The sequence below is a fragment of the Zingiber officinale genome, chromosome 10A (genome assembly GCF_018446385.1).
Source record: "Zingiber officinale cultivar Zhangliang chromosome 10A, Zo_v1.1, whole genome shotgun sequence".
Lineage (NCBI taxonomy): Eukaryota > Viridiplantae > Streptophyta > Magnoliopsida > Zingiberales > Zingiberaceae > Zingiber > Zingiber officinale.
The window spans coordinates 43839258-43911346 of NC_056004.1; the positions used below are offsets into that span (position 1 = coordinate 43839258).

Consider the following 72089-nt stretch of genomic DNA (forward strand, 5'->3'; position numbering starts at 1 on the left):
TGCAGACAATTGGGATTGAATCTCGGCCTCTGATAAGTAATTCCTAAACTCTCCAAAGAGGTATTCGCCACCACTATCAGACCGTAGTGTCTTGATACTTTTACCATGACGTTTCTCCACATCAGCCTTGTACTCTTTGAACTTATCAAAGCATTCAGACTTGCGGTGCATCAAGTAAATGTACTCATATCTCGAATAGTCATCTATAAAAGAGACAAAATATTCGAAACCACCTCTTGTCTGGATAGACATAGGACCACACAAATCAGAATGAACCAGTTATAACACATCTTTGGCTCTATACCCCTTGGTCTTAAAAGGTCTCTTGGTCATTTTTCCTTCCAAGCAAGATTCGTAAGTTGGAAAGTTTTTCAACACTAATGAACCCAAGAGTCGATCAGCTATTAGCCTTTGAATCTTACTTAAGTTAATATGATCAAGCCTTAGATGTCAAAGATATGTTTGGTTCATTTCTGAAGGTTTCTTTCTCTTTTTAGAATTAGAAGATGTGTTATTAATTTCCATTTGTTGCTTTGTGGGAGTAATTGGATTTAGAGTATACAAATTGTCTACTAATGTACCAGAACAGATAATAACTCTATTTTTCTTGACAACCACTTTATCATCAAAAGAAACAATATATCCATCCAAAAACAGTTTAGAAACTGAAATTAAATTCTTTCTAAAACTTTGTACATAAAGACAATTTCTCAAAATCAAAATCCTATTCCTATCGATTGATAAGTAGACGTCTCCCACTGCAACAGCCGCCACTTTCGTAGCATTGCCCATGTAGACGGTTATCTCTCCTTCATATAGTCGACGGGTTTCCTAGAACCCCTGCAATAAATTGCAGACATGATCAGTGACTCCTGTATCTACACACCAGGTGCTGGTAGATAACACTGCTAAACATGTTTCATCTACTAGAGAATAAGATATACCTTTATTATTCTCTTTCCTACGAGGACAGTTCGCCTTCCAATGTCCAGACTGCTTGCAGATGAAGCACTTGCCCTTTGGCTTCTTGACTACAGCTTTTGGTCCAGTACCTAGAGATCTATTCACCTTCTTTGCTAAGCCAGCTTGTTTCTTCTTCTTCTTGCCTTTCGACTTAGAAGTAGAAACATTTTCAGCAAAGTGAATATGAGAACTATGACGAAATATACCTTCTGCTGCTTGAAGTTCTGTCAGAAGTTCCGCCAACGTATAAGCCCTTTTGTTCATATTATAGTTCAAGCAGAACTACTCAAAACTTCTGGGTAGCGTTTGAAAAATAATATCGATCTGGGTTTCCCCATCGATTTCAGCTCCAAGGATTTGTATTTTGTTCAAATAAGTCATCATCTTTAGGATATGATCCCTTACGGGTGTCCCCTCTGACATGGTGGTTGTCATTAATTTTCTCATTGCCTCTTGCCTAGCAGCCCGATTCTGGTGTCCGAAGAGTTCCTTGAGATTGTTCATCATGTCATAAGCAGTTGGTAAGTCCTGATGCTGATGTTACAGCACATTTGACATTGAAGCCAAAATATAACACCGGGCTATCTCATCTGCCTTTATCCTTTTCTAATGATACTCAATCTCCTCTTCACTAGAATCACTATTAGGGACATTAGGGCAGACCTCTAACAGTACAAATTTATAGCCTTCAGCAGTTAGGACAATGTCCAGGTTTCTTTTCCAATCTATGTAATTGGGACTAGTAAGTTTATTCTCTTTCAGAATAATAGTTAGTGGGTTGAAAGTCATCCTAAGAATCACAAAATAAACTTTTGGTCAAGACTCTAAATTTAGAATAATATTGATTCCTCAAACAATATTATTTAAATTTACCAACACCTCAAGACACCGTGAATTTTGCATGTCACGTTAGTGTGGACGTATACAAATTCAACATTTGTAAGAGGAGGTTTTATCCATTAATTTAATTATCTTGTCATCCTAATTTTATAACAAATAAAATTAATAGTTGGTATTCCTTTGGTCACACAAATAATAACAGTGACTCTGTTGGGGAGGATACTATTAAATGTGTCTAAGTGTATACCATTACTTGATACTTAGTCCATTAAATAGGATTATGCCCCTTCAGTTGGAGAAGATCACACGCTCCTAAATAATTTCCTATAACCATCCATAAAAGAAAGTTTGAACTAGTGATCCACAAACAAACTCATCTGTTGTGGAGGAAGGCACTCAGAGCCAACACACAAGTTTGTTTACATCACTTTCAAACCAGTAATGGAGACCGCGGAATTTATTTAAAATCCCTCTCCCACTTAGTTATTTAAGGTGAGGAATTTTATCATGCAAGCACATATCACATGCACACATCACAGTAAATAAAAGCAATAAATATGGAAATTAATTTTCTAACTATTATGTCTTCTTCCATCACTGTCCTCTGTGTGTTGTCAACCCTAGCTGCTGTCATATTTAGCCACCGCAATCGGGTCAAGTCGTCGCATCTATCTTGCTTCTTATTCTGCTACGCCTCTGGCCCTCAAATAGTACAACGTCTCGCAAGGATACGATCCGCGACAAAAATAGAATTTTATATTTATCGATCCTATATTCCACAAGGGAATGTACATGTAATCTAGATCGAAACAAAAATATAAAATCCTAAAACTAATACATCGCCTGCTGTATTTAATACATACAATCATGCGCACATATAAAATGCCCTTGACATGTCCGAGGGTCCAATCACACACAATCACAATAAGCCATAATAGTTGGAGCCTGCAATAATAGAGTTAGCATATCCCACTATTATCCTGCCTAAATTATGTATGACATGTGCATAATTAAACTGAAAATCAAACACATAGAGGCAAATCCTAGCTCTGATACCAATTGTTGGTTGCTACTCGGAATATCGTACTGGTTCCCTTGTACAAAAATTTTATACAAGTCCTGAACATTTTCTAACAACCTATTGTGTTCTTTAGAAATTAAATTTGGAATCACAAACAGAACTTAACATTATTGATTCCAAATTCAACTTATCTGTTCTTAGAGGTTTAGACTTGGATCGCAAACGATGCTTAACATTATTAATCCAAATCCACCTATGTTACAAATTTGATTAAATATTTATTTCAGAGATCGGCTTCCAGGTTAAACATGGCGAGGCACTAGGCCTTCTTGGGATGGGATCATCCACCACTTCCTAGACAAAGCCTTTCAACGAAATTCAATATTTAATCTCCTTATAGTAACCCTAGGTTTAACCATTAAGAACAATTAAATCACAAGATCGAAAAAAAAAGAAACACAAAATCGAAACATAAATTCAATAGCCTAGAATCATTAGCCTCTTGTGTTTGGTATTTCAAGATCTAAACAAAAGAATAAACTAGTTATGATGCGGAAACTAATAACTAGTTATACCTTTTGTAGCTTATAGACCTCACGATCTTTTATCGTATTCCTCTTCTTATCTCGGACGTCGTGTGGGCGACGATCTACAGAGACGAGAATCCACCCAAGCCTCCTTCTCCTTGCAAGTTTCGGCCACCAACAATCTCCTTGAGATGAAGAACTTCGGCCACCAACCAAGCTCCAAGGGATGCTAAGAAACCAAGCCTCCTTTCTCTACTTCTTCTCTAAGCTAAATCCGGCCACCAACAATCTCCCCAAGAGTTGATGCCACTGGACACTAAAGAAGAAGAAAAGGAGGAGAGGAAGGATGAGGGTCGGCCACCACCAAGGAAGGGAGGAGAGGAAGGATGAGGGTCGGCCACCACCAAGGAAGGGAGGAGAGGAATAATAGATGTGTTGTGAGGTGAGGCACCTCTACCCTCTCTTTTATATTCCTTGGTCTTAGCAAATAAGGAAAGTTTTCAACATAATTAAAACTTCCTTATTTTCCTTGCCTATGGCTAATAAGGAAAATTTAATTAAAATTTCCTCTTAATCCATCTTATGGATGACCTCTACAAGTCCTCCAAATAAGGAAAGTTTTAAACACAAAATTAAAACTTCCTAATTTGTTTTTGGAAATTTTTAAAATAAAAATTTCTCTTTTAAAATTCCCTTCATGGTTGGTTATAAAAGAATACTTTTATAAATTAAAATCTCTCTTTTAAAACATGTGGATGATTACAAAATGGAAAGTTTTCTCCAAAATTAAAATCTTCCTTTTAACTATAAATAAGGAAAGATATCAAACATTTCTCTTAATCCTTTGTAGAAACTATAAAAGAAAAAATTTAATTTTAAAACTCTCTTTTAAATCATGGCTTCCACATAAGGAAAGATTTTAAAATTAAAATCCCTTTTATTTTTATTGTGGTCGGCCACCTACTCGGGCTCCAAGCTAGGGCCGGCCACCACTTGAACTCATCTCTCCTTGGTTTGGTTGGCCCTAGCTTGGGCTCCAAGCTAGGCTTGGCCGACCACCTTAAGGTGGGTAAGAAGTTGGGATTAGGTGGATATAAGACTTTATAAATAAGAGGATACGACAGGGACCGAGATGAGGAATTGGTTTTGGTCTCCCGATGAACTTGAGCTTCCCGTGTTCGCCCCGAACACCCAACTCGAGTTCATCAATAATAACTCATACCACTAAAGAGTTATTATTGAACTACCGCACCAATCCCATATTACTATATGGGCTCCTTCTTATCGTGAGTGTGTTAATCTCCCTGTGTTTAAGATATCAAATGTCCACTAATTAAATGAGTTACTAACAACTCACTTAATTAATATCTAGTTCCAAGAGTAGTACCACTCAACGTTATCGTCATGTCGGACTAAGTCCACCTGTAGGGTTTACATGACAATCCTTATGAGCTACTCTTGGGGGCATCATCAACCTAGATTCCTAGGACATAGTTTCATTCCATAATCAACAACATACACTATAAATAATATTATTTTCTAACTTATCGGGCCTATTGATTTATCGAACTAAATCTCACCCATTGATAAATTAAATAAATAAATACTAAATATTTGCGCTTGTTATTATATCAGGATTAAGATCACACACTTCCATAATAACAAAGGTCTTGTTCTTTTCTGTAGTCAGTATAAAAAGAAACTACCTTAAATGGTCCTGCTCAATATACTCAGAGTGTACTAGTGTAATTTTATAGTCAAGATAAACTAATATCAAATTACACTACGACTATTCTAATGGTTTGTTCCTATCCATCTTAGTCGTGAGATACTATTTATAATTTATAAGAAACTGATAACATGATCTTCTGTGTCTGACACCACACACCATGTTATCTTCAATATAAATTAATTGAACAACTATACTTAGCATATAAATATAGACATTTGACCAATGTTATTTTTTATTTCAAAATAAATATTTACAAAAAGCTAGACTTTTAGTATGCACTCTAACAACTTCTTCTCTTAAGTTTTTAGAAAGAAGGCTATTAGAAAATTACCTAATGGTGCGATCAAGGATCACGGGTCTTGTAGTAGAAGTTGACATAGGCTCCGAATCAAGTAACTAAATAAGTCAATTGAATTGCTTTTACTATTTTATTCCACTACTTACTTTCATAAAAGAAAAAGATTTTTAAACTAATGATATTCACCACCCCCTCTATCGTTTCTTTTCCATCCTTCACATGGGGCCTCTCTACTTGACCCGTACCCTCAAAAGGCGTATGAAACATGGCTCGGTGATATGTTATCAGAGATAATGGCATGTGTGGAAGACTGATCATCTGTGTAGGTGCTTCCATGAAGCCAACCGTTGGTGGAGGAGGAACTAGTCGAAACCTAGTTGGGCCTTCTACTCGGGTTCCTCATTCGATATAAGGGCCTGCTATCGATGCAGCCGTGTCATTTGGTAAAATACCCTTAGATGTTGCTTGTTGTTATTGCTACACTAACTTCTATACCTGAGCAGCTATTAGCAACTCTAAATCCTCTTGTGATAGGGTAACTGTAGCGAATCGTCTAGTCTCATCCATCTCCGTGTTTTACATTCAGGTGAAGTTCCCACAAACAACTCCAAATTTGATCTTGTCTGAAAGCGAGAGTGATGACACGCTGGCTATGGGTGGCATCAAGGTAGATTATATGTTAACTAGGAGAAGACCTTGAGCTGGAAGAAGATGGCGCTAAGCGATCCTGGAGCTAAGAGCTACAAACCTATGCACACCACAGACAGAGCTAAGGGGAATGTTAGAGTGAGAACCAGGGAAGGGGTCCCTGTCACAGACACTCCGATGCTCATGTCAGAATAGTAGCCGAGCGAAATGGAGAAGATGATGAATAATAGAATAACTGTGTAAATGCATGAGTGTGTGGATGTATATACATTCATGCGCGTACGTGGCTAACGGAGAAGACCCCCTTTTTATACCACCTTTCATAACTTCCATATTAATGAGGCAGCAAAAAATGTCTGGTGTTATGATGTGTGATGGAGTATGTATAACAGTCTTCCTATAGGCGGAGGAAGGCTTTATTGCATTCATATATCAGAGTAATGACGTATTTCCTTACATGCTATAATTCTCTCACAATGTTGTCTTCAAAAGAGAGTCTGACTGGCTCTGGACCAGCCGACTGTAGACTAGGTGCCACACTCATGTGGGAAAATGGACCCTAAATATCGGACCGATGCTGGGGCCTTGCGGATGTAAGCTGAGGATCATGCCCATAAGTGGAAAGTTGAACCCTAGAGGTTTAACTGGCTTCCGGGTTAGACGGATGTAAGTTAAGAGCCTTGCATTTGGAGAAGTGGAGAGTTGAACCTCATAAGTCCGATCGGCCTTTAAGTCAACTGGGTTTTTGTTGGGGATTTGGTATCTGCTAGAACAATATGTTCGGTCGGATTTTATGTCGGGGGTTCATTTTACACTCGATGGCTATATTTGAATATAGAATTTGGTCCAACTGAACGATATACCTAGCGTGTCCGATCCGCCCTTTGGTCCGATCGGTCAGAGCACTTGGCGGTATCACTAGACTTATTTCAGCATGACATCGATACATCCCGAGAGTTAACCTCTTCTTAAATTTGACCACCACATCAACCCACTTTCTTGACATTGAAGTCAACTTTGAGGGTCGTCTTACTGGCCGCATCAAACTTATTAACCTAAGCCAATTATCAATAATAATCCTGTTTTGTATTTCAATAATTTCAACAACAGGGAGCTAGTTGCTCATGGTATGCCTTCTCAGCAGAGATGACAGGGGCATTGGAAGAAATCAGGTAGCGCAGTCTTGGATAAGGAACAAGATCGGTCTGGAACTCAGTGAGATCTACATTTAGAGATTCAACGTCAAATCTCGAGGAAGTAATCCAAGGTGAAATCACCTGCACAACATGAGAACTCCATCGGACCATTCACAACTTAAGAATTAGATTGATACATGATTGAGAAATTCCGTACTTGAGACACCGGGTGATTGAGGTTTGTGTTGGTTGGGCGTTCGATATATCTGTGTTGATGGATACACAGTGAAACCAAGCTTCGGCTTCTTGCCATAGTCATCAGGACGCTCAAGAAGAAGGGAGCCAAGACCTGATCCTGTTCCTCCACCAACAGCACCGAAGACAAGGAAGCCTTGAAGATCATTACAGTTGTCATGAGCAAGGTTCCTAATGCGATCCAGGTAGAGGTCTCCACAAATTCCTTGTCAACTGCATAATGATCAGTAAGGAAAAACTAAATGAGTTGAAACAAGATACCAATATATAAGAAAAACTTCTATTTGACAATAAATTTAAATTTCTAAATTGATTAATGGAAAAAAGAACCACGGTTGCAATATCCACGAGCAAAATTGTTGTCGTAACATTTCAAACTGTGTATTTCGAGTTAGTGTATTTAACCCATAAAGTTTGGGTTCATCATTTCTGACAACACAATCTTTGTATGAGAGCTTTAACCATGCATTTTATAAAGTCATTCCGACCTGGTGTCTCATCACAGATCTGGCAATACAAGACTGAGAAACAGGAGTCTCTATCCTAGCATCGTGATACAATGATCCGAATCAATAGAGGAAAAAATTGCTACTTCCTAAAACCCTCAATGCTAAAGAATCGCCAGATATATATCCAGTTGTATTCAGGAAACAAATTATATATATATTTTTTTTTCATGAAACACTCCGAGCCCATTGGTCAAGTGGTCGACCACCACCAGCAGCGCACAGTCACGGCTCTAATGTAACGTCGGTCCACCAACGAATGCAACCACATTCGACGGTTGTTAATGCATGCACAATAAGCGTAATGCGCTCGTGGCCCTTGCCCGCTCAAGCCATCGATGCGCTATGTTGACCAGTTCCCTCATCAGGGCACTGTCAAGCTCGACTGGTGCCCTACTTTGCTCCAACTGTCGCTGCAATAGCAAATGAATAGGTGTTATCAATAAAATTTACATTTATATGAACTCTGGGTAAAATTAACAATCTATTCAATAATTCTTTTTAATTACCTTTACGATAAGGACAAAATGATCCTGCAAAATTAAATAATATAAAATAAAATTTTTTTTTATAATCTAAATATCTAACTCATCAAATTAATTAATTTTGAAGATAATTAATCTAATCTTATAAAAATTTTCCATCTATATAAACTTATCGTCCCACTAGATAAAAAAATTTCTTTAGTGCATTGAAGTTGAGATTCTAATCTTTTGTTTCTATTGGAGAAAGAGAAATATGAAATATTAAAATCAAAGTCAATTTCATTTTAATTTCGTAACACAGTCATATCTATCCAGTTTTAATCGGATATAATTTGCATTTCAAAATTATTAAAGAAACAATTTTTTACTTAGCCCATCGAAAACCCATCTTATTTTATATTTTTTTATCAAATTATCATTTTATACTCGTTGCAACTCTTCCTCATAAAAATTAATTTAATTTTTAATATTAGATATTAAATTAATAAAAATAAATAATACACTTCATCTTAGTTAAAAAAGCCAAGAAATATATAATTGTAGATGTAAGATATTTATAGAAATTTTTCTACTGGTGTTGTCAATGGTGTTGTCAATCCTAAAATATAGGACTACAAAAAATGACTTTCATTTTTTTTTATATAAAAAAAATAACTAGAGAAAGTTACTAATAATCTTTAATTTTATTTTTAACATTAAAAGAAAAAAGGCCATTAACATAATTTTATTTTAGACTTCACCAAAATTAATTAATAAAGGGTCAAGATTCTTAATAAAATAGTAAATATGGTTAAAACTATTACATAACTTATAAAATTTTAAAAATATATAAGAATATATATAAAATAATAACAACAATTTACCAAAAGGTGTATGTAAGTTTTTGAATTTTTTAATAGGCGCATGCTACTTTATTATTTACCAAAGGGCGCACTTTTTTACACTACTTTTTTCATTCTACCATCCTGATAAATTTGACTACTTTTTTTATTCTCTATCTTTTCTCTTTCCTCCTATGCATGCAACATCTATTATCTTTCATCTTCTCTTTTGTCTTTCCTTTCTTTTCATATCGATTCTTCTAAAAATATTTTAACATCGTAGAGAAGCCAAAATAAAAAATGGATAAGATATTTGAACTTTTTGCAATCCCATAATTCCACAGAAACTGAAATGAGTATAATCGGAGCACTCTAGGTCCATCATTAAATTTTGACCAAAACTCACTAATAGATCTAGAAAGCTCCGATTACACCCATTTCAGTTCCTATTGATTTCTGGGGTTACAAGAAGTTCAAATATGCTATCCATTATTTATTTTCACTTCTCAATGATGTTAAAAATATAATAAGAATGAATTATCAAAATTCTCCACGTTGGGCCTGATATGCAATCATATCAGGCCCAATATGGAGAATTTTGATGATTCTTTCTTATTATATTTCAATATCAAGAATTTAAACTCCTTGCAGCCACAAAAAGGTACAAGAACTAAAATGGGTGTAATCAGAGCTCTCTAGGTCCATTAATGGATTTTGACCTAAATTCACTAATAGACCTAGAGAGTTCCGATTGCACCAATTTTAGTTCCTGTGGATTTCTGGGGTTGCAAGAAGTTTAAATATGTTATCCATTATTTAGTTTGACTTCTCGAGGGTGTTAAAATATAATAAGAAAGAATCATCAAAATTCTCCATGTTGGGCCTGATATGACATCATATCAGGTCCAATGTGGGCCTGAAATCATATCAGGCCCAATGTGAAAATTTTTGATGATTTTTTTTTATTATATTTTAACACCTCTGCGAAGTTAAAATAAATAATAGATAGCATATTTGAACTCTTTGCAACCCCAGAAATTCACAAAAACTAAAATGGGTGTAATTGGAGCTCTCTAGATCAATCAGTGGATTTTGACCCATATAAGGCCCAATGTGGAGATTTTTGGCGATTCTTCCTTCTTATTACAGTTTAACACACCCAAAAAAGCCAAAATAAACAATGGGTAGCATATTTAAACTCCTTGCAACTCCAGAAATCCACTTGAACTGAAATGGATCCAATATGAGATCTCTAGGTCTATCGGTGATTTTTAGACAAAATCCACTAATGGACTTAGAGAGCTCTGATTGCTTCTATATCAATTTTTGTGGATTTCTAGGATCGGAAGAAATTTAAATATGCTATCCATTATTTATTTTAGCTTCACAGTGGTGTTAAAATGTCGATATCAGGCTCATGTTGGGCCTGATATAATTCTATATCAGGCCCACATTGGGCTTGATATGATTCCATATCAGGGCCAACGTGAAATTTTTTTTATAATTTTTTATTATTATATTTTAACACCCTTGAGAAGTCGAAATAAACAATGGATAGTATATTTGAACTCCTTGCAACACCAGAAATCCACAGGAACTGAAATGGGTACAATCGGAACTCTCTAGGTATATTAGTGAGTTTTGGTCAAAATCTACTTATGGACCTAGAGAGCTTCAATTGCACTCATTTCAGTTCCTATGGATTTCTGGGGTTGCAAAAAGTTCAAATATACTATCCATTATATATTTTGGCTTTGCGAGAGTGTTAAAATTTTTAAAAGAATCAGCATGCAAAATAGAGAAAAAAGAAGAGAGGAAAGAGAATAGACATTGCATATATAGAAGGAAAGATAAAAGAGAGAGAAATGATAGAAAAAATAAAAAGAAAAATAGTCAAATTTGTCATGAGAGTAGAATGGGAAGAGGACTATAAAATGGTATGTCCTTTGATAAATAATAAAGTAGTATGCGCCTTTTGGTAAATTCAAAAGCATACGTACATCTTTTGGTAAATTGCCGAAATAATAATGGAGAGCAAAGTAATATAAAATTTTTCATAATTTTTTAAAAACTAATACATAAATTATAAACTTTAAAAATATATATTAAACATGAATTTTACAAAAATTAAATTAAATTAAAAATTTAGTCATATACTATTTTTGTCAAGAACTACTATATTTAAAAATGATTATATAATAATTTTGATTTAAATAATTATTTTTATTTAAAAATTTAAATATATAAATCCAATCATACTTTTAAAATAATCAAAACTCCCTAAAATCAGTCTAAACTACTATATAAATATATATAAGTTTTGATCGAATGGTTAGATATAACAGTTTGTGACTAAATGATCAGTTATTACATGGTCATATTTGAGCCATTTGTCACTACGGTTAGGTTACAATGGTCTCGTAAAGTGCACATCTATATATTCAAATTTTAAATAAAAAATGATCATTTGATAGTTTTGGACGAAACTGCAACATGATTATTTCGAACCATTTACTCACTTTGGAAACATGGTTAGACTCCAGTCGCATTCTAGAGTACATTTGGTGAGAGATCATGCATGACAAATGTGCCACAAAAAAACAATTTCAAATTATCAAATTATAAGTACAATAGAACTATAAATGCAGCAAACAAATAAAAGCAATTTAGAGAAGACTCCAGAATTTATACGATTCGAAACTCTCAATTTCTACATCACAATCGATCCCCAAAAATCACTAGCTTTCTTCTCCAAGTGTTCTAGAGATGGAGAAACTTTTTTACAAAAAGATAATAAATGAAATGAGTAAAAGATTTGTAAAATATTGAAGACCTTAAAACAAAAGACAATATAAAAATTTAACAATAAGAGTAGGTGGAAATTGAGAAAATGAGATGAGAATTATTGTAGTAGTAGTGTCTCTTCACAATTAACCCCTAGTCAAATTGATCAAATTTTTATTAAATTTCATCTTCAAACAATATATTTGGCATAAATTATTTTAAATGAGTGTAATAGGTTAAGATTAATCAAATAATTGACAGTCAAATAATTCAAATAGATTAAAATTAATTATATATTTGACAATGACATTAATAAAAAGTTTTAATAATCTCGAGGCTACCGTAAGATAAATATTACTATAATAAACAAGGAGGTGAATATTGATAAAGTAAAAAAAATTGTGATTTACCTCTTCATAGATAGACCTGACCACGGTTCGGAACCGACGGTTCGACGGTTCGGAATCGTCGGTTCGACGGTTCCAGGCAGGTCGACCCTTAACCTTAACCGCCCAAGACGGTTACGGTTCACGGTTCAGAACCGCCGGTTCACGGTTCGGTTCACGGTTCGTCACGGTTCGTCACGGTTCAAGATTAATATGTTAATAAAAATTAAAAATTAAAAATTAAACATTAAACATTAAAAATTAGAAATTAAAATTTATTAAAAAAAGGGCTTGCACTTATTTAAGTTGCCTACGTATCCCTTTAGGGGAATCAAAGCCCACGTAGTTCTTTTACATTTTTATCCTTTTACATTTTCATTCACTTCCATTTCCTGTTCCTGTCGTATTTGTTCCTTCAGTATCAAAATCTTCAACTTCGTCATCTGAAAGTTGCATTCCTTGGATTCTTTTCTCCGCTCTGGTCCAATCGTCCAGTAATGCTTGGGCTTCCAATGAGTCAGGAGACAAAGTTGATCGTCGTTCATCTAATATGTTGCCGTCGGCACTGAACGTCTTCTCCACAGCAACAGTTGACACTGGACAAGCTAAAATTTTTTTGGCGATCACAGAGAGGACGGGAAAGCTTTGAGCCTTCTGTGACCACCACTTTAAGATATCGAAATTTTCACTATCTGCTTCATTAAAATCAAAAGAAGTCGTAAAATAATTCTCAAGTTCCTGTGTGAACTTGAGGATCCTCGTGGACGTTTTGTCCGTTCTTTTAATAAGAGTTGTGTTTTTGTAAGTTTTAAATTACTACTAGTAGTTTGTTGTATTTCAGAAATATTAATTTGTGTTCCATATTTTGCATAATATTGATTATAAATATCATATAAATAAATTCTAACATTATATATAATATTAACTGGATCAGGGGAAGAAGAATCTTTAATTGGAATTAAAGCGTCATAATATAAAGTTAACATTTCTTGTAAAACTTCTAATTTAAATCTAGGATCTAAAGAAAATGCAATTAACTAAATTTCAGGAATTAAATAAAAATATTTTTCCCATTTAGTTTTCATAGCTAAGATGAAAGGAGATAAAGATTCATTATTAATATGTTCATTTAAAACTAATACTATATTAGAAAAATTTTCTAAAACTAATTGAGCAGTGGGATAATAAACACCGGAAAGTTGTTCGGTTGCATCATTAAATACTTTTAAAATTTCACAAATACTACTACAAATATTCCATTGTTGTGAAAATAAATATATATTAGCATTAGTGTTTTGTGCAAAAAATGAACATAATAATTCTTTATATTGAAATGAATCTTGTAATAATTGGTATGTTGAATTCCAACGTGTCACGTGGAAATTTTTTAGGTCTCATTCCATTAATTTTACAAAACCTACCCCATTGTTTCATTATAGATGGATGAGACCATAAATAAGAAATTGCAATTCTAATTGGTTTAATATAACTTTCTAAAATTTTTAAACCATCTTGAACACATAAATTTAAAACATGGCATACACAACGAATATGAAAAAATAAACCTCCAATAATAGGTTGACAAACAAATTTTAGATCATCTATACAAGCGGTATTAGAACTAGCATTATCTAATGATATTGAAAATATTTTATGAGTTAAACCATATTCTTCTAAAATTAAACATAATAATTGTGCGATATTATGAGCATTATGTGATTCATCAAAAACTCTATAAGCTAATAATCTTTTTTGGAGATTCCAAGAGTTATCGATCCAATGGCAAGTCACACCCATATACGAATGTGTTTGCCAATGATCACTCCAAATATCGGAACATAAAGAAACTTTATTATCTAATTTACTAAATTCATCAATTAAATTCTTTTTTCCTTGTTTTACTAATTTTTTAATTGTACGAGTAAGTGTAGTCCTAGGAACACGTTTAGCACATGGATTAAGAGATTCTTTACAAAAATCTTCAAATGTGCATTTAGATCCAAAACTAAAAGAAAGATGTTCTACGGAAACAAATTTAGCTAATGATTCTCTTAATTTATTATCCGAATATAAAAATAAACCGGAATCGGTACTACCGCTAGTTGAAGAAAATCTTGATAATTGTGTTTGAGAACGGTCGAGTCCATATTCCGTCGGGTGCTTCGTTTCTACATGTCGTTTCAACTGTTGGTTGCTACTCGGAAAACCTATAGGTTCCACTGTACAAAAATTTTGTACAAAGGTCTGAACCTTTTCCTAGCTACCATGTGTTCTTTTAAATTAAATTTTGGATCGCCTGCGGAACTTAACACGTTTGATCCAAAACTTAATCTATTTGTTCTTTTAGGTTTTGACTTGGATCTCCTGCGGAACTTAACACGTTCGACCCAAGTCTCCTTAAGTTATTAATTCCATTAAATATTAATTTCCATAAAAGGTTCCCAGTACTGACGTGGCGAGGCACATGGCCTTCTTGGATATGGGAGCAACCACCACCGACTAGACAAAACCTTTAATAGAAAGTTAATATTTAATTTCCTAAAATAACTTTAGGTTAACCAAAGAGAACAATCAAATCACAAGGAAAAGAAAGAAACAAAAGAACACAACTTCGAAAAACCATATTCGAAACACTAGAACGTAAGCCTCTTGTATTTGGTATTATTTCCATAAATAACTAGCATGATGCGGAAATAGAAATTACTAGTTATACCTTGTAGAAAAACCTCTTGATCTTCTACCGTATTCCTCTTCTTATCCCGGACGTCGTGTGGGCGACGATCTTCCAAGACGAGAACCACCACGCACCTTCTTCTTCTCCAAGCAAGGTTCGGCCACAAGAAGAACCACCTCCAAGGAAGAAGAACTTGATCACCACCAATGCTCCAAAGGATCTTCAAGATGAGGCTTCCTCCTCTTCTTCTTCTCCTTCCTAGGTCCGGCCACCAACAAGAGCTCCAAGAGATGTATGGTTCGGCCACCAAAAGAGAAGAAAGGAGAAAGGCTAGGGCCGGCCACAAGAAGAAGAAAAGAGGGAGAGAAAAATAAAATATTGTCTCTCTTCAAGGCACCTTAACCCCCTCTTTTATAATCCTTGGTCTTGGCAAATAAGCAAATTTTAATAAAAACTTCCTTAATTCTTTTGCCATTGAAAAAGAAAATTTATTTAATTAAAAATAATTTCCTTTCTCAATTTTATAATGGCCGGCCACAAAAAAACTCCAAGCAAATAAAATTTTAAACACCAATTAAAACTTCCTTATTTGCTTCCGGAATTTTATAAAAATTTCTCAATAATTTTTATCCCTTCATGATTGGTTTATAAAAAGGAAATTTAATAAATTAAAATCTTTCTTTTAAACATGTGGATAAAAAGAAAGTTATCTCTAAAAATTAAAATCTCTTTTAATCTACAAATAAGGAAAGATATCAAATCTTTTCTTAATCTCTTGTAGATACTTATAAAGAGAATATTTAATTTTTAAACTTTCTTTTAAATCATGAATATGTTAAAAAGGAAAGTTTTCTTAAAATTTAAAATCCTCCTTTAATCAACAAATAAGGAAAGATTTCAAATTTTAAACTCTCTTTTAAACATATAGATGATTTACAAATAAGGAAAGTTTTTACTAAAAATTAAAACCATCCTTTTAAACTACAAATAAGGAAAGAGATTAATCTCTTCTCTTAATCTTTTGTAGAAAGCTATAAAAGGAAATTTTTAATTTTTAAACTCTCTTTTAAAAACATGATATCCACATAAGAAATAATTTTAATAAAAATCCTTTTTAATATTCTAGTGGCCGGCCACCTAAGCTTGGGACCCAAGCTTTGGCCGGCCACCAACTTAACTCATCCACTTGGTCTTGGCCGGCCCTAGCTTGGGTTCCAAGCTAGCTTGGCCGGCCCCATTGGATGGGTAAGAAGGTGGGTATGCGGTGGGTATAAATCTCTATATACTAGAGGCTACGATAGGGACCGAGAGGAGGAATTGGTTTTGGTCTCCGATAAAATTAAGCATCCCGTGTTCGCCCAGAACACACAACTAATTTTATCAATAATAATTCATTCCACTAGAGAACTATTATTGAACTACGCACCAATCCCAAATTACATTTTGGGCTCCTTCTTATTATGAGTGTGTTAGTCTCCCTGTGTTTAAGATATCAAATGTCCACTAATTAAGTGAGTTACTGACAACTCATTTAATTAATATCTAAGTCCAAGAGTAGTACCACTCAACCTTATCGTCATGTCGGACTAAGTCCACCTGCAGGGTTTAACATGACAATCCTTATGAGCTCCTCTTGGGGACATTATCAACCTAGTATCTCTAGGACACAGTTTCCTTCTATAATCAACAACACACACTATAAGTGATACCATTTCCCAACTTATCGGGTTTATTGATTTATCGAACTAAATCTCACCCATTGATAAATTAAAGAAATAAATATCAAACATATGTGCTTGTTATTATATTAGGATTAAGAGCACACACTTCCATAATAACTGAGGTCTTTGTTTCTTTATAAAGTCAGTATAAAAGAAACGACCTCTAATGGTCCTACTCAATACACTCTGAGTGTACTAGTGTAATTATATAGTTAAGATAAACTAATACATAATTACACTACGACCTTCCAATGGTTTGTTCCTTTCCATTTTAGTCGTGAGCTACTGTTTATAATTTATAAGGAAACTGATAACATGATCTTCTGTGTGTGACACCACACACCATGTTATCTACAATATAAATTAATTGAACAACTACATTTATCATAAATGTAGACATTTGACCAATGTGATTCTTATTTCTAGATAAATGTTTATACCAAAAGCTAGGCTTTTAGTATACACTCTAACAATCTCCCACTTATACTAAAAGACTAAGTTGCCATATCAGCTGCCATACATCTGATTCCCAACCCTTCAACATGCCCATCAAAAGCTCTTGCCTTAAGGACCTTAGTGAAAGGATCTATAGGTCATCACCTGATGCAATCTAGGCGGCAACAACTTCTCCTCGTTTATACAATTTCTTGTATTGGGTGGTACTTGCGCTCTATTGTGTTTACTTGTCTTAATAGACTTATGGTTTCTTCGAGTTTGCTACTGCACCAACATTATTACAACAAATTGTAATAATCTTTGGACAAACCAGAAATCATATCTAAATCTATCTTGAGGTTATTGAGTCATTCAGCTTTTATGGCTACCTTAGAGGCTTGCCATATACTAAGCTTCTATGGTGGAGTCCAGATAAACACCTATGCCTATCACTCTTCCATAGTTATGACTTTACCTCCTAAAGTAAACACAAAACCCCGAGGTTGACTTAATATTGTCCCTGTCCGATTGGAAGTCAAAATCCATGCAACCCATAGGGACCAAAATAACTGCCTTGTAAACTAGCATATAATCTCTAGTGCCTCTAAGGTACTTATATGCTTTATTGCAGTCCAATGTCCTTGTCTAGGGTTACTTTGATATCTACTAACTATGCCCTTGGCAAAATAGATTTCTGATCTCGTGCATAGCATACATTAGGTTGTCTAACTGCCGCCTACATGTCCTCAATCTCCTTTGATGTCATCGAAGACATCCCTTTAGATAAAGACACTTCATGCTTAAAAGGTAAGAAACCTTTCTAGGAGTCTTGCATGCTAAAAACGAGCAAGGATTTTTTCGATGTATTAAACTTGGGATATATCTATATATTTTTCTTGCGATCCCTTATTACTTTGATCACAAAAATATATATATTCTCCCAAGTCCTTTATATTGAATTATTTGGACAACCATACCCTTACTTCGACAACATTTTGATATTGTTTCCAACTACCAAATTGTTATCTACGTATAGTACAAGAATCACCACCACGTTTCCATCACACCATTTGTATACAAGACTTATCCGTTTACTCAATAAATCCAAGGGTCTGGATTACTTGATTAAACCGGATGTTCCAAGACCTTGAAGCTTTGCCTTAGACTGATTGAGCTTTCACACAAGATGCTCTTAGCCCTTTGTAATGAACCCTTCTGGTTTGCTTTATGTGGATGCTATCTTTAAGACTTCCATTAAGGAATGCTGTCTTGACATCCACTTGCCAAATAGATAAAAGAATCTGGATAGACTTAAACATGGCTACCAGTGAAAAGTTTCCTTTTTCAAGCCTTGCTTTTGAAAGTTTCCACCTTCCTGTCTATTCCTCTTTTCCTATTATAGACCTTTTTACACCCAAAGGCTTTTACACCATTTGGTGTTTCTACAAGCTTCCAGATTTTATTAGAATACATATATTCTAATTCTGTTATTCATTACTCTTTGCCAAGATGTTGCATTTTTATCTTGGAGTGCTTCGTCATATGTCCGGAGATCAGGTTCATGTCCTCCAGGGATCAAGTCAAAAAACTCTCCCAAAACATGAATCCTTTTAGGTTGCTTATCAACCCTCCCACTACGACAAGACACTTTCTGCAATTGTGTATCATTTGTGATACGTGTTGCAGTTTCCTTGTGGTATCTCATCTTGTACAGTTGGTACTAGATTAGACATGTCTTCTATTATTTCCTTAAGAACAAATTTTCTTATGAGCACGTGGTTCATTATATAGTCCTTTTCTAAAAATCAGTCATTATTGCTAACAATGACTTTCTGATTTTTAAGACTATAAACCTACTTTTGTTTATCTAGGATAACTTACAAACAAGTGGACTCCTATCCAACTTATCATTGTCTCTCATATGTGCTGGATTACCCGAATCCGAATATGCTTCAAAATAGGTTTTCACCTATTCAGCAATTCTATATGAGTAGAGAGTTCTATCTTGGAAGGTACTATGTTCACTTTCGTTTTCAGAGTTTATCCTTAAAACAAATTTGGTAATTTTCTGAATAACTCATCATCTATCTAATTATTCCATAAGAGTCCTTTACCTTCTTTCTACTACACCATTCTGTTGGAGTGTACCAGCTGTAGTTAGTTGGGATTGAATCCCTACTTCTGATAAATGACTCCTAAATTCTCCCAAGAGGTACTTGCCACTACGATCTTACCGTAGTGTATTGATATTTTTACTTTGTCGTTTCTCCACATCAGCCTCGTACTCTTTGAACTAATCAAAGCACTTAGACTTGCGGCACATCAAGTAAATATATCCGTATCTCAAATAGTTATCTATAAAATAGATAAAATATTTGAAACAACCTCTTGCCTGGATGCTCATAGGATCACACAAATCAGAATGAACCAATTCCTATATATCTTTGGTTCCATACTCCTTAGACTTAAAAGCTCCTTGGTTATTTTCCTTCCAAGTAAGACTCGCAGGTTGGAAAGATTTCCACTACTAATGAACCCAAAAGTTCATCAGCTACCAATGAATCCTACTCAAGTATAACCTAGCTTTTAGATGTCAAAGATATAATTGGTTCATTTCCGAAGGTTACTTTCTCTTAAAATTAGAAGATGTGTTACTAATTTCCATTTGTTGCATCGTGGGAGTTATTGGATTATAAATTGTCAACTACCATACCAGAATAGATAACTTCCCTATTTTTCTTGATAACAACTTTGTTATCAAAATAGACACAATATCTATAATAGTTTAGAAACTGAAGTCAGGTTCTTTCTAAACTTGGTACGTAAAGACAATTACTTAAAATCCATATTTTATTCTTATCAAAGGATAAACATCTCCCACTGCAACAGTTACCACTTTTACAGTAGTGCCCATGTGGACGGTGATTTACCTTTCATTTAGTTGTCGGGTTTCCTGGAACCCTGCAATGAATTGCAGACATGATTAATGGCATCTTGTATCTACACTCCAGGTTCTGGTAGATAACACCACTAGACATGTTTCAACTAATGAATTAAATACACCTAAATTGTTCTTTGTTCTAAGAAGACAGTCTACCTTAATGTCCAAGTCCTATTTCCAATCATTACAATTGGGACTACTAAGTCTTTTTCTATAGTATGACTACTAGGGATTGACAAACATCCTAAGAATCACAAAAATATTTGGTCAAGATCAACTCCTTAAAATCTCCATGAATTTTGTGTATACAAAATCGAAGAGGAGATTTTATTCATTAATTTTATTATCTCGTCAACTTTACTTTATGACGAATAAAATTAATAGTTGATCTGTCTTTGATCAAATATTTGGTCAAAACTCTTTGAATTTAAAATAACATTGATTCCTCAAACAATATTATTTAAATTTACCAACACCTCAAACACCGTGAATTTTGCATGCCACGTTAGTGTGGACGTATACAAAATCAATCATTTGTAAGAGGGGTTTTAACCCATTAACTATCTTGTCAACGTATCTTTATGACAAATAAAATTATCTCAAACACCGTTAATTTTGTATGCCACGTTAGTGTGGACGTATACAAAATCAATCATTTGTAAGAGGGGTTTTAACCCTTTAATTTTATTATCTTGTCAACCTAGTTTTATGACAAATTAATAGTTGGTTTCATTTGGTCACACAAATAATAGCAGTGACTCCGATGGGGAGGATACTATTAGATGTGTCTAAGTGTATACCATTACTTGACACTAAGTCCATTAATAAGATTATGCCCTTCCGTTGGGGAAGATCACACGCTCTTAATTAACTTCCTATAGTCATCCAAAATGGAAGTCTGTTCTAGTGATCCACAAACAAGCTCATCCGTTATGGAGGAAGGCACTCGAGCCAACGCAAGCTTGTTTGCATCACTTACAAACCAGTAATGGAGACCATGGGATTTACTTAAAAACCCTCTCCACTTAGTTATTTATAAATGAGGAATTTTAACTATGCTAGCCTACTAAATATGTAAACCAACATGCACACACAATATAAAAGCAATAAATAGAAAATCTAATTTTCAACTATTATGGCTTTTATCTCTAGTTATCCTCCGTGTGTTGTCATCCCAAGTTACTGCCATATTTGGCCACCGCTACCGGGTCTAGCTGTCGCATCCATCTTGTCCTAGTGCCTCTGGTCCTTCGAAGGTTCCACGCTGTGCAAGATTCGATTCGCGACATAAATAGAATTTTACATTTTGATTCTATATTCCATAAAAGGAATGTACATGTATCTAGATCAAAAATAAAATCCTAATAAAACTAAATACAGCTCCTGCTGTATTTTATAATACAATCATGCACACACAATAAAATGCCCTTGACATGTCCAAGGGTCCAATCACACACATAATAACTATAAGCCATAATAGTTGGATCCTGCATCCACAAAGTTAGCACATCCTACTATTAACCTGTGACATGTGCATAATTAAACTAATACCAAATACACAGAGGCAAAACCCTAGCTCTGATACCAATTGTTGGTTGCTACTCGGAAAACCTAGAGGTTCTACTGTACAAAAATTTTGTACAAAGGTCTGAACCTTTTCCTAGCTACCATGTGTTCTTTTAAATTAAATTTTGGATCGCCTGCGGAACTTAACACGTTTGATCCAAAACTTAATCTATTTGTTCTTTTAGGTTTTGACTTGGATCTCCTGCGGAACTTAACACGTTCGACCCAAATCACCTTAAGTTATTAATTCCATTAAATATTAATTTCCATAAAAGGTTCCCAGTACTGACGTGGCGAGGCACATGGCCTTCTTGGATATGGGAGCAACCACCACCGACTAGACAAAACCTTTAATAGAAAGTTAATATTTAATTTCCTAAAATAACTTTAGGTTAACCAAAGAGAACAATCAAATCACAAGGAAAAGAAAGAAACAAAAGAACACAACTTCGAAAAACCATATTCGAAACACTAGAACGTAAGCCTCTTGTATTTGGTATTATTTCCAAAAATAACTAGTATGATGCGGAAAGAAAAATTACTAGTTATACCTTTTAGAAAAACCTCTTGATCTTCTACCGTATTCCTCTTCTTATCCCGGACGTCGTGTGGGCGACGATCTTCCGAAACGAGAACCACCACGCACCTTCTTCTTCTCCAAGCAAGGTTCGGCCACAAGAAGAACCACCTCCAAGGAAGAAGAACTTGATCACCACCAATACTCCAAGGGATCTTCAAGATGAGGCTTCCTCCTCTTCTTCTTCTCCTTCCTAGGTCCGGCCACCAACAAGAGCTCCAAGAGATGTATGGTTCGGCCACCAAAAGAGAAGAAAGGAGAAAGGCTAGGGCCGGCCACAAGAAGAAGAAAAGAGGGAGAGAAAAATAGAATAGATTCGTTAGCTATGAAGCCTCCTCTACCCCCTCTTTTATAATCCTTGATCTTGGCAAATAAGGAAATTTTAATAAAAACTTCCTTAATTCTTTTGCCATTGAAAAGGAAAATTTATTTAATTAAAAATAATTTCCTTTCTCAATTTTATAATGGCCGGCCACAAAAAAACTCCAAGCAAATAAAATTTTAAACACCAATTAAAACTTCCTTATTTGCTTCCGGAATTTTATAAAAATTTCTCAATAATTTTTATCCCTTCATGATTGGTTTATAAAAAGGAAATTTAATAAATTAAAATCTTTCTTTTAAACATGTGAATAAAAAGAAAGTTATCTCTAAAAATTAATATCTCTTTTAATCTACAAATAAGGAAAGATATCAAATCTTTTCTTAATCTCTTTGTAGATACTTATAAAAGAGAATATTTAATTTTTAAACTTTCTTTTAAATCATGAATATGTTTAAAAAGGAAAGTTTTCTTAAAATTTAAAATCCTCCTTTAATCAACAAATAAGGAAAGATTTCAAATTTTAAACTCTCTTTTAAACATATAGATGATTTACAAATAAGGAAAGTTTTTACCAAAAATTAAAACCATCCTTTTAAACTACAAATAAGGAAAGAGATTAATCTCTTCTCTTAATCTTTTGTAGAAAGCTATAAAAGGAAATTTTTAATTTTTAAACTCTCTTTTTAAAACATGATATCCACATGAGAAATAATTTTAATAAAAATCCTTTTTAATATTCTAGTGGTCGGCCACCTAAGCTTGGGACCCAAGCTCTGGCCGGCCACCAACTTAACTCATCCACTTGGTCTTGGCCGGCCCTAGCTTGGGTTCCAAGCTAGCTTGGCCGGCCCCATTGGATGGGTAAGAAGGTGGGTATGCGGTGGGTATAAATCTCTATATACTAGAGGCTACGATAGGGACCGAGAGGAGGAATTGGTTTTGGTCTCCCGATAAAATTAAGCATCCCGTGTTCGCCCCGAACACACAACTTAATTTTATCAATAATAATTCATTCCACTAGAGAACTATTATTGAACTACCGCACCAATCCCAAATTACATTTTGGGCTCCTTCTTATTATGAGTGTGTTAGTCTCCCTGTGTTTAAGATATCAAATGTCCACTAATTAAGTGAGTTACTGACAACTCATTTAATTAATATCTAAGTCCAAGAGTAGTACCACTCAACCTTATCGTCATGTCGGACTAAGTCCACTTGCAGGGTTTAACATGACAATCCTTATGAGCTCCTCTTGGGGACATTATCAACCTAGTATCTCTAGGACACAGTTTCCTTCTATAATCAACAACACACACTATAAGTGATACCATTTCCCAACTTATCGGGTTTATTGATTTATCGAACTAAATCTCACCCATTGATAAATTAAAGAAATAAATATCAAACATATGTGCTTGTTATTATATTAGGATTAAGAGCACACACTTCCATAATAACTGAGGTCTTTGTTTCTTTATAAAGTCAGTAAAAAAGAAACGACCTCTAATGGTCCTACTCAATACACTCTGAGTGTACTAGTGTAATTATATAGTCAAGATAAACTAATACATAATTACACTACGACCTTCCAATGGTTTGTCCCTTTCCATTTTAGTCGTGAGCTACTGTTTATAATTTATAAGGAAACTGATAACATGATCTTCTGTGTGTGACACCACACACCATGTTATCTACAATATAAATTAATTGAACAACTACATTTATCATAAATGTAGACATTTGACCAATGTGATTCTTATTTCTAGATAAATGTTTATACCAAAAGCTAGGCTTTTAGTATACACTCTAACAAACGACCCATAGCCGCCGCCGGCTTGGAATTTGTAGGAAGCATTGCAGTGCTTACATTTTGCACGCATTTCTCCCGACGGAAGAGTGACCTTCTCAAAATGTTTAGTAAAAATAGAAGATTTTAGAGGAGGAAGTTCCCGAACCTTAGAAGTAATTGCATCGGTACTTCCTTGTGTGTCGGGTGTCGGATTCGGAAGATGCTCGATCTCATCATCGGTGGATTGAATGTTGGGGTCCTCCTCCCGCGGATTCATTATTTGCTTTCCCTTCCGAGCTCGAGATGATGCACCTCCGCGGCCTCCTTCCATTGTAATTGAAAACGAAAGCGTGTAGAGATTAGAGAATACGAAAATGAAATTAAGAGTAGAGAAGATGTGTGTGAAAAATGATGAAATAAGCTCTCTATTTATAGAGTTTTGATAGTAACAGACACTAAATCATAGCCATTGATCAAAAAACGGTCAAATGATCCTAACCGTTGAAAAAAAATACCTAAAAAACCCTCCCAACGGCTACGAACCGCCGGTTAACCGGCGGTTCGCCGGTTTTACATCCAATGAATCGGAACCGGCCCGGCAACTTGCCGGGCCGGTTCCGGTTCGACCCGGCGAACCGGGTCAACGGGCAACCAGCCCGTTGACCCGGTTACGGGCCCGGGCCGGGTCCGGGCCAGACCCGGCCCGGGGTCGGGTCTATTCATAGATGTCCATGTGGAATGATGGATTCTAATTTTTTTTTATTTTTTCTACAATAAATAAACATTTAATAAATGTCACCAATGAATATGAGTATTTTAAATATTTTTTTAAGAAAAATTATTTAATATTTTTACTTTATAATTATTACAGTTTTTATAAAAAAAATAGTAAAAAAAAAATATATCAATGCTCTATTTTATATTTTAAATATATTATCTTTTTAATTTTTGTCCCATTTAAATTCTTCAAGAAGAGGAACAATGCTTCCTATCGGTCAGGTCTCCGCCATGATAAACATGCGAGAATCTTCTCCATCAGCTCTCAACCATGATAAGAAATCTCCTCAGACCGCTATCTCATGCTACAGCTGGTCTGATGCAGACATACGTCATATTGAAGATGGCTTATTCCCTTCTCTCAGCCGTAAAAAGCCGCTTCATCTCGAATTCCGTTTCATTTATAAAGTTACACATTCACAACGTTTGAACCATAAAAATCGCATGATCCACACGTTTTTGAAAGCACACTCGCGCATCACACAGCCAATTGTAAAGCTTTATCAAATGTAGCTCATGATATTATTTGAATATAGAAACAGCACACAAGTCGACGCCATCTTGAACACTTAACAGTTGCACTCACAGAAGTAGTGTTTCAAAAAATTAAAAAGAAAAACTAGAATTCTAATTCGAAGTCCAATAATCGAAGACTAGTAGTTCAACTAGGAGGAGAAACAATCAGTATTTCTATTCAATTTACAGACAGAAAAGTTATAATAACCACGCTTCATCGATCGAGTAAAAAACATTCCAACTTTTTCGAGTTCAACTAGGCATACCTCTGTGCGCCAAATTTGCATTCAGATTGCCACACTTCGAATTGTTGCTGGCAGTGTTTTTGTGTATTTAGAAGACCTCCGTAGAGATTGCTTGCTGTTCTTTTATCTGGTATACTACAGTTTTCTTTTGGTAAAGAGTAAAGACCAATTATATTCACGCACTATGAGAAATAATCAAACTTGTACATCAATGAACTAAGCAAATAGAACCCTGATTTCTTGCTTAGAATAATACCACTCCAGTTCTAGCTCATCCCCTGCCCAACTAACCAAATTGGCAAAAATCTAATGCATGTAATCATCCAGCAGTAATCATCTAGCAGTAACCAAATTGGCAAAAATCTGATGCATGTAATCATCTAGCAGTAAAGGTGCCAATAATCATGTTGATCCTTCTACCTTTTATTCTTTAAATACTAGACGCAATTCAATCGGGTCATAAGAGCCTCAATCAAATCAAATCAAATAAAAAAAAAACCACTCACAGTTCAAGTGACAGTTTCTAACTTTTATCTTTTTATACTTAGCACTACTACTACTACTACTACATTTCACATTAAGCACTAACCAAAACCACAACCAAAATGACCACCAAGATCTGTGCTATTCCCAGTCTGCTCTTATATGACAAACAAACCAACAAGCAATAACACATTCATCGAAAAAGGAAAAAAAATCCTAATTATCATTTAATTATCAAGGTGGAAGCAATTAATTTCATCACCTAACGCCATGAGGAAACCGTGAGGAGAGGACGGTCACCCCACACCAGGGAAAGGAAGGGCGGGTTGCAATCCAATAGGGTGTACTTGGAGCTGTAGTTGTAGTTCCAGAGGAGAAGCTTCGCTTGGCTCACAGCGTAGTTGCTCAGCGCCACGGGCTCGAAGCCGCACCGCTCCATCACGGCTGTCCATTCATCCTTCCCCCACATTCGCACCCGTCGGTTCTTCCCCTCGCCGGGCCCCACGGCCCCCAGGATCCGACGACCGAAGAGGAGCCGCTCCACCCGGGCTCGCTCGGCCGAGTCGCGCCCCATCGGCGGGTCGAGCGAGTCGAACATCGCCGCGTAGTAGGCCAGCGCGGTGGCGAAGCGCTCCGCGAAGCCGGATTGATTCAGACTCGCCTCGTACTCGCCCAGCGTCATGACGCTGGGGGCGAGCGATTTGGCAACCCGGAGAACGCGCTCGACTGGCTCGGGCGATTCGCCGATCAGGTGGTAGAGCTGGAGCATGAAGTTGACTGCCAGCGACTCGTCCGGGTCCACCCGGAAGGTGGTCGATGCGAGCTCCGAGATCGGGGTGAGAATGGGATCGAACTCGAAATCCAGATCAAGTAGCGCCGCAAAGTCACGGAGGCGGTTCCCGGTAGCGACGAGCGACTCTGCGGGCGCTGCGCCAAGCGCCGGCGCGGGTATGCCGGAGATACGGACCTTTGAGGGCTTTCCGGAGGGTCGGGTGGCGAGGGCCTGGAGTAGTGCTGCCCATTGTACGCCCTGAACTATACCGAAGTCCACGATGTGAATCCGCGACGCGGACTCAGTCGCTTCTAGAATCGCCTGATTTGCAGTAAGGTGTGCAAATTTGGAGTAAGGGCACGCATCGTTGAGGACCTTGTAACAGAGAGTGAACTCCTCTGGCGTAGTGTCGAAGATGGGAATAGGATGTGAATGAGCTCCAAGGAGCCGCCCATAGAGGGCTTCCGCAAAGTAAAAGGCGACGCGTTCCGTCGGATCACCAAACTCGGAGGCAGATTCTCTGACACGGATCAAAGACTTAGCAGCAAAATCAGGGTCAGAATCGGCGAGCCGCGCGCACTCGAGTAGGCATGTCAAGAGCGGCGGCGAGGAAGCGCTGCTCTCCGGAGGCTGATCTCGCAAGGGGGCGGCGGCGGCGGTTCCAGACACCTTGCTTGGTTCTGGGGGATCGGAGGACGGTGCTTCAGCCGCCGACGAAAGCAGGGTAGAGACACGAGCGGCCTGGTGGTGTTGCTGGACCGAAGGAAGGGGAGCGATCTTGGAGTTTTCAGGGAAGAAGACGCGGTTGAGGTCGCCCGGTGACGAAGGGAGGCTGATCTCAGCGGAGCAAGAGGGAAACCCCTCCCCGAAGAGGGCTTCTGCTCCGTCGGCGGCGCCAGGCCAAGTGTCGCTAATCAGCACGGAGTTCTCTGCGGGGGCCTCACCGATGAGGCTTTCCATCCACTCATCCGTGTCGAACTCTGCCGCGACGGTTGATCCGAAGTCGGAGAGGCGGAAGGGGCCATGGTCGAGATGGCGTCCGCCACCGTGAGGAGAGAATCCAGGGATGGGTTCGGCGACAAATGGATCAGCAAACACGGCTCCAGATTCAGGGACGACGAAGGGCAAGTGATCCGACAAGTGTTGGTGGTGGATGTGATGCGAAGCCCAGGGCGGGTGGTTGGTGGAGAAGGGGTTGACGGAGACGCCAAGCTGTTGCTGTTGCTGCTCCTGCTGTTGGCGCTGCTGTTGCTGTTGTTGCTGCTGCTGCTGCTGAATCACCTGCTGCGCGATCGCCATTAGATTTCCGCTGTCGGCGCACATGTACGCCATCTGCTCAATCTCCTTTGAGAAAATACAACAAAGCGCACGCAATCGTCGTCGTCCTCCTCCAAACTGCGCTGCGCTATCAAAGAGGGAGGAGGCAGTAGTGTCAGGCTATTCGGAGCCCTCTTTAGACGCAGTGGAGTACTGAGTGAGTGAGTTACTGCGTAAGGAGGACGGGAAGCGGAAGAGGAGAAGAAGGTTTTGAGGGAGGAGGGTTTGGGGGCTATGCGTGAAAGAGAAGGAAAGGGATAGATGGATTGAAGAAAAAAGCCCAAGACACGAGGAAGTAGGCCCGCCCGAGGTGAGTAAGTTCAGCCAGATGGGTGAACCAGGCGTAGTGAAATCAGCATTGGGGGGAAATTAAAAAGGGTAAAAAAATTACTCCACGGTGGCAGGCAGCGCTCTCCTTGTCCCCCGCTTTGCTCGTTCAAGCGGCGATCGAGTGTGTCTCGTCGCCATTGGTCCCCTCCACTACCGATACGCTCCCATCCTCCAACTACGAAACTCCAATTCGGTCCAACACACCGTACGGTCTCATCGTCATTTTGATCGATGGAATCTGTATTTACTTCGCTTCCTGTCTCGCACCAACAGGGAAAAAGAAGCATGGGCTCGATCGTTGCGAGTAGGAGACACCTCGTTGAGCGCGCCGAGAGCTACGTGTCGACGCGTCCGTTGCTCGATCTGCCGCGCCACGTGGGTCGGGTGCCCCGGCTGCAACAGCGAATCCGATTCGATGGCGTCATCTAGCCATAGCCTCCAAGCCCGACTCGCTTGGAATCGCGATGGATCAATCAGACGCTCGCTATCAGTGGAGCTCTTTGTCGTTTCGCCGCCAGTCAGAAAGGCGACGAGAGGGCGATGATGCGCAAGTTGACTGGAACTTAAACCAAGGAAGGTGCGCACAGTCATCTCACCGTCGTGGCCTCGTGGGACCATCAATGATCGCAATATGGACGGTCGGATCTCTCTCTCTGTGTTTCGAGAAGATGTCGTCGCCATCGCCATCGCCATCGTCGTCATTGTCGTCATGGTCGTCGATTGAAATGGTTGGCGCTGTGGGCCGTAGGGACAACGACGGCTGAGGTAATGTGCCTGTGTGCTTCTCCAGATGCGAAGCTTGATTACTTCGAAGAAGAGGAGAAGAAGACGATCGAAGGAGGGGAAGAAGCTGGTCCGGCGGTGTCGCTTTCTATCCTAACCGAAAGCGAACAGGAGATTTGGTTTAGAATCACTTGATTTCTTGGACTGCATGAAGATGGAGAAAGGAAGATATGCTCTTCTCCTTTGGATGATATATAGTGGTAGAGCATAAGCATTAATGTACAATGCATCTGATGCTTTCAACTATCCATTTTCACATTCAAGACCAATTTACTTTTTGATGCATAAACAATTACGGATAATAAACATCCAAAAATTATTTGAGTAATGGAGAAGAACCATGATATTCATCAATTTAATCCGACATAATCAGACAAAGCATGAGCTCGTATATAAGTGCCACAATGATTTATAGATTCGTATATATATATATATATAATTGTTAATTTGAATATATGCAAAAATGCCCACTTACCTTACTCCCATTATATATTACGTCTAATTTCCAGGGTTATGATATCATAGTAAAATATTCAGATTATCATCTAGATATTCATGATTCGATCCCCAACTATGACGTATTTGTTGAGTTTTAATTCAACGTATTCTTTTTGTTTTTTTTTTGTAATGCATATGTGTATGCATTTAGTCCCACATTGCTAAGTCAAGAAGGTTAGAAGACCTTATATATGGAACTCTTCCATCCTTGTTTAGCAATGTTAAGGGGGTTTACACGCATGCGCGGGGCGAGCCCAAATCAGGTGGTTTCGAGGGGTTCAAGTCAGAAATCCATAAACCGGGCACGACGCACGTGATCATCGCGCGCAGGGGGGGTGCAAATCCCCAGCAGGCGGCCTGGTTCGTTTTTGCCAGTCTCTGGTTTAGTCTGGTTCACGCACGCGAAGCGGCGCACCTGCCCCTGCCAGCGCGTGAAGAAGCGACGCACCTGCCCAGTTCGCTGGCAAAGAACTGCTTCTGAGTGTATAAATACACTGCCTCGGTTCCTCGTTTAGACACACTCTCAGAGCATAGCATTCTTCCCTCTCTAGTGCGTGCACTACCTTCTTCCTCTTTTCCGAGTTTTCCCTTGTTCTGAGGCTTGGTTCCGCGATCTGAGGTTGAGTTCCAGTGCGCCGTTCGTCTTGGAGTGCACCTACGGATGACGCGAGCGGTTGTCGGATCTTGGGGGAATTTTACCGGAGAGCCTCTGCACCGTGGGCGGCAATAAATTCTCTAAAGACAGTCGGCACGCCGACGCTTCAACCGAAGATACCAATTTCTTAACCTTACTCATCTATTTACCTGTTTATTGCATGCTTGTTATTTTCGTGCAATTTTACTACTGTTAGTGCTCTCTTTTTACAAAAATTTTAGAGAATTTATTGTAAGCATCAGTAGACATGATAAATGATAGGGTAACGGGGTCTGATGAGGCTAGTGCTAGACCCGAAAGATTTTTCTGGCAAAACTTCAGACGTTGGCAACAACGGATGAAATTTTGGCTTACTACACTAGGGCTATTCTCCGTTATAGAAACAGATCCTTCTTCACCTGATGAAGAGGAACCTGCCTATAGTGCTGCCTTACAGAGGTTTAAGCAAAGGGATTACCTCTGCCATGGGAGGATCCTGTCTGCCCTCTCAGACGCACTATTTGATGTATACTGCTCAACATCTTCGGCTAAAGAGCTGTGAAAATCTTTGGATAAAAAATACAACTCCGAAGATTCTGGTTTAGAAAAGTATACTGTGGCAAAATTCCTAAACTTCAAAATGGTAGAAGGCAAATCTGTGGTTGAGTAGACACATGAATTCCAAGTTCAAATTCATGGTCTTGCTGAAGGAGATATGCCATTACCTCAAAAATTTCAGGTTATATCTATCATCGAAAAATTGCCTCCGAGTTGGGAAGATTTTGGCATGACTCTTAAACATAGGAGAGGTAAAATCTCTCTAGAAGATTTGATGATTGCCTTAAATATCAAAGAAGAACATCAGAAGCAACATAAAGATAATGATAAAAGAATGCCTATGGATTTTATTCCAAAGGCAAATGTAGTAGTCTCATCTGACAAGAAAAAATTCAAAAATCAGAAAATAAAGAACAAGATAAAACCTAAACCAAAGATTCAAAAGAAAAATGGAACCAAGCCGTGCTGGGCATGTGGACAAGTTGGACATTATGCCAAATTCTGCCCCAAGAAGAAGAACCAGAGCAATATGTCCAACACCAAGGCACAAGCAAATGTCGTGACTGCTAGTGACAACACCAGTAATAGGTTTGTTACCTTCAAATCTGAACTAAATTTGATCTATCAACCCAATGAATGGTTAGTTGATACAGGTGCTAATGTGCATTGTTGTGATGATCGCTCTGTCTTCCTTACTTATCAGGTAATTGAAGGCACTTCCGTGGCCATGGGGAATCATTCTACAGCCAGGGTGTTTGGGATATGACAAGTTGACCTGAGGTTCACCTCTGGAAAAGTCCTGTCACTGCATGAGGTGTATCATGTTCCAGCGGTCCGTCAGAATTTGATTAGCGGATCAAAGTTAGTCCGCGCTGGTTATGAGTTAAACTTTAAATGTAATAAAGTTGTAATATTACATTTAGGAGCCTTTATTAGAAAAGGTTAGCTTAATGAAGGTTTATTTAAACTCAATGTAGAAAATGCTATCTTAAATAAATCTACTGATATTGGTTGTTTATATAATATTGAGTCTTATGATATATAACATGACAGATTAGGACATGTCAATTTTAATACCGTAAAAAGAATGATGAATCTAGACATGATTCCTAAGCATGTTATAAATGATAAGAAAAAATGTGAAGTTTGTGTGCAATATAAACAACCTCATAAACCCTTCAAATCAGTTGATAGAAATTCTGATATTTTAGAATTGATTCATACTGACTGTTGTGAGTTTAACGGTGTAATAACGAGAGACCATAAACGGTATTTCATTACCTTCATTGATGATCACTCTCGTTATTGTTATGTTTATCTGCTGAAAACTAAGGATGAAGCTTTAGATAAATTTATGATTTTTAAATCTGAAGCTGAGAATCAAACAAATAAATCTGTTAAGAGGTTAAGGTCTGATAGGGGTGGAGAGTTTACCTCGAACTTGCTTCAAAAATTTTGTCAAGATGTAGGTATAATTCACGAGGTAACTGCTCCATATAGTCCTTAATCCAACGGTATAGCAGAACGAAAAAATCGAACCCATGAAGATATGATTAATTCCATGTTAGGCAGTTCTGGGTTACCCAACTTCATGTGGGGGGAGGCTCTATACACTGCATCTCATGTGTTAAATAGAGTTCCCATGAGGTCAAGGGATAAAAGCCCATATGAGCTTTGGAAAGCTCGGAGGACAAGTTTGAAATACCTTAAAGTGTGGGGGTGCCTTGCAAAGGTACTAGTACCTGAACACAGAAGGAAAAAACTTGGTCCAAAGACCGTTGATGGTATCTTCTTGGGTTATGCTCAAAATAGTATTGCATATAGGTTTCTGATTATTAAATCAGAAATTTCTGGAATAGATGCAAATACTATTATAGAACTTCGCGATGTTACATTTTTTAAGGATATATTTCCTATGAAGATGAGAACACCTCAGTCTATATCTAGTATTCCTACTAGAGATAAGCCTGCTTCCGTAGAGGCTCCATTATCCGTAGAAGGTACACCTTCCTCAAATTACTCTAGACTAGATGAATCTAGTGAGCATACAGAACTGAGAAGGAGCAAGAGACAACGTGTGTCTACGGATTTAGGCCAAGACTTTATCACCTATAATATAGAACGTGACCCTGTGACATATAGAGATGCTATGACTTCTCCTGAAGCTAAGCACTGGAAAGAGGCTATTAAAAGTGAAATGGACTCTATTATCTCTAATGCCACTTGGGAGTTGGTAGATTTACCTCCTGGGTGTACCACTATAGGATGTAAATGAGTGTTTAAGAGAAAACTAAAACCTGATGGGTCAGTAGATAAATTCAAAGCCCGCCTAGTTGCTAAGGGATTCAAACAGAAAGAAGGGATTGACTATTTTGACACTTATTCTTCTGTTACCAGAATTACTACAATCCGAGTGTTAATAACATTGACATCCATATATCATCTTGAGGTCCATCAAATGGATGTCAAAACGACATTCATAAATGTAGATCTTGAAGAAGAGATATATATGGATCAGCCTGAGGGACATGTAGTTTCTGGATATGAGAATAAAGTCTGTAGGTTAGTCAAATCTCTTTATGGTTTGAAGCAAGCACCAAAGCAGTGACACAAAAAATTTGATAGTGTTATGCTATTGTTTGGCTTTGAAATGAATGGCTTTGATAAATGCGTGTATGCTAAAATGAAAGGTGATAATTGTATTATCTTATGTTTATATGTAGATGATATTCTATTTTTTGATTCTAACCTTTTTATTATTAATGAGACTAAGGCCCTCTTAAGTGGTAAGTTTGATATGAAGGATATGGGTTGTGCTGACATGATTTTAGGGTTGAAGTCGACTCGTTCAACTGATGGAATAGCAATTTCTCAGTCACTCTATGTTGAGAGAGTATTAGAGAAATATGGCTATAGCCAAGTTAAATCTATCGTCACACCCTATGATCCTTCAAAAACTCTCCACAAGAATAAGAGTGGTGTGACAGTGTCTCAATTAAGATACTCACAAATAATAGGTAGTGTAATGTATTTCGCAAATTATTCTAGACCTGATATTTCTTTTGCTATAACGAAATTGAGCAGGTTTACCAGCTGTCCGGACAGAACGCATTGGGATGCATTAGACAGAGTACTCAAATACCTAAAAGGCACTATATCCTTGGGCTTGTGGTATGGGAGATTCCCTGCAGTCCTGGAGGGATATAGTGATGCTAGTTGGATAGCTGACACTGTTGAGTGTACACTTGGAGGCGGTGCAGTTGCTTGGAGGTCTGTTAAACAGACGATTATAATCCATTCTACATCTGAGGCAGAATTGTGTGCTTTGGATACCACAGTAACTGAAGCTAATTGGCTTAAGGATCTTCTTTTTGAAATTCCCTTGATGATGAAGCTAATACCTTCTATTTCAGTACACTGTGATAATCAAACAACAATAGCTCAGATTAGAAGCTCCAAGTATAACTAGAAACAGAAGAGACATGTACGAATAAGATTAAAGTCTATTTGTGAGTTAGTATCTCTTGGAGTGGTGTCATTGGACTTTGTAAGTTCAAAAGACAATATTGCTGATCCACTCACTAAAGGACTTGATTCTGAGAAAATCAAGAGATCCAGTAAGGGAATGGGACTGAGGCCTATCCTGGTTTCATCTATAGCGGTAACCCAACCTATCTAATTGGAGATCCCAAGAAGTAGGTTCAATGTGGTATAAACAAGCTATAAGGGTGAACCGTAAGCATCAAATTGATTGAGATGTAATCTCATAGTCTCTTCCCTGGATAGATGCTTGACTGCTAGTTAGGATGAGCTTAGGAGCTCTTAATGAGTTCAAGGTCTTAATGACAGGATGCTCGCAGTACATCCTTGGAGAACTCACCTATGTAAGTGTAATTGTGTGGCCGTAGTGTGGGGGGTCTAGGCAACTCTCCTTAGCACTTATGAAACAAGATTCGGTGGCATGACCGTAATGCACCAACCCAGAAGGATTCAACCGTCGCCCGTGATGAGTTGTTACCAATTGATTTTCACATATAAAAGGTTTAAGTTCAAGACTGAGTTCACTTCAAACCTATGTGAATAAGATTAGTGTACTTAGGTGAAAATTCAAACTGGAAGGTATTTTCACTAAAAGCTCATTGCAACCAAGCCTCAGAACATATCTTTGTTTTCGACCAAAATAATTTGAATTAGTGGGGGATTGTTGAGTTTTAATTCAAAGTATTCTTTTTGTTTTTTTTTGGTAATGCATATGTGTATGCATTTAGTCCCACATTGCTAAGCCAAGAAGGTTGGAAGAGCTTATATATGGAGCCCTTCCATCCTTGCTTAGCAATGTTAAGAGGGCTTACACGCATGCGCGGGCCGATCCCAAATCAGGTGGTTTCGGGGGGTTCGAGCCGGAAATCCATAAACCGGGCACGATGTAACACCCCAAATTTCATGATTTGGAGTCCTAAAAGACATTATTAAAATCTAGAAATGCTTTAGAAAAATTCTATAGATTTTTAGGAATTTATAGAATATTTTTATGCAATTTTTGGAGGTCGTTTGGTATTTTTACTAAACGAAAGAAGTTTCGACAAAAAAATGTCCAAGCTAAGGCTTGAACCGACAACCCCTGACCCGAGCAAAACACGGCTAACCAACTGGGCTAGCAATTATTACTTAATCAAATAAGGATCGAATTATATTTAAGTAATAAATAGTTAATAGAAGAATAAAAGGAGAATAAAGGGCTCGGCTGGGGATTTGAAACTACGACCTTTGGCTCGGTCAAATCCCGGCTAACCAAGTAATCCAGCCACCGGTTCTGTTTAGAAAAGGTAGGAAATTTTATTTAAGGAAGTTAACAGAATATCGGGTTATTAAAAGGAGAAACCCTTCTTTGCTCCTCTCCTCACACGGCGTCGGTGCGACTCCCTCTCGGGCGAAGACGCAGCAGGGGACCTAGGGCTTGGTCTCCGGCACCGGCGAAGGGTTGTTTCCGACCGGTCTTCACCCGTGTGTGCCCACTTCGACGAGGAGAGCTTGGAAACACAAAGAGGTCGCCGAGAATTGAAGCTCCTCCGAAGCCCTAGTTGCCTCCTTTCGGCTGTGAGTCGAAGAACACGAAGGTAAGTTGCTCACTCACCTGCGGTAAGAGTAGTTCCGGGATTTTCTGCCTTGTCGCTGTGAATTGAGATTTCGGATTTAGTTTTCTTCAAGCTTTGATGTTAGCAATTCAGCGTTTGATTTGGGTTTCCTGTTTGTTACCCTAATTGGTATGTTCGGTTTACACATGAGCCCTACAAGTTTCAGAATTTAGCTAGGGTTTTTGGTTTGGAAAGATCTGATATTCTTCAGAAGCTTCCCTGTGGTATTGAGTGGATCAATTCATTTATGTTCAGAATTAGGATTTGTTGGAGGTTAAGAGTAGCATGCTTGCTTGATTTCTTTCTTCTGATGTCGATTTTAGCATCCCAGTTGTAGCATTTTAATGTTACTGATATATATGTAATCAGTATTTGCTTTGGTTGCTTGTGGTTTGCAATAGAGTAATTCGGGTTCAAGTTGGCTTCTTGTGTGGATTCCTTTCTCTTTAGATGGCTTTACCTCTTTAGATGGTTCAGATTTTGGGATTCCAGTAGCAAATTCCCTTTGTTTCTGCCATGCATTAACAGTGGTCCTTTAGGGCTACTATATTTTCAGTAGAGCAATTATATTAATGATCTTAATTAGTTTCTATAATTTTGTGAATTTGGTAATTCTACAGCTTGTAAGGTTAGATTGATTTCTTATCATGATATCATGCTTTGGTTCTATATAAATTGTGCATGTTCTAAACTAATTTATATAATATTCAGTTCATATAATAATGTTTAGGAATGGCAAACCTAACCATGTTTAAGAGATAAATTAGTAGGTTATGTTAGCTTTGGTTCTATGCTTTTACATGCTACAAACTCAATGCATGTTTTTTATTGGTAACGATTATGCATTTCTCTTCTTGTTCATGCGAGAATTTGAATAAGAGAATTTTAGTCCCCTTTTATCATCTAGTTCCTTTGCTATTGGAATAACATGAGCAGATTTCTAGTTTCTTATGTTATTAGATGGCCATGAGTAGCCTTCCTTCTAAAACAATCAGTTTCTAGTATCTTTAGAGCTTAATATGCAGAATTGTGTCAGCTTAATATGCAGCATGTTAGTATGCAGATTTTAGATAAGCTTAGTATGCAGATTTTAGATAAGCTTAATATGCAGATTTTAGTTAAGCTTAATATGCAGATTTCTGTTTAAACTTATATGCAGATTTTGTTTAAGCATTGCAGTGTTAGAATTTGTTTAAATATTTTAGTTTTGTAAGAAGCATTCTTTTATAAGAAAAGTATAAGAAAGATTAAGAAAAGAAAGAAAAAGGCCAAGACCTTAAGTAGATCCCAAAGTCAAGACTTTAGGGATTTTGGCACACAAGGTGCTAAAGAAAATGCCGAGGCATTATATAGAAGTATTAAAAGATAACAAGTATTTTACTTTTATCAGTGGCACTGTACTGGACTCTCTGTCCTTGGGTTGGGCCTAGGTCTAGATCCCTAGTAGTAACTTAGTAGTTCGGGGTTAGCTACCTCGACTCATATTAAGGATGCGCGCAAATTGGTAAAATGCCGGCCCAAGAGAAGTTGATTATTATTTTGAAGTATTATAAGTATAAGTTTTTGAACAAGTAAAACAAGTTTTACATAACTATAAAGTATTAAAGGATAAGTTTAGAACAGATGAATTAAGTTTCGTTTTGTTTTAAAATCAGCAAGTTGAGTTTTCTTTTATGCTAGCATGTTATTTAGATTAGTTTACTGTTCTTTGCTATTAGAAGAGCATGAGTAGATTTACATGTTTAGCACTTCAGTATGTTTGTTTATTTACTAGTAGATGAGCATGAGTAGTTTTCCTTTTGAGCATTCAGTTTTAGTTTTCAGTATATTCACATGCATATCGAGTTTTTGTGAGTTAGATAGTGCTTACTAAGCAAATTTTGCTTATAGATTGCACTTCCTCTTACTGCAGATACAGGAAAGGAAAAGATATAGAAAGGAAGGCGACAAGGAGGTGTTCAAAGGATGTGTGATGCCAGGATTATGGAAGCCTTGGGATTAGGAAAGAAGTTTTATTTTAGTTTCCATTGTCTTTCGCTATGTTAGGAGTATTTGGGATAGTATTTGTTATTTTGATATGATTAGGACATAGTAGAAGAATTGTAATCTTGTGTGATGATTTCTGGTGTTGTTTTCTTTATTTTTGGATTTATTATACTGTGTGGTTGATTGATATGTGTTCCAGCCGCTTGTGGCTGAGTATATATTGCATGTATTGTTGAATATGGTCACCGGTACAAGGGAGACTCTGCCGAAATTTTTCGGTAGGGTTTCCATGTGATTTTTAATCATATAGGTTAAGTAGAGTTAGTAGTTAAGTAACGGTCATCCTTAGAAAGTAGTAGTAGTAAGAAGGGTGGTCGTTACAGTTGGTATCAGAGCAGTTCCCATTCTCCAGCATCACACATCAGCACCATCCTTGCCGTCTTCAAGTAAGAAAGTATTTATGTTTTCTTTTATACTTTCTTATTATTTGCAATATAGAATATTTGCTTAGAAATGTTTAAGTAAGATAGAAGTTCTTGATTTCTTTTGTTTACATATGTATATATGTCTAGAAAGCATAGGGACGATTTTAAGTTTCTTTACATAACTAGATGTCAAGAAGAGGACGTCCCCGTACCGTTAGGACCGAGCACAGGTGAACGAAGAGTCCAGAACAGTTTCCAGAACCCGATATGGACACTACGAAGTTGTAGTCATGCCATTTGGTGTGACCAATGCACCTGTGGTCTCCAGGGACCTTATAACAGGTCTTCCAAGGACTACTAATGGGTACGATGTGATAGGGGTGATAGTGGACAGCGAAGTTGAGAGACTAAGGAACAAAAGAGTATCATTAGTGGAAGTCATTTAGAACCAGAAGCATGAGGAAGTCACTTAGGAGCGTGAGGATAGTATGAGATAGAAATATTCGGAATTATTCTAAGTTCGAGGATGAACTTTTTATAAGGTAGGGAGGATTGTAACATCCCAAATTTTATGATTTGGAGTCCTAAAAAACCTTATTAAAATCTAGAAATGCTTTAGAAAAATTCTAGAGATTTTTAGGAATTTATAGAATATTTTTATACAATTTTTGGAGGTTGTTTGGTATTTTTACTAAACGAAAGAAGTTTCGACAAAAAAATATCCAAGCTAAGGCTTGAACCGGCAACCCCTGACCTGAGGAAAACCTAGCTAACCAACTGGGCTAGCAGTTATTACTTAATCAAATAAGGATCGAATTGTATTTAAGTAATAAATAGTTAATAGCAGAATAAAAGGAGAATAAAAGGCTCGGCTGGGGATTTGAACCTGCGGCCTTTGGCTTGGTCAAATCCCGGCTGACCAAGTAATCCAGCCACCGGTTCTGTTTAGAAAAGGTAGGAAATTTTATTTAAGGAAGTTAACAGAATATCGGGTTATTAAAAGGAGAAACGCTTCTTTGCTCCTCTCCTCACACGGCGTCGGCGCGACTCCCTCTCGGGCGAAGACGCAGCAAGGGACCTAGGGCTTGGTCTCCGGCGACGGCGAAGGGTTGTTTCCGACCGGTCTTCACCCGTGTGTGACCACTTCGACGAGGGGAGCTTGGAAACACAAAGAGGTCGCCGAGAATTGAAGCTCCTCCGAAGCCCTAGTTGCCTCCTTTCGGCTGTGAGTCCAAGAACACGAAGGTAAGTTGCTCACTCACCTGTGGTAAGAGTAGTTCCGGGATTTTCTGCCTTGTCGCTATGAATTGAGATTTCGGATTTAGTTTTCTTCAAGCTTTGATGTTAGCAATTCAGCGTTTGATTTGGGTTTCCTGTTTGTTACCCTAATTGGTATGTTCGGTTTACACATGAGCCCTACAAGTTTCAGAATTTAGCTAGGGTTTTTGGTTTGGAAAGATCTGATGTTCTTTAGAAGCTTCCCTGTGGTATTGAGTGGATCAATTCATTTATGTTCAGAATTAGGATTTGTTGGAGGTTAAGAGTAGCATGCTTGCTTGATTTCTTTCTTCTGATGTCGATTTTAGCATCCCAGTTGTAGCATTTCAATGTTACTGATATATATGTAATCAGTATTTGCTTTGGTTGCTTGTGGTTTGCAATAGAGTAATTCGGGTTCAAGTTGGCTTCTTGTGTGGATTCCTTTCTCTTTAGATGACTTTACCTCTTTAGATGGTTCAGATTTTGGGATTCCAGTAGCAAATTCCCTTTGTTTCTGCCGTGCATTAACAGTGGTCCTTTAGGGTTACTATATTTTCAGTAGAGCAATTATATTAATGATCTTAATTAGTTTCTATAATTTTGTGAATTTGGTAATTCTACAGCTTGTAAGGTTAGATTGATTTCTTATCATGATATCATGCTTTGGTTCTATATAAATTGTGCATGTTCTAAACTAATTTATATAATATTCAGTTCATATAATAATGTTTAGGAATGGCAAACCTAACCATGTTTAAGAGATAAATTAGTAGGTTATGTTAGTTTTGGTTTTATGCTTTTGCATGCTACAAACTCAATGCATGTTTTTATTGGTAACGATTATGCATTTCTCTTCTTGTTCATGCGAGAATTTGACTAACAGAATTTTAGTCCCCTTTTAGCATCTAGTTCCTTTGCTATTGGAATAACATGAGCAGATTTCTAGTTTCTTATGTTATTAGATGGCCATGAGTAGCCTTCCTTCTAAAACAATCAGTTTCTAGTATCTTTAGAACTTAATATGCAGAATTGTGTCAGCTTAATATGCAGCATGTTAGTATGCAGATTTTAGATAAGCTTAGTATGCAGATTTTAGATAAGCTTAATATGCAGATTTTAGTTAAGCTTAATATGCAGATTTCTGTTTAAACTTGTATGCATATTTTGTTTAAGCATTGCAGTGTTAGAATTTGTTTAAACATTTTAGTTTTGTAAGAAGCATTCTTTTATAAGAAAAGTATAAGAAAGATTAAGAAAAGAAAGAAAAAGGCCAAGGCCTTAAGTAGATCCCAAAGTCAAGACTTTAGGGATTTTGGCACACAAGGTGCTAAAGAAAATGCCGAGGCATTATATAGAAGTATTAAAAGATAACAAGTATTTTACTTTTATCAGTGGCACTGTACTGGACTCTTTGTCCTTGGGCTGGGCTCCCATAGTCGTCCCTAGGTTTAGATAACCTAGTAGTATCGGATTAGCTACCTCGACTCATATTAAGGATGCGCGCAAATTGGTACAATGCCGGGCCCAAGAGAAGTTGATTATTATTTTGAAGTATTATAAGTATAAGTTTTTGAACAAGTAAAACAAGTTTTACATAACTATAAAGTATTAAAGGATAAGTTTAGAACAGATGAATTAAGTTTTGTTTTGTTTTAAAATCAGCAAGTTGAGTTTTCTTTTATGCTAGCATGTTATTTAGATTAGTTTACTATTCTTTGCTATTAGAAGAGCATGAGTAGCTTTACATGTTTAGCACTTCAGTATGTTTGTTTATTTACTAGTAGATGAGCATGAGTAGTTTTCCTTTTGAGCATCCAGTTTTAGTTTTCAGTATATTCACATGCATATCAAGTTTTTGTGAGTTAGATAGCGCTTACTAAGCAAATTTTGCTTATAGATTGCACTTCCTCTTACTGCAGATACAGGAAAGAAAAAGATATAGAAAGGAAGGCGACAAGGAGGTGTTCAAAGGATGTGTGATGCCAGGACTATGGAAGCCTTGGGATTAGGAAAGAAGTTTTATTTTAGTTTCCATTGTCTTTCGCTATGTTAGGAGTATTTGGGATAGTATTTGTTATTTTGATATGATTAGGACATAGTAGAATAATTGTAATCTTGTGTGATAATTTCTGGTGTTGTTTTCTTTATTTTTGGATTTATTATACTGCGTGGTTGATTGATATGTGTTCCAGCCGCTTGTGGCTGAGTATATATTGCATGTATTGTTGAATATGGTCACCGGTACAAGGGAGACTCTGCCGAAATTTTTCGGTAGGGTTTCCATGTGATTTTTAATTATATCGGTTAAGTAGAGTTAGTAGTTAAGTAACGGTCATCCTTAGAAAGTAGTAGTAGTAAGAAGGGTGGTCGTTACACGCGACGCACGCGATCATCGCGCTCAGGGGGGGGGGGGGTGCAAATCCCCAGCTCGTAGGCCTCGCACTTGCAGGCGGCCTGGTTCATTTTTGCCAGTCTTTTGGTCTGGTTCGCGCATGCGAAGCGGCGCACCTGCCCCTGTCCGCGTGTGAGGAAGCGACGCACCTGCCCCTGTCCGCCGCGCGTGAAGAAGCGACACACCTGCCCGGTTCGCTGGCAAAGCACTGCTTCTAAGTGTATAAATACACTGCCTCGGTTCCTCATTTAGACACACTCTCAGAGCATAGCATTCTTCCCTCTCTAGTGTGTGCACTACCTTCTTCCTCTTTTCCGAGTTTTCCCTTGTTCTGAGGCTTGGTTTCGGGATCTGAGGTTGAGTTCGAGTGCGTCATTCGTTTTGGAGTGCACCTACGAATGACGCGAGCGGTTGTCGGATCTTAGGGAAATTTTGCCGGAGAGCCTCTGCACCTTGGGCGGCAATAAATTCTCTAAAGACAGTCGGCACGCCGACGCTTCAACCGGAGATACCAATTTCTTAACCTTACTCATCTATTTACCTGTTTATTACATGCTTGTTATTTTCGTGCAATTTTACTACTGTTAGTGCTATCTTTTTACAACAGTATTGATAGGAATTTTTTCTCTAAATAAGGGGCACAGTCAAAGAATTTTTGACTTCTGAACTAGTCATCGCGTGCGCTTCTCAATTTATCCTAATGGTCAGTAGGAAACCCTCGTGAGATTAGATTAATCATCTAGAGATAATTAATAAGGCTAATTAGAATTATCATTTTTTTTCTTATATATTACGTCTAAAAGGAGATGTGCTGATTTTTGTATTAGTGAAGAACATCTAAACAGTGAGAGATTTGACTTGTGAAATCTGTGAAGGATTGTTCACTTAGTAATCATCCTTCTGATGACAAACACGAGGAATAAGATTGACGATGCATATGTGGTAAGTGTTTAATATTGTAAGAAAATCTTATTTGTATTGCAATCAACTTCATACGTTTTGATTTGATAATGGTATAAGTGCTAGATAGTCTATCAAAGATATTAGAGAATTTTAATTGAATTGAAATTTAAAAAAATAATTTTAATTTATCTATTAAGGTAACTTGAAGAGATAATCTTAGACTGTTAGCCTTGAAAAGTAGGCTTAGCTACTCAGTTATTTGAAAGATTGCTACTTTATATTGCCAAGTCCGAGTGGCAAGTTGAGTCGGTAGTATGCTCTGAGTGTCGAATCGGAGCAAGTCATCCAAATGCTCCGAGTGCTGACTTGTCGAATCCAAGTGTCAAATTGTCGAACCCGGATGCTGATTGAATCCGAATGCCGACTCGCCAAATCTGAGTGCAAATTGTCAAATCTGAGTGTCGACTCGCCAAACCCGAGCATCAACTCGCTGAACCTGAGTGTCGACTCGCTAAACTTGAGTGCCGACTCAGAAGAAAGAATTGTTGAGGCCTACATAATGCAGTTTCCTTGAAATAGATTCACTCCATATCCGACTGTGCTTCAAGGTTCTCTTGGATCATTTGTTTCCTAAGATACAACGACAGACCGTGATTGCCACCAAATACTGGTGGATCATAGTGAAATGAGGGCATACCCAACTACTATCATGGCTAAATCTACCGAGTGGGTGCACGGTAAAGAGAAAAACTAGAGAATTAAGGTGGAAAATTTTTCTTGAGCGTCTTTTTGTTCTGCTAATGTCCTCCTCCTTATAAAGGGCTTAGCCTTTGGTAGTAATAAATAGCCAATAAAGGTCATTCAACGTCATTACTCGCCAATCATTACTACTCATTAGTTTTAATATGATGAAATTAATCTCAATTAATTCATCCATTTTACATTTGAGCAGTAACAAAAAATATGGAAAAATATTATTTCATTCACTTGAACAAATTTTACCTCAACTGGTCTGACATTTGATGCACGTAAGTCATATTCGTACACAAATCAACTTCGTTTAATACAATATGGGCCCTAAATTTACATTCCCCTACATACCCACGTATGAGAGATAGTTTCTCTCCATTCATTTGTTCACATCATATCTGCATGTATAACAATATAAACCAATAAACTTGCCTTGAGATTTCCAATGTGGGATGAATTTTGTCCCATTCATAATGAAATCTTTTTCTTCCTTTTCACCTCTTGTTCACATTTCTAACAAACCCCCCCATAAAAGGAAATAGAGTATGTGCTATCATTCATTAGTTGAGTCCCATATAGGATAAGTGATAAGCGTAGGTTATGCATATTTATAGGCATTGATTATCACACATTTACTTGCATTTCATGAGCATGATTTATATTATTGTATCCTATTCTATGTGATTTCATTATTTTTACTCTGTTTAGTTTAGAGAACTACTTTGTACTTGTTTTCATTAGTAGGACATGATTTCTAAAGCATAAATCCCATATAATGTGAAGTTAGATCTAGGAGTACGCTTTGGCCATGCACCAAGGCATGGGTGTGCTCCTACTACCAACAAATATAATGAATGGGTAGAAAAAGGCTTAACATCGGCTAACCATGCTTAATCATCGAGCTTCATTATCGATTCAAATACATGAAACATTCACATAGAAAAAGGATTCAAAATACCATCAAAATAAATTTTTAATCAAGAAACACACTTCGGCAATGTCCTGTGACATGAGCATGTTTGTACAGACAAAATTAGACTCCAAACAATGCTAAAATGACCACAAACATCTTCCACCATGGCCATCCATGTTGACGGGCATGACCTATGTCAATTTTGGCCATTTCCCCAAGTCTAACACGGTCGCCCATGCCATTTAACACGGGTTATGTCAGCTTCTGGCCCAAGCTTCAGACCAAACATCGGACGCTCATAACTTTAAGCTCGATTGGAGTTACAGGTTGAACGACCTATAAAATGTAGAAAATCTCAAGCTTTACAAATTTACGTCATAATCCAACCCAAGAAAATTGTGTCTAAGGGTAAAAACCCCATTTTGGAGGAGCCATGCAAATTTGGCAGACCTGAGCTATTTGGATATGATATAACAAGAAAACCCTTCTTTGGATTATCTTTGATCAGGGGGCTCCATTTCCTTTATTGGGAGAGGGTTTTCCCCCTTTAGGGAAAACCCTAGAGCAACAATCATCATCCATCAAGATGATCTGTTCACCTCCGGACTAAGAAACTATTTCAAAGATACCAACAATCTTTTCTCTAAACATTTCTTCCTTTATTATCTATTTGGATTATATGAATGCTTCTCAGTGTGTTTTAGTTTATAATTCCCTTATTATGGAATATATCTATTGATTCTAGGAGTAGAGATTAGCCCTTTGATATGTAAATATAATTTTGTTTAATCTATTGAGTTTGCATGTTTTTTATTCGATGAAATGTGTGTCTATGGTCTCGGCCTACTATGTATACACAATTTCAATGCCAAAAGCACGAGATTTATATCTCATAAGAATTTGGGGATAAACTGAAAGAAGAATCCAATCCTCCAATCTATAGAAACTCGAGACATGGAGAGTCGACTATGAAAATAGATCAGTATGGCACAAGGAGTAATAGGATATCATAGATCTTAAATGATCAGTTCCAGTTCATCGCCACATAGTAAAAGAAGACAACTTGGGGGGTTGTGAGTGTAAGTACCCAGGATGAGTTTTGATGTGATCAACCGGATTAAGTTAGGCTCTATATTTTTGATACCTTGTGTCTAAGTGTGCAATGACATAGAAACGCAAGAAGTCGAGTGGAAGATGTAGTGAGCGAGAAGGATGACATGGGAAGTGAGTCAACAAACTTGGTACATCTGAAAACGAGGAGCTGCGGAAGAGTACACCGACGAATGAAAAGGAACCGTGCAATGCTTTTGAGAGATGAGAACCTGGGGAGGAAGACTGCTAGAGGAGAAGGCCAGAGTTGGGTTCGGGTAAGCTTAACTCTGGATGACCGGAAAATCATTCAAGTGATCAGATAAGTCAACCTGAGTTGACTGTGTCCAAGTGCCTAGATCAGGTCTAAGCACATGTACTCTAGGCACCCAGACCATGTCTAGGCACCTGGGGTGTCCCAGCCATGTCAACGAACCATTGCAGTGAGGATCAGATTGGAGTCCACATCAGCAATACTCCAGGCGCTCGGACTGGGTCCAGGCACCCGAACCAAGTCCAGATGCTTGGGACTCGATAAAGAATGGATTGATGCAACCACGTCCAGGTGCTCGGGAGCTGCCACATCAACTAACTACTAACATCAACTAGTGAGCTACAAATAGGGCTATAGTCTTCTGATGTGCGTAGATTATATATATTTTTATGCATATTTTGACGCATATTCACATACATTACGCATGCTTTATCTATGCATTTATATACCTCTTGTCTTACTTTCAACATAATTACTCTTCTTTGTTCGGAGATCCGCTCTTTGTGCATTTTATGCTGACAGGAGTTAAACTTGAAGAGAAAAGGGCATTTATGGTCGATCTGGATAGCAAATGAAGGCAAACGACACTGACCGTGTGCCCCTACATGGCCGTGTCAAAGAAGTAAGGAGAAGGATGACTCTGGCCATGTGAAGCCACACAGCCGTGTGGTTTCACCATAGAAGGAGCAAGGAATGGTTATGTGAACACACAAGGCCGTGTCACCCCACCAGCAACAACCAAAGCATGGTCGTGTGGATTCACATGGCCGTGCAACATTTCCAGAGAGCAAGAAGACCTTGGCTGTGTGACCCACACGGACGTGTGGCGGAGCAGAAGAGAAGAAGAGCACGACGGTGTGAATCCACACGACTGTGTAGCCTGTCCCGAGCTAAATCAAAACATAGTCATGTGAACCCACACGGTAGTGCCACCTTGGTCGAGAGCAAGAAGAAGGAGGCCATGTGGAGGCCACACAGCCATGCAATGGGTCGTGTGGTGCCTGTGCCCTACTCTATAAAAGGGGGTTTCTTCCCCTTTCTAAAGGAGGAAGGCTCTGTTAGAGTGTATACTAAAAGCCTAGCTTTTGTAAATATTTATTTTGAAATAAAGAATCACATTGGTCAAAAGTATCTACATTTATATGCTAAGTGTAGTTGTTCAATTAATTTATATTGTAGATAACATGGTATGTGGTGTCACACATAGAAGATCATGTTATCGGTTCTTTATAAATTATAAACAATAGCTCATGACTAAGATGGATAGGAACAAACCATTGAAATAGTCGTAGTGTAATTTGGTATTAGTTTATCTTAACTATAAAATTACACTAGTACACTCTGAGTGTATTGAGCAGGACCATTTAAGGTAAGTTCTTTTTGTGCTGACTTAATAAAAGAACAAGACCTTAGTTATTATGGAAATGTGTGCTCTTAATCCTAATATAATAACAAACACATATATTTAGTATTCATTTCTTTAACTTATCAAAGGGTGAGATTTAGCTTGATAAATCAAAAGGTCAAATAAGTTGGGAAATAATATTACTTACAGTGTGTGTTGTTGATTATAGAAGGAAACTCTGTCCTACTAATCTAGGTTGATAATGCTCCCAAGAAGAGCTCATAAGGATTGTCATGTTAAACCTTATAGGTGGACTTAGTCCGACATGACAATAAGGTTGAGTGGTATTACTCTTGGACTAAGATATTAATTAAAGAGAGTTGTCAGTAACTCATTTAATTAGTGGACATTTGGTATCTTAAACACAGGGAGACTAACACTGTAACGCCCCGGCTCGGGTGGGCCCCACCCGAACCGAACCGGGAACGCTACCTGAATTGCCCATCGGGTTGACGACTAGCTCCACAGACCACCGGAGGTCCTTTCAGCGTGCTTTGTCCTCACTCGCACACACCCTGGAAAACTTCCCAGGAGGTCACCTATCCTCAGATTTCTCCAAGTCAAGCACGCTTAACTTTGGAGTTCTTTGAGTTTGGGCTTCCGAAAAGGAAGGTGCACCTTGATGATATGGATAGTACCATCTAACCTTTTAAGCCATACTTAACCAGAATCTCAGAACCGGGGTATTACAATCACCCCACTTAAAGACACAATGTCCTCGTTGTGCAACCACGAATCACACAATAGACAAATCCCAGAATCTCCCTTGCTAGGTGGTGCCCTGGGTGCTCCTGCCACAGGCACACTCACGGTCGCAAGGTCGCTCTGATACCATCTATTAATATCACCTAATCAACCGTTTAATCTTATAAGTACGTAACTCATAACTAAATTATAAAATTAACCTTGCATAAATATTTAATTAATCTAATTAAATCAAAAGCATAAATTTGGATTTTAGTTAAAACCACTGTTTTGATAATTCCTTAATCCGTTAGATGATCCATCAATTTTAATTAACTGTATAATTACATTAATCACATTCTTGCCTTAATTACTCATCGTTGTTACCTTCCGTTTCGCTTCTTCTCCGACAGCATAATTACCGGCATTCCAAGGGAAGTCAGCAATGGCGCGAAGGTGCTAGTGGCGGTGGAGACCACGGCGAGAGGGATTGTGCACCAGGGTGGCGACGGCGTCGATGTACACGAGGAAAGGGAGAAAAGAGATAACGTGCCTTCTTATCAACTCTTAGGGTTTGATTAAATATAAAGTTAATAAATCCAATTAATTCCAATAAAGTCCCTACACGGATTTATCTCACTTTATCTTACAATCAATTATTATGATAATAATTAATATTACTAAATTATTTCAATTTATTCTAAATGGACAAATTCAAATAATCCTATCCGATACTAATAAAAATTCAATTTTAACCCATTTACTTAATATTATAAATTTAGGTATCTTTGACTAAGTCTAGATTAGTTTCTCAATCAACTCTTACTTAATTGGGATATCCAAACGAACTCTCCTATAATCTAATAATTGATCCCCTTAAAATATGTCATACGAGCTCCGAAAAATTCTCAGAAAATTTCTAAAAATTTCTAAAAATTTCGTTAAGGCTATTAGCCTATTAAACCTTATTATTTAATTATTATTTAGTTCGGTATTTTACATTCTCCCCCACTAATAAAAATTTGGTCCCCAAATTTACTACTCAACTCAGGGACTCTCATCCAAGGATAACAACCAAGCAACATACTCATATACTACTCCAATCAAATATCATGAACAAACCTCTAACCATAAGAGATGACTCTATGGGTTATGAGCTCACCCTATCAGCAGATCCTTTATCATCAATCTAATGCACTCAGACTGTCCATCTGTCTGAGGCTGAAAACTCCTACTACAACAAAGCTCCATAAACACAAAATCTAAGGCACTGTAACCTAAATAGTAATATCAAGGACTCCTCATGTCCGTACAATATACATACCCAAAAAAAATAAGATCACTGGCACAAAGTCTGTAATCTAACCTTCAACTAAAATCACCAACTCCATAAATATCAAAGCATTATACTCTTTAAATTACTATCAACATCAAAGACTAAATAATAGACCATCAAGTCTAATATCCACTAATAGATCATCAAAAGACAACATATCACCATATCTGATCTAACCAATGACTGACACCACAAATCATATATGGTATAAACACATGGTACAAACAACTAAACCAGTACACATGGTATAAACAACTAACCAAGTACTAACAAAAGTGTATGATAACGGTATACCACATACCTCCTATAGCTTGGAGATTCCTGCCGCTGCCTGGTCCCACAACTTGAGAGTCACATCGAGGGATCAACTTACAAAGGGAAAATAAAATAATCGGAACACCAAAAATCATAAATCGAACAAGATCAAAATTCGAAAAACCCAAAACCTAACATTTGACTCGAACCATGCTCTGATACCATAAAATTGGTATCAGATTAACTCAAAAAGTAGTAAATCACAACAAGATCGAAATTTCAAAGACACATAACCCAACATCGAAAATCCATATCACGAATACTTATAGTGTGTGTTGTTGATTATAGAAGGAAACTCTGTCCTACTAATCTAGGTTGATAATGCTCCCAAGAAGAGCTCATAAGGATTGTCATGTTAAACCTTACAGGTGGACTTAGTCCGACATGACAATAAGGTTGAGTGGTACTACTCTTGGACTAAGATATTAATTAAAGAGAGTTGTCAGTAACTCATTTAATTAGTGGACATTTGACATCTTAAACACAAGGAGACTAACACAATCATAATAAGAAGGAGCCCAAAATGTAATTTGAGATTGGTGCGGTACTTCAATAATAATTCTTTAGTGGTATGAATTATTATTGATGAAATTAAGTTGGGTGTATGGGGCGAACACGGGAAGCTTAATTTCATCGGGAGACCAAAACCAATTCCTCCTCTCGGTCCCTATCGTAGTCTCTTGTATATAGAGAATTATACCCATCGTATACCCACCCTTAGGTGGCCGGCCAAGCAAGCTTGGAGTCCAAGCATGGGCCGGCCAAGCCAAGGGTTGAGCCAAGTTGAGGGGACCGACCATAGCTTGGAGCCCAAGCTTGTTGTGGCCGACCCTAATAAAATTAAAATGATTTTATTTTAAAATATTTTCTTATGTGGATATCATGGTATTAAAAGAGAGAGTTTAAAATTTAAAATTTTTTCTTTTATAACTTTCTATAAAAGATTAAGTGAAAGATTTGATATCTTTCCTTATTTGTAGTTAAAAGGAAGATTTTAATTTTTGATAAAACTTTCCTTCTTTGTAACCATGTTCATGATTTAAAAGAGAGTTTTAAAATTAAATATTTCTTTTTATAAGTTTTTACAAAAGATTTGATATCTTTCCTTATTTGTAGATTGAAAGGAAGATTTTAATTTTAGAGAAAATTTTCCTTTTTGGAAATCATCCACATGTTTTAATAGAGAGATTTTAATTTATAAAATTTCTTTTTATAACCAACCATGAAGGGAAAAATTATTAGAGAAATTTTTATTGAATATTTCAGAAGCAAATTAGGAAGTTTTAATTCTTGTGTAATTAAAACTTTTCTTGCTTGGAGCTATGAGGTGGCCGACCATGATGATTTAAGAAAAGGAAATTGATTTTAATCAATTAAATTTTCCTTTTCATGGCAAAGAAAATAAGGAAGTTTTTATTTAAATTTTCCTTATTTGCCAAGACTAAGGATTATAAAAGAGAGGGAGGGGGTGCCTTCATGATAGACAACTCTATTCTATTTTCCTCTCCTCTCTTCCTTGGTGGTGGCCGGCCATAAATTCCTTGCTCTTCTTGTTACGCTCCGCAAGTGTACGGAAATGTCGCAAGTAATATAAAAGATTATCGTATCCACAGGGACTGGAATAAGCACTAGAAATGCCTCAATGCGAATTAGCTAAACAACTATCCAATTGTTTCAAATGTAAAGTGAAGGTAAACAAATCTAATATTAAAGATCAACAAACAAGAGTTTAGTGTTTTGGGTTATGATAAGGGGAGATTCTAGGAGTTTCGGTTTCTTTGTAAGATTTCTTGAATGTAAATGGTTCACCAATTCTTATCCCTCAATTGCCAAACACTTGTATAAAGTTGCCGGTTCTCTCTTGCAATAGATAACCGGCTAAGGACTGAGAAATGTATCTAAATATGATCAATTAGACATGAACCTACGTTGTCCTTACACAGAAGCGCACCTATTACTATGCCTTCCTCGGATATCAACATAGAAGCCCGCAACTTATTAATCTATCAAGATACAAGAAACTAATCACAAGATCCATCCTACTCTCTTGAATATTCCTATTTTCTCTTCAAGATTATCTCTCAAACGTCCTTACACGGGCTTGCACCTGTCACGTGGATCCCTCAGATGATCGAGTGAGAGTTTATCTTTACTAAGTCCACAAGAAATCCAAACAATCAATCAAGAATGAGAATTAAGCACAAATCACCATTAATCATTCAAGATCTAATTGATACAAGCAAGACAATGTCATTAAAACAAGAAATTGGCAAATCCATAAGAGATTACATCAATCCATCATACAAATACTCCCTTAATCCTAGAATACAAGATCTACTCCATGAATCGAGGAAGAATACCCAAAGGAATTAAGATTACAAGCATTTCTTAAATCCCCAATCCAAGAAACCAAGAAAAGGGGGAAAGAGAAAACTTATCTACGGAGAAGCCTCGTCTTCGGATCCAATCCTCGCTCCGGAGTCGAAATCGTCAAGAACTCCCCTCGAATCGCCTAGAAATCCTCCCAAGAATGGGAGGATACCACCAAATCTTGCCTTCTCCCAAAGGGGAAGAGATCCCCTTTCAATTCATGAAGGAGGGTTTAAATAGAGGAGGAAATCGGGCGCCACACGACCCCATGACACGGCCGTGTGAGATTCACACGGCCATGTCCAGTTCCTTCTCTACCAAAGCTGCATGGCCGTGTGACTCACACGGCCAGGACCCTTCTGTTATCTGGAAATGCTACACGGCCGCATGGTGCACACGCCACCACCGCTGGCTCGGAACCTCACACTGCTGTAGATCTACACGCCATGTAAGGCATCCGCCTAATTTCTTCAATCAAGACACTGCAGTGAGATCACACGCCATGTCCTCTTCCCTTCCTGTTACACGGCCGTGTGTGGTACACGGCCTGATGCTCTCTCCTTCAATTCCTTCCAAGCTTGTCCGAGGACGCATAATCTTCACCAATTTCAACTCCATACTGAAAATGCACAAAAAGCAGATCTCCGAACCAAAAGAGTAAATATGCTAAAAGGAAAGCTGGAAGTATAAAAATGCATAGATCAAGCATGCTCAAAGTATGTAAATGTGCGTAAAAACATGCATAAAAGAGTATATAATCTACGCACATCACACCCCCAGACTTAAACCTTTGCTAGTCCTCAAGCAAAATGCTGCAGTCTAAATTCATATGTTCTATAACACATTCATAAAACCTAGTGCACTTTCCTAACTCTATCAAAAAGTTTCATTAACAAGCGTGATCATGGAAACAAGTAAAGTATGGTTCAAGCATAAGAATCTTGTGCACAATGTAAAAGTAACTCAACACCCTTCAAGTTTCAATCCATGTCCTAGTCAAGTCGTCATCAAATTTGAATTCCTAATGTTTCCAGTGAAAGACAAGTAACCAGTGATAGACACTTACTCACCATTCACTTGGTTCATATTTCTCAACTAACCCAAGGTCTCAAAGGTGTGCTCAATCTCAAGGAAAGCTAGGCAGTCATTTCCCCAGTAACCTAACTCGGTCTCAAAGGGGTGACTTGCTAGATTCCACTCATGACAACTGTTTTTTATATCCCTTATTTTTTTTAAGTGTTTGCATTGTGCAAAACTTATTCACAAATGTACTTTTAGCACACATGTTGGGATATTTTGATTTTTTTCAAATGAGCTTTAATGATTTGAGCCTCATCCAGTAACCAAAATGAAAGTTGAGAAATCACCATGGAAACCAAGTACTAAGCAAACAAGATGAATCATGACTATTTCAATGACATAAACTATTCAAGCATCAAGCACAAGTGTAGTGAAGATAAAATCCTTAAGGTTGAACCAAAACTAAAACTCATCACCATAAGATTCTTAGCTTATTAATGCTTCCCAAGATAGAAAAAAGAACTACACAAAGTTTACTACTAGCATCATTCGAACATCATGAATCAAGACAATAATCGTGCTAACATTTCACTTGAATCCAAGAAAGCATATAAGTGAAGATTTGATGTTCTCATTTTTTTTTTTGCCATGATTATTTCAAAAACAAGAAAAATAAAGCAACAAGCAATGAAAATATGAACCAACATGAAAAACTAACAAAAACTAAAAACTGAAAACCAAACTAAACAGTACATGACACCCCCCCAGACTTAAATTTTTCATCGTCCCGATGAAATCAATATGGTGGAGGAGGTGGAAAATCAGGAAAATCAGGGAAGAAAAATGCAAAATCTTTAACAAACCATTTAACTTCGTTTCTGAAAAAATTATGATACTCAAACAATTTATCAATATCATCCTGCACAAATCTCATAAAACCTCTAAGATCTTCATGAAATTCCATTTTAGCCTTATAAGCATTCATCATTTTAGAAATCTTATCACACAATTCTCTCTCACTCTTAAAACAATCTTGTAGCTTTTTAAATAGTTTCTCCTCCATAAGCTTCTTATTCTCAAGAAATTCATTAGTTGAATCTAAATCACTATGAATATTCTTTAAAGCAGAATTAAGTTCTTGAAACATAAAACTATGAATCTCTTGGTTACCCTTAGAAACATTTCTTGGAGTAAAAGATGACAAAGCTCTAGATTGTTGCCTAGCTAACTTTAAACACCAATTCTCTTTATTATGAATTGTAGTAAAATCATGATTGGGAAATTTTAAAGGGAAACCATTTTTAATGAATAAACTAAATCCATGCTCTTCATGCTTAATCATTTTCATTGCTAAACATGAATTCAAATCCAATGTACAAGAACTCTCCACCACCTCTAATTCACTCAAATCACATCCTAATACTAAGGCCAATTGAGTAAGTAATCCCCCTAAAATAATAGGTGTGGTAGAATTCGATTTCCTTAATTTTGCCAAATGTTTAAGAAAGAAATAACCAGAATTAATTTGAACATTTTCGACCATTGCCCACAAACAATACAAATCTATAAGTCTTACTGATCCCTCTTTGTCCTCCCTTCCAAATATAGTGTTTTTCATGAATAAGTAAGCATATTTAAAAATAGGATTGATAATTTGGAAAACTCTAGAATTATGAGGATCAAATAGCGGTTGTTCAGAAATTTGTCGCCAAAAATGTGAATTCTTAAATTGGGGCAAAATCACACACACATCATTCTTTGGCAATTCATAACAAGTATTAAAATCTCCCAACGTCCATTCATAACTTTCATTAAACAAACGAAATTTAAACTTCCCCCCACCTTGAACATTATCAACCTCTATTGAGCTTAAAAATTCAAAAACAATTCTAGGATAAGTAGGATATTTTATGTTCACTAAACCACTCCATCCTATCCTTTCAAATAACCAAACTAAATCATCCTTAAACCCCAAAGTTTCTAAAGTTTCAACATCAAGAAACATAGTGCTTAAAAGAGGTCGTTTACATAAAGAAGAATATCTATACTGTTGCTCATCACTAGAGAAAACAATACCAAAGTCATTAGAAATACCTTTAAAGCAAACATTCCTCTCCTTTCTTGCAACCACCTTCTCCTTCCCTTTTCTTGTGGCCGAAATCTCCTCAATCACGTTTTCCATGGAAGAAAATCAAATCTCCTTAAGAAGAATGAGAAAGAAAAATTAGAAGAAGTAGTTTAAACCTTTAGAAATGGGAAAATAGGAAAGAGGAACGAGCGGCGGTACACGGCCGTGTGCCGCCCACACCCCGTGCCCTAATTCCCTAAAAAGATGTGGATCAGGCCGTGTGATATCACACGGCCATATTCATTTCTCATCGCACGACCGTGTCTGTGACACGACCCCCTTCTCTTTCTTCTCTGGATTCCAGACACTGGTCGTGTCTGGAACACGGCCTAGACCTTTTTCTCCTCGGGAGATCCTACACGGCCGTGTCTGGATGACACGGCCCAAGCACTTCCCTTGAATGCCATGGCTTAACCTGAAAACAAAATTAAAAACAAGTAAAAACCAACAAAATGAATTTATACTAGCTAAAAGAATTCAATCTGGAGGGCGAGGTTCAGAAAAATACAACCTTTGTACCTCTTCTATTTTCGTACCATGAATATATTTTTTCAAACGTTGACCATTTACCTTAATTATCCCAAAATCTTTGTTCCAAATATCTACAGCTCCAAAAGGATAAACCTTCTTTACCTCATATGGACCCGTCCACCTTGACTTAAGCTTCCCAGGAAAAAGTTTTAATTTTGAATTGAACAACAAAACCAAATCTCCTACATTAAAGTCTTTACGAAGAATGTGCTGATCGTGCCATTTCTTCGTCCTTTCTTTGTAAGATTTAGCATGCTCATATGCATCCATCCTTAATTCATCAAGTTCGCTCAACTGAAGCTTCCTTTTCTCCCCGCTCCTTTAAATCCATATTCAAATTTGCAATTGCCCAATAAGCCTTATGTTCTAGTTCAACTGGAAGATGGCAAGGCTTACCATAAACTAATCGAAATGGGGTCATCCCAATAGGAGTTTTATAAGCAGTTCGATATGCCCATAAAGCATCATCTAATTTCAATGCCCAATCCTTTCTTGAAGTGGATACAGTCTTTTCCAATATGGACTTAATTTCCCGGTTAGATATCTCAGCTTGCCCATTAGTTTGAGGATGATAAGGTGTTGCTACTTTATGCTTCACTCCATATCTTCTAAGTAAGTTTTCAAACTGTTTCTCTATAAAATGTGATCCTCCATCACTAATGACTGCCTTTGGCACCCCAAATCTTGGAAAGATAATACTCCTAAATAATTTGATAACTATTTTCGCATCGCACGTAGGAGATGCCACAGCTTCTACCCATTTGGACACATAATCTACCGCCACAAGAATATACCTATTCCCATATGAAAGAGGGAAAGGTCCCATGAAATCAATTCCCCAAACATCAAATAACTCAACCTCAAGAATGTAATTTAACATCGTTTCATTTCTTTTTGTTATATTCCCAGTTCTCTGACATTGATCACAAGACTGAACAAACAACTTAGCATCCCTGAATAAGGTTGGCCAATAAAATCCTGCTTGAAGAATTTTCGTAATCGTTTTTGAACTACCCAAATGTCCTCCATAGGACGAAGAATGGCAATGAAACAAGATATCTCTAACTTCTTCTTCAGGTATACATCTTCGATAAATCACATCATTGCACTTCTTATACAGGAGAGGTTCATCCCAAACATAATTCTTAACTTCTGAAAAAAACTTTTTCCTTTGTTGATGAGAAAAATCCGGAGGTAACACTCCACTAGCAAGGAAATTCACAAAATCTACGTACCAAGGAGTTTTTACACTTGATAAAGCTAATAAGTGTTCATCCGGGAATATGTCATCAATAGGTAAATCAAAATCCACCTCATTTTCTGACTTTTGAGATATTCTAGACAAATGATCCGCTACTACATTTTCAGCTCCTTTCTTATCCCTAATCTCAAGGTTGAACTCTTGCAAAAGTAAAATCCACCTGATTAACCTAGGTTTAGCGTCTTTCTTTCCAAGTAGATACCGAATAGCTGCATGATCAGTATATACTATTACTCTTGATCCTACTAGATAGGATCTAAATTTATCAATAGCAAATACCACTGCCAATAATTTTTTTTCTGTAGTAGAATAGTTTACTTGGGCTGCATCAAGTGTTTTACTTACATAATGGATCGCATGTAAAATCTTATTTCTTCGTTGTCCCAAAAATGCTCCTACAGCAAAATCACTAGCATCACACATTATTTCAAAAGGAAGATCCCAATCAGGTGCTTGAATGACTGGAGCTGTTGTAAGAGCACTCTTGATTTTATTGAAGGCTTCAATACATTCGCTATCAAAACAAAACTCAACATCTTTAATCAACAGATTAGTTAATGGCTTGGAAATCTTTGAAAAGTCCTTAATAAAACGTCTATAGAAACCAGCATGTCCTAAAAAACTCCTAACTCCTTTTACATTGATGGGTGGGGGTAATTTGTCTATTACTTCCACTTTTGCTTGATCTACCTCAATACCACGCTCTGAAATTTTATGCCCCAAAACTATTCCTTCCTTAACCATAAAATGACATTTTCCCAGTTCAACACTAGGTTTGTATCTTCACACCTTTTTAGAACAGTAGAAAGATTTGACAAACAAGAATCAAAGTCATTTCCATAAACTGAGAAGTCATCCATGAAAACCTCCATAATTTTTTCTATTAAATCTGAAAAAATTGCCATCATGCATCTCTGAAAAGTGGCTGGAGCATTACAAAGCCCAAATGGCATCCGACGATAAGCAAAGGTACCATAAGGACAAGTAAAAGTAGTCTTCTCCTGGTCTTGAGGATGAATTGAAATTTGAAAAAATCCAGAATATCCGTCCAAGTAACAAAAGTAGGAATGTTTAGCTAATCTTTCAAGCATTTCATCAATAAATGGTAAAGGGAAATGATCCTTCCTTGTTTCTTTATTCAACTTCCGATAATCAATGCACATTCGCCACCCCATCACTGTTCGTGTTGAAATTAGCTTATCTTCTTCATTCTTGATAACAGTCATTCCTCCTTTCTTTGGAACCACGTGGACTGGACTCACCCATTCACTATCCGAAATTGGGTAAATAATCCCTGCATCAAGAAGTTTAATCACTTCCTTCTTTACTACCTCTTTTAAATTTGGATTTAGTCTCCTTTGATGCTCAATTGAGTTCTTGTACCCCTCTTCAAGTAAAATTCTATGCATACAGAGAGATGGACTAATCCCTTTTATATCATCAATTGTATATCCAATGGCCTTTCTATGCAACCTTAACTCATCCAACAGTATCTTTGTTTCAAACTCATTTAACTGAGCATTAATTATAACTGGATAAGTAGAATTCGGCCCAAGAAATTCATATTTAAGATTTGGTGGTAATGGTTTAAGTTCAAGTTGAGGTGGTACTATTGCTGGTAAAACTGGCTCTTGTTCTATCAACATAGTCTCCTCCTTAGCCAAGCTTTCTTCTAAAAACTCTTCATTATCTAAAGACAGATCATCCTCCTTATGATCACCAAGACATACCCCATTTTCTGTTGAAAATGCTTTTTCACCAAACATTTTTGATAGTGATTCACAGCACCAAGGAAATAATGTTTGGAAATCGTTTTGATTCAAGATAAGCCCTTTTTCAACATCATCCTTTTCTCTAATGATATCCATTGTTAAGAATGAGCTATCTTGCTCTGCCCAATCATTGGAATTTTACGTAATTCTGCCAACTATCTCAAAAGTTTCTTCTAGACTTTTTTTTCAAAAATGATCCTCCAGATGCTAAATCCAGTTGATTCTTATTTGAGAAAGAAAGTCCAACATAGAACAATTGCATAATTAACCATTTCTCAATTCCATGATGTGGACATAACTGCAGAAGAGAAGAATATCTTTCCCAGGCTTGGTATATTTTTCTCCATCCAATTGCTTAAAATTTAAAATTTGACTTCTCAAATAAGTAGTTTTCCTTGGAGGGAAATATTGGTCAAGGAATTTTTGCTCTAACTCATCCCATGTTTTGATACTTTGAGACTTTAGAGAATTATACCATCTTTTTGCAGCATCCTTCAGACTAAAAGGAAAAGCAAGCAGCTGAACAATATCAGATGAAACTTCTTCATATTTCAAAGTATAACAATATCTATAAAACTCCATCAAATGGGAATAAGGGTTCTCAATCTCCAATCCTCCAAACTGAGTTTTCTGAACCATGGAAACAAAAGATGGTTTGAGTATAAAATTTCTTGCTTGTATGTTAGGGTAAACAATTGCTCCCATTTGTTTTACAGACTTCGGAGCTCCATAATCTCCTAGTGACTTGCACACCATGTTTAGATATTCTTGTTCTTCTATTTGCTTTTGCAGAATTCTTCTTTTATGGAAAGTTCTGTCAATCTCAGGGTCAAAAGGAAAGAATTTCCCTGCAAAGTTAGATCTTCGCATACACAAGAACAAGATAGCAAATGACAATTCAACAGAAAAAGAAAAAGAAATAAAAGAATCAAAAATACAGAATTGAATTTGTACAAAAAGAATTAACAAGAAGTAAAAGTTATACAAGAAAGTAAAAACAGAAATCTAATGATTAGTTACAACTATGCAATATGAAAGGAAAACAAATGTTATGTTTAGTCTAACTCAATTGATAATTCCTAATGTTATAGCGCAGTCCCCGGCAACGGCGCCAAAAACTTGTTACGCTCCGCAAGTGTACGGAAATGTCGCAAGTAATATAAAAGATTATCGTATCCACAGGGACTGGAATAAGCACTAGAAATGCCTCAATGCGAATTAGCTAAACAACTATCCAATTGTTTCAAATGCAAAGTGAAGGTAAACAAATCTAATATTAAAGATCAACAAACAAGAGTTTAGTGTTTTGGGTTATGATAAAGGGAGATTCTAGGAGTTTCGGTTTCTTTGTAAGATTTCTTGAATGTAAATGGTTCACCAATTCTTATCCCTCAATTGCCAAACACTTGTAGAAAGTTGCCGGTTCTCTCTTGCAATAGATAACCGGCTAAGGACTGAGAAATGTATCTAAATATGATCAATTAGACGTGAACCTACGTTGTCCTTACACAGAAGCACACCTATTACTATGCCTTCCTCGGACATCAACATAGAAACCCGCAACTTATTAATCTATCAAGATACAAGAAACTAATCACAAGATCCATCCTACTCTCTTGAATATTCCTATTTCCTCTTCAAGATTATCTCTCAAACATCCTTATACGGGCTTGCACCTGTCACGTGGATCCCTCGGATGATCGAGTGAGAGTTTATCTTTACTAAGTCCACAAGAAATCCAAACAATCAATCAAGAATAAGAATTAAGCACAAATCACCATTAATCATTCAAGATCTAATTGATACAAGCAAGACAATGTCATTGAAACAATAAATTGGCAAATCCATAAGAGATTACATCAATCCATCATACAAATACTCCCTTAATCCTAGAATACAAGATCTACTCCATGAATCGAGGAATAATACCCGAAGAAATTAAGATTACAAGCATTTCTTAAATCCCCAATCCAAGAAACCAAGAAAAGGGGGAAAGAGAAAACTTATCTACGAAGAAGCCTCGTCTTCGGATCCAATCCTCGCTCCGGAGTCGAAATCGTCAAGAACTCCCCACGAATCGCCCAAAAATCCTCCCAAGAATGGGAGGATACCACCAAATCTTGCCTTCTCCCAAAGGGGAAGAGATCCCCTTTCAATTCATGAAGGAGGGTTTAAATAGAGGAGGAAATCGCGCCACACGCCCCATGACACGACCATGTCCAGGCCTTCTCTCGCTAGCCGCACTGCAGGTGACTCACTGCCAGACCTTCGCTCTCTGGAAATGCTACACGATCGCAGGGTGCACACGGCCACCACCGCTTGGCTCTGGAAACCTCCTGCAGTAGATCTACACCATGTAAGGCATCCGCCTAATTTCAATCAAGACAGCAGTGAGATTCACACGTCCATGTCCTCTTCCCTTCCTGTTAAAACTACACGGCCGTGTGTGGTACACGGCCTGATGCTCTCTCCCTTCAATTCCTTCCAAGCTTGTCCGAGGACGCATAATCTTCACCAATTTCGACTCCTGTGTACAGAAAATGCACAAAAAGCAGATCTCCGATCCAAAAGAGTAAATATGCTAAAAGAAAAGCTGGAAGTATAAAAATGCATAGATCAAGCATGCTCAAAGTATGTAAATGTGCATAAAAACATGCATAAAAGAGTATATAATCTACGCACATCACTTCTTCTTTTCACTTCCTCCTTGGTGGCCGGCGACATCAACACAAGAGGAGTCCTTGGTGGCCGGTTCTAGCTAGGAGAAGAAGGAGAGAAAGGAGGCTTTGCTCTTGCATCCCTTGGAGCTTGAAGGTTGGTGGCGGAATCTTGCAAGAAGGAAGGTGATGGTGGTTCTCATCTTGGTAGATCGTTGCCCACACAATGCCCGAGATAAGAAGAGGAATACGGTAGAAGATCAAGAGGTTATTGCTTACAAAGAAAGGTATAACTAGTAATTATTTTTCTGCATCATACTAGTTTTTCTTTCTATGAATTCCAAACACAAGAGGCTAGAGATTATAGATTTTCGAATTTGTAATTCGAAGTTGTGTTTCTTTGTTTTATTTGTCGATCTTATGATTCGATTGTTCTTTTTGGTTAAACCTAAGATTATATAAGGAAATTAAATATTGAATTTTGTTAAGAGGCTTTGTCGAGGCAGTGGTGGATGTTCCCATACCTAAGAAGGCCAAGTGCCTCGCCATGTTTGACCTAGGAGCCAATTTCCGAAATAAATATTTAATTAAATTTGTAACCTAAGTGGATTTGGATCTATAATATTAAGTATCGTTTGCGATCCGAGTCTAAACCACTAAGAACAGATAAGTTAAATTTGGAATCAATAATGTTAAGTTCCGTTTTTGATTCCGAATTTAATTTCTAAAGAACATAATAGGTTGTTAGGAAAGGTTCGACACTTGTATAAAATTTTTGTACAGTGGAACCGGTACGATCTTCCTAGGACCAACCAACAATTGGTATCAGAGCTAGGGTTTGCCTATGTGTGTTTGGTTTTCAGTTTAATTATGCACATGTCATACATAATTTAGGCAGGATAATAGTAGGATGTGCTAACTCTGTGGTTGCTGACTCCAACTATTATGACTTATAGATATTGTGTGTGATTGGACCCTTGGACATGTCAAGGGAATTTTATTATGTGTGCATGATTGTATTTAACTAATATAGAAGGAGCTACATTAGCCCTAGGATTTTACATTTATGTTCGATCTAGACTTGATGTCCATTCCCTTATGGAATATAGGATCAATGGATGTAAAATTTTATTTTATTTTATCACGGATCATATCCTTGCAAAGTGTGGTGCTATTAAAGGACTAGAGACGCAGCAGAAAAGGAAGCTCGATGGACCCGACGGCATGAACCCTAGGGCTGGCAGCACGTGAAGGACAGTGATGGAAAAGACCATAATAGTTGGAAAATTAATTTCCATATTTATTACTTTTATTTACTATGATGTGTGTGATGTGTGCTTGCTAGGATAAAATTCCTCACCTTAAATAACTAAGTGGGAGAGGGATTTTTAAATAAATTTCACGGTCTCTGATCCCGTCCGGAAGCTGAGTCAGACAGACCGTCGGGTGAGGTGGTGAGAATGTTGACTGAATCGCGACGTCCCGGAGGGGGGGTGTGCTGAGATTGCCCCCGTATTGACCAAGTCTTCAAAAGTCCTCTGGTCAACGCTACCTGCAGCCAGTGACCGGGTTGACCCGGCCCCCGGTACCTCGATGCTCGAGGCAGATACAACGAATATATGAGTACGAGACTAAGTCATAAAATAATGAAACATGCATAGAATATGAACGGAGAACGTACCCTGGCCCAGGGGGGCGCCCTCGAATGGGACGCGGCTCGAGTTGTCGCGACCCGGAAGAGTAGTTAACTCTGATCAGGCTGTAGAGCTGGATCTGACGACGAAGAGCTGAACGCGGCACGGGCACGAAAGACGAGCTACAAACTGGGATAAGACACCAGCACGCAGGCCGGGAAGCTGGATCGGCACGCAGGCCGGGACGGTGGGTCGGCACGCAGGTCGGGACGCTGGATCGGCACGCAGGCCAGGACGCTGGGTCGGCACGCAGGCCGGGATGCTAGATCGGCACGCAGGCCGTGAAGCTGGGTCGGCACACAGGCCGGGACGCTGGGTCGGCACGCAGGCCGGGACGCTGGGTCGGCACGCAGGCCGGGACGCTGGGTCAGCACGCAGGCCGGGACGCTGTATCGGCACGCAGGCCGGGACGCTCGGTCGGCACGTTGGCCGGGACGCTGTATCGACACGCAGGCCGGAACCCGACACATATATAGGAGCCGCGCTAGGGTGGAATACAGTATACGAGCAAGATCGGCACAAGGTCAGAACACAATAAGAGCATACAGACCGGGCACACAAACATGGCACACAGCTCGAAGGCATACGACGACGAGATTGCTGCCCCGTAAAAGCGTCGGAGTCTGAAAGACGGCGACAACTAGCCATAGAGCAGAGGGGGCAGCGATTGCAACGTGAAGGCTCAGACTGTGGGGGTGAACAGTAGTGCCGGCAACGGCTCCGAACACTGCGACGTCGACCCGGAGAAGGAGAAAGGGCTGCCGGCGCTCGCGATGGGGGTCATGGTGCGCACGGGGAGCAGAGAGGAGACAACGGCTGGAAATCGCGGTCGGCGAGAGAGGAAGGAGGAGTTGCCGGCTTGGTAGCGGCGCACGAACGAAGCTGAGGAAGAAGGGAGGGGCTAGTGGCGTTCCCTGTGGCGGCTCCGGCGAGCTGAGGCGTCTCCGGTGAGAGGAGAGGAGGCAGAGGGAAGGTGGCTCTGCGGCGGCTCCGGCGAGAGGAGGAGGATGAGAAGGAGAGGGAGCGGCAGCATCACTCCCCTGGTCCCTGTTCCGGGCAGCGGCCGGGAGAACTCGAAGGAGGAGACGGCTTCATCGTTGGCGAGGGAGAGAAGCAGACGAGATGTTACTAGGCGTTGTCTATGCCATCGGCGATAAGAGGGAGATAGGGAGAGAGATAAAGGAAGAGTGGTGGCCGGAAGCCGGCGTCGGCGAGTCGCTCATCAGAAAGAGGAAGGAAAAGGAGTTGGCTGCGGAACCTCAGCCACGAAAAAACCTCCCCCCTTCGCGTGCTACAGTGCCATCCATAAACCCCAAAAACTCCACCCAAGTGAAAAGACCAAAATGCCCTCATGCTTCCCCCTAATTTCTTCTATACCCTCACCGTATATCCACATCACAAGCATCTCCTTCAAGTCTAGTCGAAGGAGGCGTAAGTCCGACTGACTAGACCCAGCCAAATGAAAAAATAAAATCACACTGAATGCAGAGTCATATCGCAAATCTGTCATATAACGTTGAACGAGCAGCTGTGGATGACGAGTACCTAGCAGAGCGACGAAAAGAATAAGTGCTGACCGAGCGACAAAAGACATCGAGTGAGTGTCTAAAGAGCAATCTAGCAGATGTCGAACGATATCGAATAGACGATCGAGAGGTGCTGAGTAAAATTACCGAGCGACAATCAATATCGAGCAACAAAAAAATGTCGACCAAGTGATCGAGAATGCTGAGCAAGTCGAAAGACGATGGGCGAGTGGTGTCGAGCGTGCGATCGAGCGACAATAAATCGCCAGTAGTCAATAGGGAAACCAATAGACGAGCAATGAGCGCGACTGAGAAAGTGCCGACCGAGCGGTGATAAATCGCCACCGAGCAAATAGAGAGAATGCTGGACGCGCCAAGCCGTGAGCGCGACCGAGCGAGTACCAACCAAACGACAATAAATCACGACAGAGCAAATCCTTAAGCGATAGGCGGTTAGCATAAAGCGAGTAGCCGAGTGGTACCAGCGAGTGATCGAGTAAACGACCAAGCATATAACGTTGAACGAGCAGCTGTGGATGACGAGTACCTAGCAGAGCGACGAAAAGAATAAGTGCTGACTGAGCACAAAAGACATATCGAGTGAGTGTCTAAAGAGCAATCTAGCAGATGTCGAACGATATCGAATAGACGATCGAGAGGTGCTGAGTAAAATTACCGAGCGACAATCAATATCGAGCAACCAAAAAATGTCGACCGAGTGATCGAGAATGCTGAGCAAGTCGAAAGACGATGGGCGAGTGGTGTCGAGCGTGCGATCGAGCGACAATAAATCGCCAGTAGTCAATAGGGAAACCAATAGACGAGCAATGAGCGCGACTGAGAAAGTGCCGACCGAGCGGTGATAAATCGCCACCGAGCAAATAGAGAGAATGCTGGACGCGCCAAGCCGTGAGCGCGACCGAGCGAGTACCAACCAAACGACAATAAATCACGACAGAGCAAATCCTTAAGCGATAGGCGGTTAGCATAAAGCGAGTAGCCGAGTGGTACCAGCGAGTGATCGAGTAAACGACCAAGCAACAGCGATAAGCGAAACGTGAATGGCGAGGATCGGGTAAATCGGCAAGTGGAGAGGTGAGTGCTGACCGGGCAACAGCGAAACACGAATGATAAATACCGGGCAGAGTGTTGAGCGACGCGGTGAGTGGAGACCGGGCAACAGCGATGAGCGAAACACGGATGATAAGCGTTGAGCAGAGCGGTGAGCGGAGCGGTGAGTATGAGGAGTGCTGAGCAGAGCGGCAAATGAGCGGTGAGTGCCATCCGAGCTACAGCAGTGAGCTGAGAGTGTCGGGCAGAACGGCAAGTGAATCAAGCGTAATGAGTGCCGGGCAGAGCGATGAGTGAAGCGATGAATGCCGACTGAGCAACAGCGATGAGTAGAACGTGGGAGCCGAGTGTTGTGCAGAGCAGCGAGCAAAGTGAGTATAATGGGTGCCGGGTAGAGCGGCAAGTGAGCAGAGCGAGTGCGGTGAGTGTCAGGCAGAGCTGCGAGCAGAGCGATGAGTGCCGACCGAAAGGTCGTTGGGGGTGAGAGCAGAACTCACTTATAACTCGCATCGGGGTGAGAGTCTGGGACATTGACCGGGAGGTGCTCTGGAGGTCTGACCAGTACTTGATCTGGAGACTTGACCCAGAAACAATCTGCAGGCCTGACAAAGAAGCAATTGGGAGGTCTGACCCAGCCTTGATCTGAAGGTCTGACCTAGAAACAATCTGAGGGCTTGACAAAGAAGCAGTTTGGAGGTCTGACCCAGCCTTGATCTGAAGGTCTGACCTAGAAACAATCTGAGGGCCTGACAAAGAAGCAGTTTGGAGGCCTGACTAGGAATTGATCTGAAGGTCTGGCCAGGACTTGGTCTATAAGCCCGACAGGGAATTTGTCTGAAAGCCTGACCAGGGATTGGTCTGGAAGACAATGGGAATTAGTCTGATCGCCTGACCGAGAGATCGTTAATGATACTCTGATCCAAGACCGGGGATAATATTCTGGTCCGAGACCGGTGGTAATAGCTCAACCCCGAACGGGGGAGGATAAGCCTGGAAGCCCATAACAACGAAACCTGTAGCAATATAAAGGGATAGAACCTTTTGTTGGTGCAACCTTAGGTCAAGGTTGACCTGGTTGACCTGACTCGAGTTGACCTGACTCGAGTTGTATTTTGATGTTTGACGAGAATAGAAAAGTTCTATTCTGATGTTTGACGAGAATAGAAAAGTTCTATTCTGATGTTTGACGAGAATAGAAAAGTTGTATTCTGATGTTTGACAGAATACAAACTTGGGAGATTGTGGGTGCAATCTTTGGTCAAGGTTGACCGGGTTGACCCGAGGTGAGTCGACCTGATTCGAGAAATCCTGGTGAGTGAAGCCAGGTGAAAGTCCTGGTAAGTGAAGCCAGGTGAAAGTCCTGGTAAGTGAAGCCAGGCAAGGGAAAGTCCTGGTGAGTGAAGCCAGGCAGTTGGAAAGTCCGGGTGAGTGAAGCCAGGCAAGGGAAATCCAGATAGGTAAAGGTTGACCAGACATCTGGTGAAAAGTCCAAGCAGGGAGCTTGACACGGGAAAAGTCCAAGTATGGAGACTTGGCACGGAAAAGTCCAAGTATGGAGACTTGGCACGGAAAAGTCCAAGCAGGGAGCTTGGCACGGGAAAAGTCCAAGTATGGAGACTTGGCACGGAAAAGTCCAAGTATGGAGACTTGGCACGGGAAAAGTCCAAGCAGGGAGCTTGGCACGGGAGAAGTCCAAGTATGAAAGCTTGGCATGGGAAGTCGAAGAGGGCTCGGCAGTTCGTTCTCTGGACTAGGTCAAAGAGGGCTCGGGAGCTCGTTCTTTGGACAAGACGAAGTCGGAGAGGGCTCGGCAGCTTGTTCTCCAGACTAGGTCAGAGAGGGCTCGGGAGCTCGTTCTCTGGACCGAACGAAGTCGGAGAGGGCTCGGTAGCTCGTTCTCCAGACTAGGTCAGAGAGGGCTCGAGAGCTCGTTCTCTGGACTGGATGAGGAAGTCGGAGAGGGCTCGGTAGCTCGTTCTCCGGACTAGGTCAGAGAGGGCTCGGTAGCTCGTTCTCTAGACCGGGAAGGCTTTAGGTTTAAAGCTGGGAAATTGGATCGGTCTGCAGACCGATCCAGTGATACTATGGGTTATCTGATCGGTCTGGTGACCGATCAGTAACCAAACAGTGGCTCACTGTAAGGTATCTGATCGGTCACCAGACCGATCAGGAAACGATCAGAGGCAGAGCGAAAGGAAGGGGGATCGGTTTGTGGACCGATCCACCTATAGGCTGATCGATCCACAGACTGATCAGGCCTCGAAGCCAACTCTCACAGAGAGTTGGCTGATCGGTCTGGGGACCGATCAGTATAGGGCCCGATCGATCCACAAACCGATCAGGGACCTCCTGGACCGATCAGGATGGAGCCTGATCGGTCCAAGGTTAGCCGTTGTGACACAACGGCTAGATTCCTTTCTGTGTCTTCTTCGCAGGTTCATATAAGAAGGCTACTATAGTGAAGGCTTAATAACTTCTTGCTGAACGGTTCTTGCTCCTGCGAACTGAGCTTTGTTGAGCTCTCCATTGCTGAAGCTTCGCGTGAGCTTCCCTGCTGGTTTTCTAGCTGCTGTTGTTGAATCCGAGAAGTTGCTGCTTCATCAGGATTCCAGTCCACAATGAGAAGGCAAGCAAAGGGTTTTACATTTCGATTGTTCTTGTTTGCTTTCTCTACTGTTGTACTCCTTATTGCTGTTGCAAAGAGTTTGTGGCGAGGTTTCTCCACCCAGAAGGAGTTCATCTTAGCCGGTTATCCGGGGTCTCATCCACCGACGGATTGATAGGCTTCGTCCACCTTACGGACACACCGAGGAGTAGGAGTATCATCTCCGAACCTCGTTACATCACTGCGTCTAAGGTTTGATCTTCTCGTTCTCGTTTCTGTTGTTATTTTTCTGCTGCGCTAACTTGATTTGTAGAAAGAAACGCGAAATTGGGGTCGGCTATTCACACCCCCCCTCTCTAGCCGCATCCGAAGGTCCTAACAAGTGGTATCAGAGCGAGGTCGCTCTTAGTCGGATTAACACCCGGGGGAGCACGAGCTAGAGAATGGATCAACTTGGAGAAGACGTCACGATTCCACCCTTCTACGATCGCGACGACTTCGCGTTTTGGAAGGTAAGAATGAAGTACTTTCTTATGACTAACTTAGTTAATTGGAATTGTGTACAAGTAGGTTTTGTTCCTCCAAGGGATGAAGAAGGTGAAATTCTTGAAAAGAAGAGGTGGACGAAGGAACAAATCCACCAATCCGTAATCAACGACGAGGTAATGAAAATTTTTGAATTCTCATTACCTAACGATATCTTGTGTAAGATAGGTGGTTACAACAATGCCAAGGAATTGTGGAACAACATGGCCAAGTTCCATGAGGGAAGCTCCAATTCAAGTCATGAAGAGGAGTCAAGTGAGTCAAGTAGCTCACTTCATGGAGGTAAGGAATTAGAAGTTGAGGGCTACTCAACATCTAAGGAAGAGGAGGAGGAGAGTTCTTCTTCAAGATTGGAGCAAGAAGAAGAAGCCTCTCCTTTCGGAAGGGATGAAGAAGAGAGCCTACATCCATCCTCAACCCTAGGTAACTCAAGTGATTTAATTTCAAGTAAATTACATATAATGTGCTTTGAGTGTAGGGAATATGGGCATTACAAGAGTAAATGTCCAAAGAGGATTAGGTAGACTCCACCGGCACCAAAGGCTAAGGAAGCCGGAGTCCCGAAACGCAAGAGCAAGGAGCACGTGGTGTGCTTCCAATGCAAGCGAAAGGGACACTATAGGAGCCAATGTCCGAGGGGGAGGCAACCTCACAAGGACAAGAAACCAAGCACATCGATAGGGGGAGCTAAGGCAAACCCTAAGGTAACCTTTAAGGCTCATTATTGCAATTCTAATAAGACACATGCTAGTAGTTTTATTACAATTGCTAATAATGATAAGCAGGTTAATTATAGGAATCAATATATGTGCTTAGGTGCTAAACATGTTAGCTTGAATAAGGACAACTCTAGAAATGTCAACCCTAGGATTAACTCATCTAAGGTTAAGGGAAACCTAGATAGGAATCCCAAAACTACTAGACATATGCCTAGGAGTACCTCAAAGAACAATGACAAATTAAAACTTGAGGTATTAGAAAAGGAGAATCAAGTCTTGAGGTCAAGACTTGACACTTTAGAAAAGACCCTTAAAAATTTAGAGAAGTCAACTCTAGGGTCTAAGGGTCAAAAACCAAAGTCCAAGGACATGAAAGGTTTGGGTCACAAACCTAAGTCCCAAGTGGTCAAGCCCACTTATCACAATGTTCCATTCGATTATGGAACAAAATCTAGGGCTAGGAAGACCATCACCAAGGTCACAAGGGGAGTCGCCTCTAGGGTTGATCTTGATGAGTCCCAAATGACTAAGGTTTTAAAGCCTAGGAGGGTCATTAGGAGGGTTGCTAGGGAAGTCATCCCTAGTGAATATTTAGTGAACCCAATGAGCTCCAATAGGTATTGGGTTCCTAGGAGCGTGATTCCATCACGCTAGATGGTTTAAGGTATGCCAACCTCACTTGAATAGGTAGTTAACCTAATCATGACAAAAGGTGGCACTTTAGGAATTTTCAAGGTGTAATCAAGCCTTGAAAATGAAATGGAAAATTATTCCTAAGGTGATTAGGATGTGTCAATCACATTTGAGGAGTTTCCTAGAGTCAATCTAATTGGCACATAATTAACCAAAAATCTTTGGTATATGATTTTAGGTCTATTACACTTAGGAATATAGAACCTATGACAAAATGATCAAGATTATCAAAAATGGCAACTAAGGCTAGAATTAGGTATCTTCTATACCTTTACATGTTATTTTCCATATATTGTTTGCCATATGCCATGTCATGACATCATATTTAATTTATTATCATTTGAAATGTCATGATAATGCTTAGGTTAGTTAAATGTCATGCTCTATTTAAGTTTCATACTTTATGCCATGACATCATGACATTGGCACATGTTTTTACTTATGATATCATTATATGCCATGTCATCATCTTTTGCATTTATAATCAATTAATTTGATTTAAGGACAAAAACACAATTTGATATGGAGATCAAATTGTTGTTTAGAAAATGCATGAGAACTTAGCCTAAGATGACCTAAACCCATATCTCACATCAAAATTGACTTGGATGTGTTTGATACACCTTAGATGTGTGTGAGATATTAGGATCATGAGTTAGGATCAAGGTGCATAGTTCTTGTACCTAGATGAGCCTAATTCGAAATTGAGGATCATAGGGAAAGCTTGTGTACAAGTCATGTACATTTAGCCCTAAGATTGTGGTCCTAAATTAAATGGTTTAAAATCATTTCAAAATTGATTTGAAAAACCTTGATGAAGCTTTTCTAGTGATAGCATTCATCATTGAGCAAGTTGATACAAAGTTTTTGAAACTTTGAGCTATTTCAAAACTTTTCGAACTTTGTATCAAGATTTGAAAATGGAAGTTATTTTCATAGAAAACTATTTTTTCTTGATAGTATATGTTATGAGGAATGTATCCTCAAAGTGTTACAATTTTTGAAATTTTCTAGGAGTTTCTGAATTTCGGGAGGAAAATCAGAAATTCTGATATCAGTCTTGTGGACCGATCAGAGAGGATTCTGATCGGTCCAGGAAAGTGTGGATTGGTCACTAGGACCGATCCAGGAGAGTGTGGATCGGTCTGGTGACCGATCCAGTGAAGGCCTGATCGGTCTGGTGACCGATCAGGGCGTGCCAAATTGCTGATTTTTGACTGGTTGTCTGAAATTTCAGTTCAAGAATTGGTATTTTAGGTTTCTAAAGGTTTGAAACTCTCCAAGAC

At 38.7% G+C, this 72089-nt stretch overlaps 1 protein-coding gene across 1 annotated transcript; it reads right to left on the minus strand.

The window, feature by feature from the left end:
* Positions 1-26455: 26455 nt before the first annotated feature.
* Positions 26456-29039, minus strand: LOC122027018 (SCARECROW-LIKE protein 7-like). Its single transcript, XM_042585816.1, has one exon. It carries the CDS (start codon positions 28553-28555, stop codon positions 26714-26716), a length of 1842 nt encoding a protein of 613 aa, XP_042441750.1. The 5' UTR covers positions 28556-29039; the 3' UTR covers positions 26456-26713.
* Positions 29040-72089: the final 43050 nt, after the last annotated feature.

Bases quoted from the DNA above. Each gene is read 5' to 3' on its own strand.
- LOC122027018 (XM_042585816.1), bottom strand. From the start codon at position 28,555: ATGGCGTACATGTGCGCCGACAGCGGAAATCTAATGGCGATCGCGCAG.